At 42.5% G+C, this 72,089-nt stretch overlaps 1 pseudogene; it reads right to left on the minus strand.

Moving 5' to 3' along the window:
* Positions 1-26,835: 26,835 nt before the first annotated feature.
* Positions 26,836-43,096, minus strand: LOC149263186 (F-box protein At2g32560 pseudogene; annotated as a pseudogene).
* Between the last annotated feature and the right edge of the window lie 28,993 nt (positions 43,097-72,089).

Raw genomic sequence — 72,089 nt, forward strand, 5'->3', positions numbered from 1 at the left:
CACTTTCGGGGAAGGCTGTTATGGCCCCTTCCTTATGGCATAGCGAACTCATCACAACTTCTACTTATGCCATATTTCTAAACTTCACGCAACCCTCCTTTTGCGATAGAAATTTTCCTCGGCATATTAGTTTATAGTCCTGCGCTCTCTTTCAACTGCCAGAAGCACTAAGACTTTCTTGCTATCATGTAGTCATTGGTGGGATCGTCCCTGTAAACTTTCAATCTTCTCCCATTAATCCTGTGAGGAAACACTTCCCCATTCATCTTCGTAAGTTGAACTGCGCCACCATCTGAAATATCCTTAATGACGTATGGTCCTAGCTAATGAATCTGAAACTTCCTCTAAAATTTGGTAAACTTGTTTTCATACATCAGGACCAAATCTCCATTCTTGAAAGTATGTTACTTAATGTGTCGATCATGCCATGCCTTTTCTCTAGCTTTCTGCACTTGCTAATGAAATCCGACCAAAAAGTGGTCTTCCTCTAACATAAGTAGTTGCACTAGGTGTTCCTTTATAATGTTGTGATTTGCCATCTTAGTTACTATTGCGATCCTTAGGCTAGGCATTATATATTCCATCGGCATCACTACTTCTTGTCCATAAACTAATCGAAATGGTGTTTTCTCAGTTAATTTCTTATAGGTCATCCTATATGCCTATAGAACCGCTGGTATGCGCACATCCCAATCATTCATATTAACATTGCATACCTTTGTTAAGGCATTCTCCAAGATCTTGTTGAAAGCTTCAACAGTGCCATTCACCTAGGGATGATACGGTGTACTCTTTTGATGGTACATCTGGAATTCTTTTGTTAAAGCTGCAATGGTCTCATTCAGGAAGTGTGAACCTTGACATAATAAATTCGAATATAAATTGCGTATAATTTTTCGCGCTAATATCCTTCACAGGATGTACCTCGGACCACCTAGTTAAGTAATTTGCTGCAGTGATAATATAACTTGCTCCTGCCTTCTTTCCTGGAAGATGAATAGGTCCAATGAAGTCAATTCAATTGCCCATTTATCAAATGCTTGTAGCGTGAATTGTGGATTTAATGACAGTTCGTCCCTTCGTGATGGCTTCTCGATCCTTTGACACACATCCCATATACTGCATTACTCCTTAGAATCTTTATGTACCGTAGGCCAAAATAATCCTACTCGCAAAATATTTTTCACAGTTTCCTTGCCTACATAGTGTCCTCCAGCAACACCACCATGTGCTTCAGCTAAAATTTTGTATCTTTCATATTCAGGTACATATCGGCATGGAACCTCATCCAATCCCATCTTATATAAGTGTCCTGCAATTACAAAAAAATTTGTAGCCCTGACAACTAATTCCTTCTTTTGTTGTGTCATATAACCTTCAAGAGCTACGCTAGTAGATAAAAAATGAATAATGTCTACAAAATTCTCATCCACAACTCTGAGAGAAAAGAGTTGTGTGTCAAGTAACCCTTCATCAATATTAGTGGGATCTTCACCACTCTTGATATAAGAGAGGTGATCAGGTCCATCATTCAATCTCCCGGGCTTAACTATCACTTCAAAATCATATTCTTGGAAAAGAAGCAAGCATCTATAGATTCCCCCCCAACACAGGTTTATTGACCAAGTACTTCAAATCAGAATGTTCTGTGTACATTTTAAAGTGCGCACCTAGTAGATAATGCCTGAATTTTTGTAGTGCATAAACCATGGCCAATCCTTCTCTATCTGTGGTTAAATAAGTCTTCTCTACCTTATATAGTATTCGACTAGTGAAGGTAATCAGTTGATCAATATCTTCTACCCCTGGTTGAGTTAAGAGAACTCCCAATGCTATGTAAGACACATCTACATACACATGAAATTCCTTCTTCTAATTTGGGAATACTAGGATTGGTGTCGTAACCATATTTTCGCTAAGAATGTATAAGCTCTTCTGATAGTCATTGTCCTAGCAGAACATAGCATCCTTCTTTAACAACTTCTCCATGGGCACAGTGATCTACGTGTATTTCTTAATAAACTTCCTGTAGTTTTGTTGGCTTAGGGGGTACTAACCTAGGTTCAGAGTTAGTTGCGCCAACCAACAAAACCCTACACTACTGGCCCTTTAAGTAAAAACCTACATAACGTAGGCTATAGTCTCACTTGAAGCAGTATGGGGGGATGATAGAACCAAGTTTCTGCATCCAGAGATCAGTGTGATGTCTTTTAGCACCCTAGAACTTCTTCGCGCAGATCTATAAGCCCATAGGGTTCGGTACTGCAACTCTATTTAAACAACCTTTAGACCTTCACGAAGGTCTATGATTGGTCTTTGCAGACCCTTAACAGTCAATTTATCCACTTACACACACTAGAAAACAACCCTAAATTAGTGTTCACGCAAATCTACTTAGGTTATTATTAAACATAACAAAATTCATCCGAGTCTTCACGAAAGTATTTAACATGCATTGCGTACAATTATTAAGTCTTATTAAAGAGAATCGTGCATCATTAGATCAATATTCCATAAACATATTATTCATCAACAACATATGTCATAAACATAAGTAAACAACAATACACAATATTTCTTCAGAAACAACTCTTTATTGATTTCCAGTTCAGAATACAGACTCAAAACTTCCCTGCGCACTCAGCTGCAGGGGTCTGCGCACTTAGCTGCATGGGTCCATGCACTTAGGTGCAAACTCTACTTGGGCCTCTGTGCACTCAGCTGCAGAGCCTTCTTTCTTCTATATACCTGCTTCTTATTTACCCTTTTCTTCATAAAAAACATAGACATGCCTTATACTCTCTAAGACATACTTATTATACCCTTTTTCATACAATCTCATGGTCTACAGACTATGGGTGGATCTCAAAACCAACTCAAAATTTACATAAACAAGGGGCTAAAACCCCTTTGACTCCTAATCATATACGTGCTTCGCATCCACAAATACATCAAAACTTGGGTTATTTTAACCCCAAAAGTGACCTAGGGGACCCCATCCCAACAAGCCCCCAACATAAAGATTGTGACTCGCCCTCAAGTCACTCGAATGGCATTGTGATCTTGCTGCGAAGATCCCCCAAATCTACCTGGATCACAAAAACTTCAGAAACACTCTGAGTGGATGCTTGCTTCACCTCCTCGACTAACCTTTCTATAGCTGGTCCTTCTGCAACCAACCTCATTGTCTATTGTGTCTGCTACAAGCCCTTAAGCTTATCCTGAATAGTGTTCGTGACCTGATAAGCATCCTCTAACCAAGTTGTTAGCCTTGGCTTAAGAAAGGCCTCCTTCTTCTGTGCTGCCTCTACCTATGCGAGGAGCTTCTTCGCCTCCTATAATTTGGCTAGGCGCTGCGATGGTGCAATGGAGCGCGTCATTGCCCTAACTTCATCATACTATCGCTCCAGCTCCCTGACTTCCATATTCAATGTCTGCAAGTTTGGATCCTCCTGTAGATTTGTTACCAAATCCATGGCTTGCTCAAATAATTTTGTGCAATCTACAATTGTGGCATCCAGAGTCCCCATACCTTCCTTGATCGTGGCTTTGCGCTGCTCCCAGACCTCTGGCAGAGTCGTGGATTGCATCTTTAATTGCAGCTCAATGATCTTCATGTTGAGTTCAGATTGAACTCAGCTAAACTTTGACTTGGCTTCACGCACACCAGTAGGTAATTTTCTAATCTTCACTTCTGGTTGTGCATCCTTAGGGATGTGAATCTCAAGCACTATCCTACATGCCTCTACAACTGCACACTCTAGTCGGGAACTTTGTGCCTACAATGTCTCCTTTTCTTTTAATGCCTACATCTTCTCAGCGAACATCTTCTCATTGTTCACTCTGTATTTGATGATGAGGTTGAGAGAGTGCTACTCCCGATCTCTCAATTCCTCTATCACCCCTGCATGCAACGCGTGGAGGATTGCATTGGGGGGCACTATTATGTTCAGCCCGATGTTCTTGATTGTGCTTAGGATGACGTGATCATCAATTGACTCTGTGTGAAGGGACCCTTCTAGTAATTCAATTGTTTAAATGTCGAGGGTCCTTACCAACTTGGTTGCTTGACTCGTCCCAGGTGCTAGGCTCGATTCTTCTGCTCGCTTCACCAGTGCCCACCTGTATCTTGTTTTCCTTGATCTGCAGCTCATGCATATCCTTTTGGATGCTCTCCAACATCTACATATGTTGTTGCTTGAACTTATGCATCACTTCAGTCGTAGTGTCCCTTATTTTATCCCTGATCTCATCGAGATCGCCCTCCGTCAAGACCATGGGATCACCCTGCGACTTGTTCGATTTCTATTTCTTTCTCTTACCTCCCTGCTGGTCCTTGCCGCATCTCTTGAGAATAAATGGGGTGCTCTACCCCTCATCTCCTCTGCTACCTTGTTCTGATAGTTCTTCCTCATCTGTCTTTGGTTAAGGCAACTTGCCAATACTTTGTGACTCGTGCTGCTCTTGTTCTGCCTACTCCTTGGCAGTGCGCTCTTGCTCCACTTGAACCTTCTCCATTGCTTCCTTCTTTTTCTGCTATGTGAGCATGCGTGCAGCTTTCTTAGCTACCTCCTTTCTTTTCTACGTTGCCTAACTTCTTGCACCCTTGCTTGTTCCAACATCTAAATCTGAGGGGGCACGCCACTCTGCATGCCACCATCCTATCACCTCCTACACATCTGTCTCCATCACCAAATACGGCAAGTCATGCCATTTTTGTTATGGATCCTTCCGCGCTTGAATGCATACTCTATGGAAGTCATCCTTGAATGTTGCGTAGGCTGACAACTGCATATACAAGGTTGGGGACAACCTTAGCTGCTGATTGATGGCCATGCGGAGACTCATTTCCATTAGGACCCAAAAGATCTTTGTCTCTATGATCCGCATAGGGTCCTTTGTAGCCCATAGAGATTCCAACTATGCAGCTTCTGGTAATCCTTTTTCAAGTGGAGGAAATTGGCTATCCTCCAATAGTTCCCATGTAACCAACACAATAGACAGCAATAACCAGGCGTAACGAAACGACTTGGTTTCATACTGGGCCTCGCGGTAATTCGCAAGGAATTCTTGGCACAAGTGCTTGGACCAGTTGAACTATACACCTTTCATGCACCGAGCAGCCAAGGATACTATGGGCATCAAAAATTCATTGGCACGACACTTTCTCATCACCTTCCCTGCTAAAATTTGGGTGGCAATTTGAACTGCGAGGTCATTTATTGACAGGATGGAATACCCTTCTGTCTTCTTCACAAGGTTGAACTCTTTCTTCATTCACTCTGCAAGGTCCTTCTCCCCCGTTTTTCTGCCAACCTCCTTAGCCGGATTCAGTCCTTCGTATGGAAGGTGTGTAATCCTATCAATGAGTATGTCAGTGATAGGTATAGGCCCTCCTAGCCATAAACACCCATTGTGCACCAAGGTGAGCAGCTGATGCACACAAATTGTGTTGATAGGGGTGTGGTGATAATGGGGCACCCATAATAGATTAAGTAACCCTGAATTATCCACACCTCGGATCCATTCCACCATCTCCAATGCAGTAACCCCTGACTCTGCATAGTAGACACGCTTCATGTAATTTTTTGTTGCTAAATGTGGATTAACCTAGCATGATCTACGAGGTCCTAATCTTCCATCTTTAGCAGTGGGATGCATGCAAGCCGCAGACCTTCAAAGGGAACCTGCTCAGGTAGCAAGGGCGTAGAAATGGAAAAATTCTCTGAATATAGGTCCTTTGTGACCTTCACCTTCCCCTTGTATGGAGGGATATAGTCAAGTAGCTTCGTGTTGGGGTCTCCACTCCCTTAGTATCTATGTCTTTTGTACCCTGACCTTCTTCCGCCTCCAGGTCAACTACCTTCTCAAGTTGTTTGTCTTTCTTCTATTTGGCTTGTGCTACAGAATGATTTCTTGGTGATTCATGCATCAGTAGTGGCTTTTTCTGTTTATCCTTCTTCGGCTTCTGTGTTTCTCTGGTCGAGATGGGCTTCAACCTAGGTGACCTCAGCGTCATAGGCACAAGAGCCGGGGCTTCCATACTCACAACTTCTGGGGTTGCTCCCTCAGAGGCAACATTGTCACCAATACTTATGGTCTCAACAGGGCTTGGTCTGAGCATTTTATTGAAAATAAATTTATGGTTAAGCTCCGATAACTTCACAAATGTCGGACTCGCAACCAAGTCTTCCCAATACAAGCGGTTCATAGGCGACAAACAACAAATCTCACTAGAAATTCTCAGAGTTCAAATTTTTCTCTGTTGGACTGGCACATGTAATTTATAGGGGTTTTTGAATTCAAATCCAACTTCCCCCCAATTTCTGACAATTAATGTTGTTTTGGTGGCAAATCTTCAAATATTTTTGCCTTAAATGGCACCAGCTGCTCCTCTTAACCATCTTCTAGCTGTCAAGTCATGAACAATGACTCTAATGATAAATTTTCAGTTGTTTTGTGTGGAACATCCCTCCATGGTGCAACTTTCTGCATGCAGCTTCATATGTTGCAACTTCACCATTTTCCATGCAGCCTGCCTACTGCGTAGTCCTATGACCCTGGCAATGTAGTTTATAGTCCCGCACTCCCTTGAAACTACTTGGAGAACTAAGACTGTTCTACCACCATATAGTCATTGCACAAGATCCCCTATATACAGCTTCAATCAGATCCCATTCACTCTTTCCGAAAAAGGTTCTCCATTCAGCTTCACGAGTTGAACTGTGCCTCCAATTGTAATTTCTTTGATAATATGTGGCCCTAGCCAATGCATTTGTAATTTCCTGGAAAACTTAGTGAATTTAATATCATATAACAAGACAAGATCATTTACCTTGAACGTGTGAAGTTTGATGTGGCGATCGTTCCATACTTTTTCACGTTCCTTCTATACTTGCTGATGTAATCCTGCCAAGAATTGGTCCTCTTTAAGCTCCATCAACTGCGCGAGTCGTTCCTCCAGGGATTCGCGGTTTGCCATACCTGTGAGAGTTACTATGCGTAAACTAGGCACAATATACTCCATTGGCATTATAGCTTCTACACCATAGACCAATCTGAACAACATTTGTCCTATCAGCTTCTTGCAAGTAGTCCTATACGCTTATAGTACTGCAGGTATGCGCAAATCCTAGTCATTTTGTTGTGCATTGCAAATCTTCACCAACACATTCTCAAAAATCTTATTGAAGGCTTCAATAGTTTCATTGGCCTCTGGGTGATACGGTGTACTTTTCTGGTGGTAGACTTGAAACCCTTCAGTTAACGTGTTGATCATTTCGTTTAGAAAGTGCATACCTTTATCGCTCATCAACACTTTCGGGCAGCCAAATCTAGTTAAGACATACTCAAACAAAAACTTTGCTACTATAGCCCCTATACAATCCTTAATCAGCAATGCTTCTGCCCATCTCGTGAGATATTCTGTTGCGGTGATGATATAGTGTGCACCAGTTTTCTTCCCTGGGGGCTAAATTGGCCCAACAAAATCAATCGCCCATTTTTCAAATGGTTGCAATGATACTTGAGGCTGTAATGGCAATTCATCCATTCGCGATGGTCTACCAGTTCTCTGACATGCATCGCATTCCTTACAAAATCATTTATAATCCTTGTGCAACATTGGCCACCATAGTCCTGCGCGCAAAATCTTCTGCACAATCACCTTTCCTGCATAATGTCCTCTCGCAGCCCCTCCATGAGCTTTAGTGAGAATGCTATCCCTCTCAAAATATGGCACATATCTTCGCAATATTTCATCTATACTCATCTTGTACAAATGTCCCACAATAACTGAAAAATTTGTCGTGCACACTACTAGTTCCTTCTTTTTCTGACTTGTATAACCTTTTGGTGCCATCCCCATAGTCAAAAAGTGGATAATGTCTACAAAATGATTATCTACTACATGTACCGCAAAGAGTTGCGCATCTGACAACCCTTCCTACAAATTATTGGGCTCCTCTCCCATTTCGATTTGTGACAGATGGTCAGGCCCTACATTTGACCTCCCTGGTTTCACAATTACTTCAAAGTCATAATCCTGGAATAGTAGCAACCACTTGCAAATATTCCCCCCCAACACAGCCTTATTGACCAGGTATTTCAAGGCAGAATGATTCGTGTACATCTTGAAATTCCCTCCTAATAGATAGTGCCTAAATTTATGCAATGCATACACCATGGCCAATCCTTTGCGCTCAGTCATCGAGTAATTATTTTCGGCCTTAGATAATTTCCTACTCGCGAAGGCTATAGGATGGTCCATTTCACCTTCACCAACGTGTTTTAATAATGCACCCAATGCAATGAAAGAGGCATCCACGTTTACATGAAATTCCTTCTTCCAATATGGGAATACTAAGATCGGCACAGTGGCCATCTTTTCTTTCCAGACATCTAAGCTGCGTTGACATTCTTCATCCCAATAGAATGTTGCGTCCTTTTTCAGTAGCTTCTCCATGGGTGCTGTAATTTGAGCATAAGCTTTGATGAACTTCCTGTAGTATCCTATGTGTCTTAGCGTCATGCATAGCTGCTTAACACTTCTCGAGGCCTCCAGATTCACTATCACTTAAATCTTGGCAAGGTCCACCATCAACCCTTGCTTGCACACCATGTGACCCAGCAAGATTCCAAAGGGTACAGAGAAGAGGAATTTCTTCAAATTCAATGTGATATAATATCTAAAAAACATATCCAACATCAAGCTTAGACTCGCTACATGGCGCTTTACTAGTCCAAACATTGTCCAGTCATCAAAGTATGCTTCCAAGAACTTATGAGTGAACTCCTTAAATGCTGCAATGAATATGCGAGAAAATATCACACGCACATTCTTGAGTCCAAAAGGCATCACAATGTATTGAAAACAACCCCATTCTATCACGAAGGTTGTTTTACTCCTATCCTTGGGCATGATCTTAATCTGATGGTACCCCGAAAACCCATCAATAAATGAGTAGGCCTCCTACCCTCCAACATTGTCTAATACTTCATCGGTAAACGGTGTTGGGAAGGGATCATGGACACACACATCATTAAGCTTACACAGATCTATGCAAATCCTTATCTTGCCCTTCTATTTCTTCTCCTAAACGACCATCAGCCTCATCCAATTAGATTCCTCCATAGGTTCTATGATGCCCACCTCTAGGATCTTATCCAACTCCCAACGAACCTTTTCCTTGTATTTGGGATTAAGACGATACGACCTTTGCTTAATAGGCTTTGCATTTGGCCTCAAAGTAGTCTTCATAACACCCAAGTCGCTTATTATGCCCTTTAGGTCCAAAAACTTGGTAGGAAAAAGATCCTGGTACTCGTGGAGTAGCTCATCAACTGTGACTCCATATAATCATCCCATAGGGATGATCTTTTGCTGGTTCGCCATTCTGAGCTGAATCAAAGACCACTACAATGCAGGTCTCCACATCCTTTCCCATGTTTTCTTCAACAAAACGTTTGCATCAGATCCCAGATCCAAAATGACCTGATCCATTTCATAGTCTCCTATCTGCGCGGCGATCGTCATCTCGCGCCCTATTCACACCTTTTGTTTGCCAATGTTCTTGACCACCTGGTGTCCATCAAGGACCTTCTCCTTGCTGGTACATTTGTTTATCAATTCCTGCAACCCTTCCACATCTTTACTATCGTGTAGCAGTTTTATGGAGGTTTTCAGAAATGTAGTGAGCACCGAGGGATCAACCTCTATAGGTGCACTAGTTTCTTGCTCCTTTTTCTAGCTCCCTGAGGTCAAGGCCTCAGTGGAGCTCTTCTTAGCTTCCATAAAGGTTTCCTTAGCGCATGCCAGATCAAAACCAACTTCTTTCTCTGGGGCCTTGCGGACCCATCTGTCCTCTTCAGGCTATTTATCCTTATCATCACTAGTTGTTATTCTAGTCCTTAGCACTATATTCACACTTTGATCCTCCTCATGTGGCTCATCTCTCATCATCTGTAAGTTTTTCATACGTTGCTAAGGCGATGCCTTTTTCTCCTGCATCTTAGATATTAGCACTGAGCATTCTTCTATAGTGTGTTCAAACTGGCTGTAGTATTGACATGACGGACAAATTTGATTCTGGCATTCTCACGCATAGTGCCCTGGCATTCTGTAGTTGTATAAAATAACCTGACCACGACCTCTACCAGGTCCTCCTCCTCTGCAACCTCTTCCTCTTCCATGATAACCTCCATGCACTCCTCCAATGCTATGCCTTGGAGGCCGAGTTTCTACTTTCATCCTGTATGTACGTGTTCTTTCCATCATCAGCTCATAGATGTGACAGTGGTGCTCATAATGGCCCACATATTTACAAAATTCACAGAACAATTGTTGGGGTGTCTGAATGAACTTTTGAAGCAAATGACAATTATCTGTTGCGTGTTTTCCAACAACCTGACAAATAGTGCACCATAGCGCAGCCCCCATGCTCGTCCCTGCTGGGGCTTGTGGCTTCAGGGGGATTGGTCCCCCTCCTATAATATGAATTGCAAATATGGGACAGTGGTATTTATCGTGCCCCTAGCTCTTACACTTCAGATTCTAGACTTCCACGCACATCTTTGGTTTAGTCTCCTTGTCATTCTTCAAGCTCTGATTCCAAGAAGAGGCTCTGTAACTGGGAGTGAATCTGTTGTACCCCCAAGGCTGCATACTGAATGCGCGTTGCATGCAACCTCATAGAAATTTCCAGGGCTTCTGCTTGAGTTCCTATCTTCTGTTGCGACAAAGAAATACTTAGGTTGGGAAGAAGCGAAGTTATAAACCACTCACAATGCTGACCATCTTTGAGCTCCATGTTAGCTTCTCGAATTACACATTTCAATCTTTGATCTAATTTCCAAGGTGTCTCATCAAACCTCATCATGATTTCCTTGAATCCAACTACTGACTGTGAGTCAGACTTAGGCTTACTAAAATCCTTGTTTAAAGCAGCCTTAGTATCCGCTAGTGATGTAAGAGGCTGATCAGAACAAAACTTGATATACCGAGTCAGCGCGGGATCCTGCAAAGTAGTAACCAAATGTGCTTTCTTTATGTTATCACCAGTAATCTGTTGCGTAGTCCAAACATCATCTGCAACAAACCAGAATTGCTATGTATCTTCACTCCCAATGCCTTTGAAGATTGACAGCTTCATCATATTCACCATGGAAGATGGTGGTGGTGGAGGTGGAGGTGTGGGAGAAGGTGTATGTGATGGAGGTGGAGGCGGAGGTGGAGTGGATGGATGACTTATTCGAGGGAACCCCTGAGTGATTAGATGAACAATGCTTCATGGCAGAGTCTGTTCTGCCCCTTTGTCATCACTTACAAGAGGTCCAATTAGAGGACTATACTCCGATCCTTCTCTTTCTTGATCTCTAAAGAATTGTTCACTTCACATAGATCCTAAAATCAAGGTAATGGCATCATCCGTTTTTCACACAACAACATTTTAATCTAGGTATTCAAAGATCTTAGATACTTACCTTGCGGTCCCTTGAAAAACCTTCAACTGTGAACTTTGTAACAAATCCTCCTATAATTCAATCGATCCAATGATCAAAAGCCCACACGATTTGGTTTCCAGAGGCTTCTAATCGTCACACTAATTCGAGAGTCCACACTATAGGATTATCAAGCTTCCACCTTCCCTGGCCGGTTGTTAATTTGGCTAACAACTCATACAGTTCAATGGGAAAAGTGCAGAAGAAAATCTTGTGTATCTCCATGTACAAGTACCTGTTCAACCACTATTCCTTGGATAGGCACGGATTCCTGTTTTATTGCGCCGCGAACTTGTGAATCTTCCGATCCAACCACTTTTCAATTTCTTTATTGGTCGGATTCCAATGATGCGACATCACACATCTCTTTTAAGAAAATCTCGGTCATGGCAATGGAACCATTTGTTGGCTTAGGGGGTCCTGACCCAGGTTCAGAGTTAATTGTGCAAACCAATAAAACTCTACACTACTGGCCCTTTCGGAAACAACCTGCGTAGTGCACGCTGTAGTCTCACCCGAAGCAGTATGGGGGGATGTTGGAACCAACTTTCTACATCCAGAGATCAGTGTGATGTTTTTTAGTGCCCTATATCTGCCTTCATGCAGATCTATAATCCCCTAGGGCTCGGTACTACAACTTTATTTAAACAACCTCTAGACCTTTGCGAAGGTCTACGATTGGTCTTTACAGAACCTTAACAGTCAATTTATCCACTTACGCACACATGTTGGGCGTGGGATCCCCCCAAGGCAAGTCTTCGGGCTTAAAACCCAAGTTTTGACTAAGTCTGATGTAAAGACTCCGCGATTTGTGGGCGCGGAGCACGAAGTTGTAATTAAGTCATAGGGTTGTCTGCCCTTACTTTTGTAATGTAGTGTCGGCTTGAGAGTTCTACCCATGGTCTACGGACCATGGGATTGTATAAATAGAGCGAGGCTCTAAGTGTAAAGAGACAATCTAAGATCGAAGATCTAATGATGAAGCATTGAGTCTAAGTGTAAAGTCAAGTCTTTGGGTCGTAGAGTAGGAGAAGGCTTTGTAGCTGAGTGCGCAGAGGCCTAGTAGTCCACAACTGAGTGTGTAGGGCAGGTTTAGTATGTAAACGATTGAAGCATTAATAAAGAGAAGTTTTACATTATTTCTGTGTATCTTTTCCTGTTTTATGCATTGAAGTATATTGGGTATGAATTGCAAGTTTATTGTTTATTTGCTGAGTGAACTTATATGAAAGTCTTGAATAAGTGAATATAAGATAAAGTATCTATTTACGCAAAGATAAATAACTGTTATAAGAAGATAAGTAAGATCTACGGTGTAACTTGGGGAAATAGCGTAGATCGCTACTTTAGCAGCATGAAGGCTCCTCAGTCCCTAGTTAAGGCTGTGAGAAAGCGAGTATAATAGAGCGCGAAGGCCTCGTAGGTTAGGAAAGTGCACGAAGTGACCTACGTGAAGGTATTCACAGTTGGACTAAATCGACCCCTCAAACATCTCAAGGGTGCAGAAACTTGGTTTCAGCATCCCCTCCATACTGCTACAAGTGAGACCTAAGTCCGCACTCCGCGGGCTATTGTTGAAAGGGCCAGTAGTATAGGGATTTGGTTGGCTAAATAACTCCAAACCTGGGTCAGGCCCCCTCAAGCCAAAAAATGGTTTCGTTGCCAAGACCAGAATCTACATAGAGATGTCCGATGTTGTATCGTTGGAATCCAGCTAAGAAAGAAATTGAAGGTTGGTTGGACATGAGAATTCACAAGTTCGTGGTGCAGGAGAAAAAGAATCTGCAACTATCAAAGGAAGAGTTGTTAGACTGATACCTGTACACAGAGATCCATGAATTTTTCTTCGCATCTTTCCCTACTGAGCTGTACGAGTGGATCGTGAAGCTAGCAGATAGCCAAGGAAGGTGGAAGCTTGACAATCCTATTGTGTGGATCCTAGAGTTGGTGCGCAGATTGGAAGCATCAGAGGATAAGATCGCGCACACTATTGATCACTGGTTTGATCGGATTATAGGAGGATTCATCACTGAGTTCACGGTAGATACTTCAGTTAGCTATAGTGAGGCTAAGCAATGCTTTCTTAAAGGACCGCGAGGTAAGTACGTAAAGTCTCTGAATACTTGGATTAAAATTTTATTGTGTGAAAAGAGGGTTATGCAATTACCTTGATGTTTGGAGCCACGCGAAGTGGAAAAACCTACAGAAATGAAGTAAGGGACTAGAGAATAGCCCTTTGATTTCACCTCCGTGAGGGGACAAGGAAGAGCTTGTGAAGGTCTCGTCACGAGGAGTGATCAATTTGATAAGGCAGAGGATTCCGCACATACTACCTCCACCCACACCACCACTAGCTTCATCGCCTTCACCTGTACTGCCTTCGCCACCACCGCGAGTCAATATGGCAAGCATGATAAAGTTGCTTGTGTTCAAGGGAGTAGGAAATGAAGATCCATACTAGTTTTGGTTTGTGATAAGAGTTGTATGGGAAGTGCATGGAGTTACAAATGATAATATAAATAAAGTGACCTGGTCAGTGCTCTACAGGATCATGCGCTGACCTAGTGTATTAAGCATTCTAATGACAATCTGAATGTGGGGATCGCAGATATCCAAATTGCGCTAAATAGAGAATTTAGTAGGTCGAATTCAGAGGTGCAATCGATCATTGGATTCAAAGAGATCACAATGCTACCAGGTGATATTCCTTGGGAGTTGGATCAGGGACTGAAGTGCATAATTCGTGAAGCTAATATGACTTTGACAGATGGACAACACCACGAATGGTTTGTAGCATCGCTAACGCCACATTTGAGGAACACGTTGTCACAACAGAGGTTAACGACTCAAGCAGAGGCATTGGAGATCGCAATGAGGCTTCATGAGACCCTGACAAAGGATCCTAACTTGGGAGTTCAGCAGATCCACGTGCAATTGAAAAACTTATGCCTTGAGATGTAGAGTCTGAAATAGGACAGGACAACCCGACCAGAAGTGTGCGAAGAAGTATGGTGCGTTAAATATAAGGGTCAGGGTCATGACAAGGACCACTGCCTGATGTTTGCGAATTACCTCATGGGAGGACGACTGATGCCATTAAGACCAGAGGCACAACAAAGACCTAGCACGATGCATGCTTTGTGGTGCGCGATTTTTCAAATAGATGGAAAGCATGCTACAGACAATTGCCATTTGTTACTGAAGTACACACAAAATTCGCAACAGTTGTTCTAGAATTTTTGTAGATCGGTTGGACACAATGAGTGCACTTGTAGAATCTATGAGCTGATGATGGATAAAACTCCCACCTACAGGGTTTAGGCTGAAATGCAGCCCCTTGACCAAAACACAGGAGTGGTGTGAAACGGATTTCAGGGGCATGACCGAGGTCGAGGTGGAGGACTTGGAAGAGGTTGCAGACAACTGATATGCTAAAATTGCGGGGGGCTAGGACATTATGCCTATGATTGTATAAATCCAACATGTCCATCATGTTTGTATTGTACCTTGTTTGATCATGAGACATAGGATTGTCCTACACTGATAGCTAGGTTGCGCGACAAGGGAGCGCTACAACCTCCCCCGACTCAAAACCTGCAGATGATGAGGTATGAGCCACGCGAGGAAGATCCAAATGTGAACATTGTGCTCCGAAGTGGAATTACGATGGGAGATGATAAAGGCAAACAACTCAAAGATAGTACTTGGGTTCGTAAGGCTCCAACAAAAGAAGCAGAGTTTGATTTGGAGTGCGCTAAGGAAACCTTCATGGAAGCTAAGAAGAGCTTCATTGATGCCTCCAATTAAGGAAGCAAAGATAGATCAGAGTCGGAAATGGACCCATCTATGCTTATGACGTTCATAGAAACATGCATGAAGCTACTACATGACAATAATGCTGTAAAGGGATTACAGGAACTCATTAACTGATGCGCTGGAACCACGCCAGGAGACTCGCGCATAGTCCAGAAGATTGGAAAGCATGCGATGAGGACAGAAAGAGAAATGAGGTTGACCACGCAGATTGGAGAATATGAGATGGACCAAGTAATTCTAGACCTAGGATCAGATGTGAACATTTTTCCGAAGCAGACATGGGAGCACATGGGAAGGCCTACGCTACAATGGTCTCCTATCCAACTGCAAATGGCGAACCAGCAAAAGATAATACATATGGGGAGATTGCAGGGAATCACCATGGATATTGAAGGGGCAAGCGCGCTAGCAGACTTTGAAGTGATAGAGATTGCTGATGACAACAATCCCTACCCTGCGCTCTTAGGAATCAATTGGGCCACTGACATGAATGGAGTGATTAATCTAAAGAAGCGCAAGATGATTTTTGAGAAAAAGTATTTGCGTGTAGTCGTACCTTTGGACCCTGCGGAAGGATCACGCTACATAGAGCCGGTGCGTGACTATGAAAATGAAGACAATTTGGACTTCATCTACAAGATAACCATGCAAGAGAAATACTGGGTAAATCCAATTGTGGGTGGACGAATCTCATGGGAGCGCGAAAGCTCCTATACATCGGATTCAGATGAAGAGATAGAGAAATGGCAGAATCGATTACACGAGGTAACCATGCTGAACTGTAACATGATGACAAGATCGCTGTGCTGCATATCGATAGAAGTGAGAGATTTGCCTACTTATGAAGGATTAGGTGAGGTAGATGCTTTCTTGGACAGATTTGAAAGGGAGGTTCCGGAAAAGCAACTTTTCCAAGCTTTGATGTGGGTACTGCGTGCTACGCCTTCGAGGTGGTGGGGTACGCAGCAGGGATGCTTTGAGGACTGGTGCGAATGCAGGAGAATGATGTGCATGTGTTTTGGGAAGCCTAAGATGTGACTAAAAAATAAATACAATGTACGGGATGGTCCGCGCGTGCATCTGTCTAGGTGGGTACAGACATATGGTAAACAACCTGCATGGATGCACATGTACTTCACGTTGGGGAACACGGTTAATAAGCATGTATTGGGGGGGAAATTGTGCAAATGGTCCCTTAGGTTAGAACAACAGAGTGTGGAAAGACCGAGTGTGTAGAAGGTTACCCACGCAGAAGCATTTAACGAAGTGTGCGAAGCACTGAACAGTGTATATAATGCGCAACGACATGATTGGGACTTGCACATACTAGCAGTTTTGTGGGCTTATAGGACAACGTGCAAGAAACTGATGGGAAGACGCCTTCTAGGCTGGCCTATGGAGAAAACGTTGTAATACCGATGGAGTATATTATGCCCAGTCCGGCTCTAGTGGAAGCCGAAGTCAAGAAGCTTGAGGAAGGAATAAAGAAGGATTTTCTCAATAAGAAAAATGTGGTAATAAAACAGGATGTGCACAATAATGTTGAAAAATTTGGGGAATACCGCCGAGATTTGATCAGCTTGATGCCTTGTCTTGGACCGTATATTACTATAGGGATCACCAATGGTGGCACAATGCAAACAGTGAAGTGCGCGACATAGACAGTAAAGTTAAAAGGCAGATTTTTTCTAGGAAAAGTGATTTATGGTCGGTTGAAGTTGTATCCAAGTGGCTCGGCCACCTGACTAGCCGTGGGAAGCACAGTCTTAGCACTTCAGGTAGTTGAAAGGAGGCACAAGACTATAAAATACTCTACCCAAGAGCTGTGTGATCTCAGGGTTGTGTGCAAGAGCGAAGTGTCACGGGGTGCGTGACAGTGCAAGGGTGGCTGCGCTGTCGCGCGGGTTGGTTGGAGTAACCATTATAGTCACTATTCATCATGTAATGCTTGGTTTGAGACCAAATGGAGCAGGCATCAGGAATTTAAGGCGAGCTTTATGGGCAAGATTTGGGAAAATCTGCCACCAAGGGAGCATTAATGGACCAGATTTGGGGGGAACAGTCAAATTTGAATTCAAAAGGCACTATAAATTGCAAAGGGTTGCCCAACAAACAACACTTGGTCATTTCAGAATTGAGCTATCGTGCACCTAGAATATTCTAAACCGAGACCTGTTTAACTTGTTGAGAGCATTATTTGAGCACCCAGTTCAACAATTGAGAGATTTATGGACAAACAAAATGGTGGCGTCTGAAGAATCCAGGGAAATCGTAGAAATGACCGCCGAAGAGGCTGCGTAGGCTGTAATAGTAGGAGGTGCCCATGAAAGCACCAGGATAGTTGCGGAAATCCCTAAATCACCACACATGCTGAGACCTAAGAAAGATAAGCAACCCATGATTCTAGTGTGTGTGTCCCCTCGAAACCTGCTGAGAACTAAATTGACCATGGAAGAAAAAGGGAAAGCGGTTAATTTGGAAATCGATGAGGAGGAAGACCTTGAGGACATCCTGATAGAAGAGGATGAGGACAAAGACATGGAGGAAGAAACCAAGGGCACGGACCCTCCAACTAGGCTGCCCACGTATGTTCCTCGACGGAAGGGGAAGGCAAAGGTTCCCAAGGACCTAGATGAGAGGGAGAGCTCTCTACAAACTCTAATGCTACCAGACGATATCATTTTTTAAGGAGCGCACTTGGGACAAGTGCCAAGTTTGAAGCTTGAAGATTGGGATCTATCCGACCATGCGAAATTCCCTCACTTGGTGACCACACAGCTCATGAAGCTGAAGAAAAACACTGCGGTGGGAGTCGTGCAAGTGGTTACGTGGAGTCAAAAAGGCAGGGTTTTTGAACCTGCTCTGGGTGTCACATTACCATCGCATCCCAATGACTATCTTCGTCATCAGGTAACTACTCTACGTAGTGCATGATGGGTGTTCATGGATAGAGGAGCCCATCCCCATCACGGACCACCTAATCCATAGAATTACCAGACTCCCTTGTAAAGGGGTAGACCCAACAGACATTTTGGACGGTAAAAGTAGTGATTTTTCCGTCGCGGAGGCCATGAAAAAGAAATATAATCTAGAGAAGAAAAAGAGGGGCTACACGATCTCCAAAATCAATAAGAAGGCAGTCAGAGTTGCGACTTAGATACTAGCAGGTAAGGTCATGTGAAAGTGCCGCATGGATGAGGTGCCCGCACCAGTGATTTCAATTGCCAAGCAGTGCGCAGAGGGGATCCAGTTTAACTAGCCCAAATTATTGTGCAAGTTCCTGGAGAATTGTCCCGAGGCACAAGAATAGGGGAAAAACTTCCACTATGCATGGCTTATGTTGTCCATAGTGCTGGTGGCTGGGGAATTGCCTGAGGACAACCAGTTCCCCACAATTGCAAGGTATCTCTTGAAGGCCACGAAGTATGCTTCACTGTGGGCCACTTAAGACACGCACCAAATCTAAGATAGTAAGATATTCTGGGTGTTCATGGAGATGAACATCAGAATGGTGATTTACCACAAGCCGCGGTTATCGCCCACTGTCTATAACAGCTTACAAACCTTCATGGAGTTTAAGGCAGAATTCCATCATGCCTACATCACGGCGCGTAAGGACACCGCGAAGAAGTGGAATGAACTACCATACTTGGCTATGGATGATGTTATCTTCGACGTACTTGAGGCATGGCTACCAGAGTGGCGTGCTCCAGACATCTCCATGACAAAATGAAAAATTTTGCTACACAATGGAAGAAGGAGGAGACAAAACTGAGGATGGCGCAGTTGGAAAAGAAGAGAAGAAAAGAGGTCGCAACAGAAGCACAAAAGGCAGCAAAGAAGGAGCGCGAGGGCTAGAAGTTGCCTTCGCCAAAGCAGGAATAAGAAATGGAGACAAAGATAGAGGAGGGTGGTGCATACCTATAAAAAGCGACGACACAGTTAAAGCACCAGCGCCCGAGAGAGAAAGTGGGGCCACGAAAGAAGTCAAAAGCGTCTAATACTTCTTTCGACTCAATCACCCTCACTGAGGGAGATCTTCATGACATAGGGGAGATGGTGCGCGAAGTCATATGAAGGCCCTCCAGTAGTTGGTAGAGGAGAATCAGATTGTGTTGGGGGCCCGTTGGGCACAAATTCAGGAATTGTAGGTGCACACTCCCTAGGCTGGTACTCTCTCGACCAGCCTCGCAGTAGAAACGACCGTGACTGAGGAAATTCTGCGCCTCCGCACGACCAACACAATAGTGTTACCAAAGGGGGCACTGGTTATAGAAAATGAGGCCAACAAGCCTATGGTCAGTGCATTGAAAGGGGTTGGAATCAACATGGTTGTGCTCCATCGAGAGACGCTCTATGTCCTATAGGACGAAGTGACTATAGAATGGCAAGCTAGGGAGGTCTGCACGCTACAGGTGTTGAGTGAACAAAGAATAAACATGGAGAAACTAAGCCTGCAGCGTGACGAGGTTGTGGCACAAAATCGACAGATGGTGTAGGTGGTTGAGAAAGCCTACCAGATGGTCCCTAAGTTGGCCATCCTAGCAGAGGCACCAGCAAAGGCCCGCATCCAGAGGTTAGCAGCAGGAGTGCGCGAGGCGTGAGAAGAGATGGCCAAGCTTCACTTGGAGCTAAAACTTCAGATAGCAGAGCTGCAGTTCAAGGCGTAGCCTTCAACTCCTCTAGAGGTAAGGGAACAGCGCGCCAACATCGTTACATCAGGGATGGAGGAGATCAGCGGTGAAGTGAAGGATTGCACCAAAATGTTGGAAGAATCATTCGAGATCCTCACTACTTTGTAGGAGGACTCGAACATACAGTGCTTAGAAACAGAGGTGCATGAGCTAAAGCAACAATATGACAATGTCAAAGGGACCACATAGATGGTGGCCCTTACACAGAGGCTCGCGCAGATGCAACATGCCAAAGCGCTTAAGGAGCAGGTAGATGCAGCACGACATAGAGAAATGGTCTTGAAGGTGCGCGCCCAACCTTGGATCGACAAGGCCTTCGTAATCATAACAATAATTGAAGGCAAGCTCGCGTAGATGCAGGGGATGCAGGAGCAGATACAGGGAATTAGTTCAGATACCATGGTCTCCGAACAATGCGTCCAAGAGATATAGAAGGCAGTTGCTCAGTTCGTTGCCGACCTTGCATCAGTCTGAGCAGAGTTGGGAGGTATCCGCATGAAGATATCCCCACCGAAAAAGTGACTCGAGCGTGAGTCATGATGTTTGTGTTGGGGGCCTGTTGGGCACAGGATCCCACAAGGCAAGCTTTAGGGCTTAAAGCCCAAGTTTTGACTAAGTCTGATGTAAAGACTCTACAATTTGTAGGCATGGAGCGCAAAGTTGTAATTAATTCATAGGGTTGTCTACCCTTACTTTTGTAATTTAGTGTTGGCTTGAGAGTTCTACCCATGGTCCGTGGACCATGGGATTGTATAAATAGAGCAAGGCTCTAAGTGTAAATAGACAATCTAAAATTGAAAATCTAATGATGAAGCATTGAGTCTAAGTGTAAAGTCGAGTCTTTGGGTCTTAGAGTAGGAGAAGGCTCTACAACTGAGTGCGCAGAGACCTAGTAGTCTGCAACTGAGTGCACGGACCCCTGCGGCTGAGTGCGCAGGGGAGGTTGAGTTTATAAATGAGTGAAGAATTAATAAAGAGAAGTTTTACATTATTTCTGTGTATCTTTTCATGTTTTATGCATTGATGTATATTGGGTATGAATTGCAAGTTTACTATTTATTTGTTTCATGAACTTATATGAAAGTGTTGAATAAGTTAATATAAGATAAAATATCTGTTTATGCGAAGATCACTAAATGTTATAAGAAGATAAGTAAGATCTGTAGAGTAACTTGGGGAAATAACACAGATTGCTACTTTAGCAGCGCGAAGGCTCCTCAACCCCTGGTTAGGGCTGCGTGAAGGTGAGTATAACAGAGCGTGAAGGCCTTGTAGGTCAAAAAAGTGCACGAAGTGACCTACATGAAGGTATTCATAGTTGGACTAAATCGACCCCTTAGACATCTCAAGGGTGCGGAAACTTGGTTCCAGCATTCCCTCAAATACTGCTTCGGGTGAGACCTCAGTCCGTGCTTCACGGGCTATTTCCGAAAGGGCCAGTAGTACATGGATTTGGTTGGCTAAATAACTTTGAACTTGGACCTAACACCCTCAAGCCAACAGCACCAGAAAACAACCCTAAATTAGTGTTCATGCAAGTCTACTTAGGTTATTATTAAACATAACAGAATTCATCTGAGTCTTCGCGAAAGTACTTAACATGCATTGTGTACAATTATTAAGTCTTATTAAAGAGAGTCACATATCATTAGATCAATATTCCATAAATAGGTTATTCATCAACAAAATATGTCATGAAAAGAAGTAAACAACAATACTCAAGATTTCTTCAGAAATAGCTCTTTATTAATTTCTAGTTTAGAATAAAGACTCAAAACTTCCTTGCGCACTTAGCTACAAAGGTCTGCACACTTCGCTGCAGACTCTACTTAGGCCTCTATGCACTCATATGCAGAGCCTTGTTTCTTCTATCTACCCTCTTCTTACTTTCCATTTTCTTCACCCAAGACAAGACATGCCTTAGACTCTCTAAGGCACACCTATTTATACCATTTTTCATACAATCCCATGGTCTGCAGACCATGGGTGGATCTCAAAACCGACTCAAACTTTACATAGACAAGGGGCTAGAACCCCTTTGAATCCTAATCATCTACATGCTCCACATCCAAAAATCGCAGACACTTTACATCATTTACAAAAAATGCATCAAAACTCGGGTTATTTTAACCCCAAAACTGACCCAAGGGACCCCATCCCAACAAGTACCCAGTATGACCCATAGTCATGCATAGCTTCTTTACATTCTTAGGGGGTTCCAAATTGATAATTATAGCGATCTTAGCAGGTTCTACCATCAATCCTTGCTTACAGACAACATGTCCCAAAAGTATCCCATGAGGTACACAAAAAATGCATTTCTTCGAATTCAAGGAAATATGATACTTTCTACATGTATCCAACATCAAGCATAGACTAGAGACGTGCTTCTTGACTACCCCAAAAAATTTCCATCATTGAAGTAGACTTCCAAAAATTTATGAATGAATTCCTTGAATGTTGCGACTACCACCCTTGAGAATATCGCAGGAGCATTTTTTAGTCCGAAAGGCATGACTGTATATTGGAAAGACCCCCATTCTATAGTGAAGGTAGTCTTTCTTCTATCCTCTGGTGCAATCTTAATTTGGTGATATCCCAAAAATCCATCTGTGAATGAATAAGTTTCCTTCCCACCAAAATTTTCTAAAATTTCATCTATAAAAGGCATAGGAAATGGATCATGTACACATGCATCTTTTAACTTTCGCAAATCAACACAGATCCTAATATCACCATTCGTTTTCTTATCCTGGACCACCATAGGATTGAACCATTCTGATCCTTCTACAGGCTCAATTATTCCTGCCGAAAGCATCATATCGAGTTCTTCTCTTACCGTTTCCTTGTATTTTGGATTCAACCGATATGGGCACTACTTGACCGACTTTGCATTCGGTTTTATATTGATCTTCATCATACCCAAATATCATACTATCCCCTTCAAGTAAGAGAACTTAGTTGGGAATAAATCCTGATGTTCGTGTGATAATTGAGTGACCTTATCCACTGTGTCTTCATCCCAATAGTTGCCAATGTTTGTGAATTTTGGTTCTGCTTCTAAGCCAATATTTACCTGGTTTTTGTGTACCAGTTGGGAGATATCAGGGATCTCCACATCAGGTCCAGCAACTTTGTGTAGTCCTTCTGACTTAGGGATATTAATATTCTATAGATCCTCATCGCCTTCTTCCGTAGTAACATTTTAAAATTCTAAAGCATGTTGTAGCTGTGTACTCCAGTTAGGTTGTATCCAAGTGATAGACTTTACGGATCTTCGAAAGATTGATGCTTTAATCTCCTAAAGCACTTTATCAATGCATTCGAACCCATCTTCAAAAATGAATGTCAGCTAGAAAATTTCCTTCATTTCATCCTTATCAGTAGTCCCATGTCGTAGCTTTGTCTCTAAATACCAATTCCTTGGGATAACATCCAAGGTATGAATAAAGATATGCACCCACTCTAGTTGAGGTACCTCATCCCACACCTTAGTCCATAGAGCCAGATGTTCACACGGATCATCCTTTCCTGTGTACTTTTCAGTGAACCGGTGTTTTCATAACCAAATATTAATTGCATCATTCTACGATATTCCTTCTAGTTGCCAAAATTATCCTTGTGCATACCCCACCATCTTGCAAGCGTAGCTCTCGACGTTAGATCTAAGGCCTAGAACTGATTCTCCTCTAGTACGTCCCTTTCAAAATGGTCAAGAAACATATTGACATCATCCAAGCCATCATAATAAGGCAACTTACATACTTCTATAGATATAAAATATAGAAAATTTGTAAGTCGATTGTGTCGCAGCGTAGAGACCTCATGTAACTGATTCTGCTAGTTTTCTAACTCTTCATCTAAATTTGAATAGTAGGAATGCCCTTCTCCCAACTTATCCTTCCATACATAGTGGGATTGATTCAATATTCATTTCCCACAGTTATCTTATATATGTGCTCAATGTCTTCGTCTTCATAATAATCACGGACTGGTTCTGTGTATTGTGCACCTTCTGTTGGATCCTGTTATCTCAAAATCAGGCCCTGGAAGGCTGCAGACCAGGAAGACTTCAAGTAACTATTTCAAACCGACTTTAGGCTAAGGCTTAGCCTCCTCAGCCTAAGAGGGCTCTCTCTTGACGGGTTAATGATTTTGATTAAAGATAAGATGGCTAACTCTTATAGAATAACTGTGAAAAATATGAATGCTGGAAACAGATTAAACAACTATCCATTGGGCTTATGGAGTCAACAACACCTCAATATAACAGTGAACTTAACCTTACATAGAAGTCAGGGCATTCAGCATTTAAACATTCAGAATATAACTCATATGGGACCACAGTTTATAAATGCATACAGGAAATCAGAGCACATTCAGTGAATTCTGAGTGATTATACATCTATACCACTGTAAAAATTATGGAAAAGACAAGATCACCTATTCTGAACATAAGAAATCCTTCATGAATCCTGAGAAGTAAAGTCAAAATTATATTACTGAAAATGAGTCTTTACATAAGCCAAATACAAGCTATGTCATAAAATTTTCCAACCCTGATTACATTGCTGTTTCAGCTATATATAGAGCTCTTCTTCTAACTGATCGAGATTCCTCCTTAAACATTAAGGGAACTCGAAAACTACTTCTAATGACACCTATTAACCCTTTAACTAACTAATAAATACAACTGACTACTAATTGACAGCTCTAGAATCCTAAAACAATTAGGATTCTAATTCTACATCATGCTGAACGTAGCATTTATTACAATCAGGATTTATTCCCTGACAAGTGGTCTCTTTTAGTTTGGCTGTGATGGATCTTCAAGGCTCCATGTTGGTCTTCAATGTCACACGTTTTCCATTGTCCTGAAACATAGGAAATTATCCCTGTTTTACTGGTCTTTGGTTTACCTCAAAATGTTCGAATCCAAAGAAGCATGTCCTTTATCCTTTAATTACCCAAAATAGAGCAAACTGCCACGTCCTTGATGTGTTGTCCACCTCCTTTATGTGTAAGGGCAAAAACTCTTTTAAGCTGTTTTGACATATTTTGAACTGTAGTAAATGTGATCACTTTAGAACAAAAGTCTAGAGTTGGTTTCGAATATATGTTTCCTCCACCTGTTTGTGGTGCCCTTTGAGAGTAAATTTGTGGTCAGCATAGGACATTTCCCAAATTCCAGAAACCTACCTAGGTGAATCACTCCCTGCCCACTGGACATGGTCTCTTATATCAGAGTCAAAATTCAGTTGTTTTTTCCCTGAACCTTGACTGTTTTTACATTCTGTAATGTTACCTGGAAATGCAATCTCCTCTGGAGAGTTCAATTTGTGAATTCTTTTGAGCTTCTTGTAGGAGATATACGAGTAGAAACACGGGAACGGTTACTCTCAGCTTCTGCAGGACTATGTTTTGTACAAGACTGAGCAGAATGACCCAATTATTTACATTTATAGCACCTTGTAGTTCCCACTACTGATGTATGATTTCGTGAATACAGTTTTAAAGAAGAAAAGTTCTCTGAATTTCCACTCTTCTTACTATGCTCAGAAGGGTAACCTTTTGCTACCGCTTTAGTGCAGCTGTTCTTTTTACTATCCTCAATGGAGGAGGAAACATTTCCCTCTGCCATTAATTTCACTAAAGAATTTGTATCTGTGTGAGACAAGTTTTTTAAATTCTTTGCTGCGATGTTATGCTTCACCTCAATCGGGGCAGATTTCTGTAATTTGTTTGTTGCAGCACCTTCTTGAATCCATTCTATAACCACTTTAAATTCCCCTGAACTTGAAGTTCCAAAAAGAAAAACATATGTCGCCAGTGTCAAAAAGGTTGAGGAGCTGATGCATTTCCTTAATTGCAACTCTGGGACCTGGTAATGTTCTTCCATCTCCTTAAATGAAACAGAAAACTCAGTAATAGTGCAACTCAGGGTGTTAAACAAGCGATTAAGGAAAGACGCAAACAACTTTTCATCCAAGAAGCATTTTTTTCACAGTAAATCCTGAAAGAGATTTGACCAAGATTCTCCATGTTTTGATGTTCCACACCAAACATACATATATGCCACATGCATGCGGGTTTTCTTGGCATCTACTGATCCTCCTTGATTTTCTTCAACTCCTTCATATTTGTTGTTTCCACAGTGCTCCCATATAGGACAAGCTTCTGAATTTGTGTAACGTCGGCACCGCCCTGATTGTCCTCTATAAAGATGGTCAAACTGCGAACATTCTGGAATTTTACATACTTCAAGACAACTGGTTTTCCCTCAAGATTATCTGGTGATAAAACCATGGTATCACTTGGAGGAAAGTCATTTACATTGCTAAACCCCATATGCTCCTTATTTGCAAATAGTTTCACTGTCTTTGGACTTCCTCGGTAAGACCTTTAATTACCAAAGAATGCAATTTGATAACTTGAGTAAATGGTATATAGATCAGTAGCTGCTCATCTGCATCAATCTCAAGGTAAAGCCCATTATCTTCCCTGTAGCCCTGTTTTATTGCATTTACGATGGATTGAATCCAGAACCTTTACAAAGCCGCAGAAGAATGTTTCTTATTGGAATCCAAAGGCGATTATCAAATGCTGAGAGTAACGCACAGGCATCCTTTCCACTGCTACTTCATCTTTGATTATCCAAAATATATCAGTGCCACTGCAGGGTGCATCTAACAACGCCCTATCAAGTGAATTCAGACCCAACACCTTTGGCAGCTCTTTGCCATCATAGTTGCAGATTATGCTGTTTGTCACACCCATTCGATGAATATTTGCAGAAAAAGATTTAAGTCTTGAGTTTTTCAATTCATTAGCATATAATATTCCTATGTTCTTCATGATGATCCTTTCTATTAATTGCTGCATGCCGCCATCGTGATCCAGGTGTATATTGATTGAACTCTAGAATCACAGTATCATCTAAATGACATTGGCAGTGGCGACTATCTCTGTCACAATAATCTGAATGACCCACAACCCCATACCACCATCCATATGGGAATTCCTTGTTCCTTCTCTACTGTATCTCAACATGATCTCCAGGACATAGAACATTCAAACAAATAGATTGGTGAAGATCATGGGCAGGTGTGTCCACAGGAGGTGCTCGCAGCCTGCCCCACTGTACTCCTTCCTCAACGACAATTTTTCGATGACCATGTGGTGAATACCTGGCCTTGAAAGTATTGGTTCTGCTATCATAACTAAGCTCTGCGTCATAACAAGATAGCATAAACCCAACATGTCCACGCTCGCGATTGTATACCTGAGCTGGAAACCAAAATTTACCACTTTCAAGTGCCAGATACCACGCCATCACTGAATCACTGAGTGAGCTGCTTTTGCCTCTTTTGTTAATCTCTGGCCGTAATCTCAACCACGAAAATTGCCAAATGCAAGACAGGGATCTCAACCAGGCGTTAACTTTGCAGCCATCTAACACCCCTGTCTCATTACTCATTGTAACAGTCTATTGCCATCGGTAGGCTGCAGGACCAATAACCTTCTGTCACACGGAATTGGTCAAGGGTGCGGACACAGCTGACCTTCCTAGAAGTCTAAGACATTCTAATGACAAACAAGACAAAATGGAGTGATCTTTCTCTAAATACACCTTTTACAACATGAAAACTACAAGTGTTTAGGCTTACCTTATTCCAAAACGCTGTTGTTGAAGTCCGTTCTTGACGATCCGGATGAGCTCCTCCTTCAAGTCAATCCCTGCAACCACAAACAATCAAACAATTACCAAGCACTTGCATTTCATATAATAAAACATATATTCAACATGCAGACCAAGGAACACATGAAATAACTCATTAACACAAGCTATTGAGAAAAATAAACCAGTTTGTATTAATAACGAAACAAAGAAACTCTTACAACCTGGCCTTGGTGTTGTGCAAGTTCCTCCCAGGGTCCATCAAGGGTTTTCCTCTACTTTGACAAAGCTCACCCTCTTCCATGTAGAATCAAGTAAAGACAATCTCTCCTCACAAAGGCTCTAATGGAAGACCTAAATCCTGCAGCATTTACCCAAAGAAAATGTATAGCTCCAACCTCTTCTCCCTCTGGCTCAATGTCTTTATTTATAGTGCTGTAAAGAGGTTATTCAGGTCCACTATCAATGGGATCATCCCCCTCTTTGGGTGGGATAGCTCCCTTATTGATGGGATAAGTTCCCCCTTAATAGAGATACATGAACCAACTGGAGGCGCATCCATTTCATCAAACCGACCTCTAGAATGTTCTAGAAGTAACCACAAGTAACTTTTTCAAGATAAAACTCGCGCATTTTGCCTTTTACAGAGGGACGCACCTGTCCCTTAACATACAGAGCGTCCATGGACGCAGATTTTGTGAACATGGTCAGCGTCCCCGCAGGTAAGGCTAGAGAGAACCTGCGACCCCAGAGATAAACATAGTTTTTACAAGACTTTCTCTCTTCTTTGAGTTTGAGATGGATAACAGAGGCATGAGACTTGCCTAAGAGGGTAGCATGACTGTTGATTTGAGCCATACTAACTGTAAGTAGTCAAGGTGACATTTTTTAGTGTAACAGATTGCCCCCTAAAGTGCGAAGCCTGGAATAGAGTAGGGTTTTGTAATTCTAGGAAGGGTGAAGCGCTTTATCATTTCAAGGATTGTCTTGTGGATGGCCTGGTTGGAACCTGCAATTTTCAACACAAAATACATGGATAAGATTATATCATCACTGAGGTAGGCATTCCCATACTCAGATTCAAAACTTTAACTAATGGACTAACTATTCTGATACAGGAATGATCTTGCAGTACATCATTTTTATAGACTTTTGTAGACACAGTATGGACGCAGCCATCTGTTTATGATTAGTCTACATAGATAATGAATACAAAACTCCTCGCAGCCTGGATGGTAGAAACTAGATCCAGGGTCTTCACTTCTACTTCCCGAATTGGTACGATTCTAGCCATGTGATTAAATGATTCGATGTCGAACATGTTAGAAACCACTTGATTACCAGTCGATGATGTAAACTGTTAACAAGCATGAGAGAGACCACCAGTAATGTCAATGGTTCTCAAAGTACCAAGCACAACCCGTGAAATGTGAATAGATGTTTTGATGTCGAACACTTCACGGAATCCTTTGATCGAAAGTCAATGATGTAAACTGACGTCAAAGGCGAGAAACCTGCCATTGATGCATGCAGACTTCAAGGTACTGTCGATTCCTAAGTCATCTTTCTAGATAATGTGTCGATGTCGATAGAAAGCGACCCGTTGCAGGCAAGCCCGCAACACGAAATCATTGTTCAAGTTGAAGAAATGTTGCTGTAAGGACTGACTCAGGGATGGTCAAATGGATGACAAGTATTTTGCAGATGAAAGTTTTTCTTGCAGACCTCTTGAACACATAACGACACAACAGATGGCTTGGTGACGAATAACTCAAAGTTAATCCCCGGAACCCGGTTAAAGACTTTCAAAGTGGTTTGGTCAACTGTGAGGTAAAAGATTTCCCAACCCAGGTGAATAAAAAGTGTCGTGTTCAAGAGCGGTAATAAAGTTTCTTTTGAGACAAAAGGTGACAAACAGGTTCATTCTTCTCTCTTTTCCCCCACCATTTCTGGCAAGTACCTCTTTATTTTTAACAAGCTTGAGGAGGATAACATATGCTTGATTATAAGCTCATCCTTCGGACGAGTCCAACCTAGTTTAAATTCGAACCCTAGGAAGGAGTGGTTCGTTCCTGTTTGTAATTGAACAGGTCCTCTACTGTAAAAGTTTAACGAGCCCAGTATAGGAGAAACTCGGTTTTTCAATTTTAGAGAGTCTGAAAAAACTAAAGGAGACTCCACGTTGAACTTTTTCGTATATTTGTGTCCCTCAAGCCCGAAAAAGTATAAAATAATACCTGGGGGAACCGCTTGATCTTGCGACCAAGGAGTACTTTCATAATAGTGTCGTTGACCTGAAAAGTAAAAAGCGATCAAGGACACGTCGTTTTATTTCCTTATCGAGTTCGAAACGACAAAAACCCGGCAATCTTTTCCTGATTTTGCGGTCAGAAAAGAGCTAAAAGGGGACCGTCTTTTAATTCCGTTTTAACGAGTGAAAAAGAAACACTCGGCGATCTTTTCATGTTTTAGGAGTCAGAAAAGGGCTTAAAAGATGACTCTGATATTTTTGTTTGTGAAAAAATTACAATTTCCCTCGAAATCCCTTTGTCCTGCACAAAAGCAACACATTACTCATACCTGTTTAAAATAGGCAAAAATACATTCAAAAACATCTTTTCATGGTAAAAAATGAACTAATTCATCCAAAAAACCTATAAAAAGACCTTTTACCATGTCATTTTTACCGTTTCACTGTTGAGGTTGAAAAAGGAGCTTTTGACAAGAAACTTCCCGTGGTCGCTGCGGAAAATCTGACCGTCGGAATCGAACGCCGTCTCATCCAGGTATTTTACACATCCTACTCTGCATTTCTATCCGTTTAGAATTAATTTTTAGGTCTTAGTTTCATTTTTTGGGAGGGTTTTGGTTTTGGAATGCGCCTCTCGGCGGACGCAGGTGCCCTTCGGGTGACCTGCGTCCCCCGACTTTTTCTCATACGGGAAAACGGTCGGAAGACGCAACCCGCCTTCAGGCCAGCTGCGTCCGGCGCCCTGTGCTACAAAGCCGGGATGCGTCTTCCGAGAAACGCGCATTTCAAAACCCCAACTCTCTCAAAAAACCACCAAAAATTCCCAAATCAATTTCTAATTGCTATTTTTGATATGCAGGGCATTAATCATGTTAGACTGGAGAGAAAGAGAGCATGTAGAGGAAGATGAAGCTGCAATAAATCATCAACCTTCCCTGGATGCCCTAAGAGCATGCGGATTATACAAATATTGGACCATACCGGGCATGAGGGGCCAGGTAAGATTCTTGGAATGGCTGGTTGAGCGATGGAACGTTCAAGAACAATGCTTTTACATAGGAGGGCACCAGCTCGAGATAGAGCCCTCGGATGTATACTTTCTCACTGGCTTGCCAAACAGAGGTGAGCAACTCAGTCTTGCGGGGACTAGGCCGGGTGGCCAATCCCTTGATAGTCTCCGCGAGGATTGGTGCACACGTGGGGCTCACCATTCAAAAGGCATAGAGATAAAACACATCACTCTACCGGAACTCAAAGTCATAGCGTTCACGGTTACCAGAATTTGCGGCGCGGCCGCTTTACACATTGCTTCCGGATCCCAAATGCGGATGGCAATTGACTGTTACCAAGGCACCATTTTCAACTGGTGTGAAGCTGTGTCGGCTCATATGAAGAGCCAACTGACCAAGGCAAAGAACGGACGACTAAAGACTTTTGGATATGGGCCTATAGTCGTGAGCTTTGCCTTGGAGAGAATTCCAATGCTGATCCCTCAGCAACTCACTGTTGATATCTTGGGTCCTCGGCAGCCAAAGCTGATACGATGGGTTGCGGTGATGGCCCGGCATCCTGACGAGGGCGCGACAGTAGTTCGATTCTCAGATAGTTATTTTGACTGGTTAGAGGGCCAGCTTTTTGTGATACAGGACTTTCCGTATGCCGGAATGGATTTCAGAGGTGATCCGGACATGGTTCTTCCACAGGGAGAACAATGGGACGACAGAGGTACTTTTATTTTCACAAGTTTTCTAATTATGTATTTTTTGTATTTTTTATATATATCGTCTCAAAACTAATAGTAAAACTTTTTCAAAATGCAGATGTTGGTCCACAGCGTCCAGCCAACCTCCGGCCTTATGATAGACTACATCCAGCTGCACCGGTACCGGTCCCACAGGACGCGACAGCAGAAGTACTAGCTGAGTTGGAGCATGATCTAGAGCGTCTCACGGCAGATATACCTGAGACTACTATGGACGACATTCCTATCAGGCTTCAGCGTTTCGTAGTCGCGGTCCCTGGACCGTTTAGGAGATTTTTGCGTAAGGTAGCCCGCGCAGTGGTGTCATACAGAGAGCACCACCAGTGATTGACTAGTCACTTTTGTAGTCACATGTGACATTTTGACTTTTTGTACTATCATTTTGCCGATCATAAGGTGTTTTCAACCTATGATCGAAGACGATGTATATATTTTTTGACACACTTCTATCTATATATATCACTATTACCGGCTTATCTTGTTTAACATATGATGAAATGTTTTTAAATTTACTTGCATGATCATTATAAATGTCTGTCCAACACTCGAGAAGCAATTGCATCTGCTAATGTATTCAAAGACCTTGGAATATGTTGATATTCAATGTAATCAAATTCACGTTCCAAGAGACGCACTCTCAAAAACAACCTTAATAACACAGGATTTCTAATGGCATAAACTCTATTAAGCTGTAATACAACAAGTTCAGAATCTAACCTCACTATCAAACGTCGAATTCCAAATGAAATAGATTCGGATAATAATTCAACCACTGCACTGTATTCTGCAATGTTATTCGTTGTTTGACCGAGGCTTACCCCATGCATAGAAACTAACTCGTCAGAGGGCGAATAGATAACCCAAGCTGCGGAAGAGATATTCCGTGTATTACGACAAGCACCATCAGCAAATCCAATGTATGTTTGGAGAGGCGTCGACATCTACAATATCAAGAGTAAAACCAAGATAAGCCAGAATAATGACGAAAAACCACACTCGCTAAGCTAAGCACACTGACTAAACTAACACACTTGCTAGCTAGAAAGGAAATCTAACCTATCTAAAAATTTCTCCATACCCATCATTTTAAGCATAATACCTCTTTAGGTAAAGTCCATTTCTGGGTTTACCCAAAGAGTCCCCATCAAAATCAACTAACTCATAAGCCCCTTTTGCTAGCTTTCGCTTTACAATGTAGGGCCCATGCCACATGGGAACGAATTTTCCGGCACCTAGCTTATCGTTAGCTTGATCATATAATAGTACTAGGTCTCCTTCCGAAAAACTTCGAGGGGTTACATTTTTATCGTACTGAGCTTTCATTCGTTTCGCGTGAGTCTCGATAGCTAAAGTAGCGTCACGTCGAGTCTCATCTAATTTAGCCAAGTATAATAACCGTTTCTCCTCTTCGGAAGTAGCTGGAAGTAATTCGACAGCCATTTGAAGTGATGGGATTTCGCATTCAATAGGTAACACAGCTTCTAAGCCATAAACTAGCTGGAAAGGGGTGAAACCTGTTGAATTTTTCACTGAAGTTCGATATGCCCATAGCGCCGAAAATAACATGTTATGCCAATTCGTTCGATGGATACCAATGATCCGTCGAATCATGATGACTAGAACTTTGTTGATTGACTCAACCAAACCGTTGGCTTGCGGATAATAAGGAGTAGAGCTATCGTGGCGCAAACCAAGCTGGCTTGTAAGCTCAGTCATCATGACGTTTCGAAAATGGCTCCCATGGTCAGTAATGATTGCTTGTGGGACACCAAACCTAGTTATGATATGATTGAATACGAAAACTGCAGCTGTCTTGCCGCTTGCGTCGAATGTAGGCATCGCCTCGGCCCATTTTGTAAAATAATCAACCGCGAGGATGATATACGCATGCCCCCCGGCCGAGTGAGGGTTACAAGTAATAAAGTCAATGCCCCATTTGGCGAATGGACCAGCGGCAATTATAGGGTGGAGAGGAGCAGGTGGAGCGCGCATCTTTCGATCAAACACTTGACAGTTGTGGCATTTTCTGACGGCAAGGATACAATCTTTAAACATAGACGGCCAGAAATAGCCAGCGCGCAACACCTTCTGAGCTGTGGCATACCCAGACATATGACCGCCACATGCTCCAGAGTGACAATCATTCAAAACTCTCTCAGCCTCTTCGTGAGTTAAACAACGTCGAAAAACTAAGTCTGCCCCCGGCGATAAAGTGTATCTCCAATAATTCTGTATTGCTGGGATCGAAACCGAATTTTTCGACGGTCTTCCTTGGAAGCTTCAGGCCGAAAGGTTTGGGTTTGGAGATAGATGATTATATCCCCATACCACGGATCTAAAGTGCTAATAAGAAACAAAGATTCGTCCGCAATGGACTCCTCTGCCACAGTCTCTGTGTCAGCACTCGGGAAATCACACATCAATTCCGCAAAAACTAAAGATTTCTTAGACTTGGACTTCTCGAACTCCAAGTCGAACTCTTGCAGGATAACAATCCATTTAGAGTACTTGCCCCCTAGCAGTTGTTTTGTCAAAATATAAATCATAGGGTTGCAATCCGAAATAACCGTAGTTTTGCGAAGAAGAATGTAGTGACGAAAACGCTGGACAGCTTGAACGGCTGCCAGGGCCAATTTCTCCACATGCGAATATTTTAACTCAGTGGGATTTAAGGTTCTACTAAGATAATATATCACATGCTCTGCTTTGAATTCATCTTCTTGAACTAACACCATTCCAATGGTGGAATGCGAAGCTGCGAGGTATAAGAAGTAGTCCTGGTTGTAGTTGGGAGGATGCAATAACGGTGCATGGGTCAACGCGTGTTTTAATGCATCAAAAGATTGTTGGGCAATCTCGTCCCAAAAGAATTGTGCGTTCTGTTTCAACAACCGTGTAAAACCTTTAGTGACCTCGGCGTAGTTTGGGATGAATCGGCGTAAAAAGTTCGCTTTCCCTTGCAAACTTTGGAGTTGGCGCAAACTCGAAGGAGGAGGCAATTTGATGATAGCCTCGACTTTCGAGGGATCGACGCGAATGCCGGCTTTTGAAACAACAAATCCCAGCAATCGACCTGTTTCTATACAGAAAACACACTTGTGGGGATTCAACCGAATTCGATAATGCCTACACCTCATAAAGATTGCTCGTAGGTGGACAAGGTGATCAGCTCGATGTAAAGAATGAGCAGGCAAATCATCGAGATAGGGTTGCACAATGTGCTTGATGTCATGAAATGCATAAGACATCGCCCGTTGAAAAGTGGCCCCGGCATTCTTAAGCCCAAAAGGTAATTTGCAATAAGCAAATGTCCCCCATGGACAAATGAATGCCGTTTTTGGTTGATCGGCAGGTAGAATATTGATTTGATTATAGCCTGAGAAACCATCCATGAAGGAAAACATCTCACTTCCGGCACAATCATCAATTATTTGATCGATATAAGGCGTAGGATAGTTGTCTTTTGGACAAGCTCGATTTATATCCCTATAGTCGATACAGATTCTTATTGTTCCTTGTTTTTTATTGACGGGAACAATATTCGATACCCAATCCGTTAACGGGATCGGATAAATGAAACCTGCTTTCAACAGCTTTTCGACTTCTGCTTTAATCGCAGCCGCTTTTCGAGGGTGAATCTGACGCAACCGTTGCCGAATGGGTTTAGCATCCGGGTAGGTTTTTATTTCATGAACAACAATGGCAGGATCAATTCCCGGCATTTCCTCGTAAGACCAGGCAAACACGTCGCGGAATTCTTGGAATAGGGCCTTGTAAGTTTGGATTTCTTCTTCAGTACATGCGGCACCTATATGAATGTTTTCCTCGATTCCGGGCTTCACTGAAATATCAATGGGAATAGTACGAGAAATATTCCCTAAATTCAACTCTGAATCAGAATGTTTCGTTGGATCCTGAGCGTCTTTGACATATTCAGCGGTAAAGATAGATGAAAAATCATTTTCAAATGCATCGCCCTTAGGTAAAAACGAAGATCTGTGATGGAGATCTTCCCATGGTAGATCATCTACACTTAGGATTTCGCGAAGTTGTTCGTCAGATGACACTTCTTCGGGAAACGTTATCCGTTCTAAGGGTGAGGTGAAAAGTGACTCTTCACTGACCACATTCATTTGGTCGGTTTTGGTTGAATGAAAATCGGTAAAAGACATAAGAGCTTCATAAGCAATCTCATACGGACTCAACGGCATAACATCACCGAGTGAATCTAGCTCAGAGTCAGATGGAACATACCAAGGATCATCATAAATAATGTTTTCTGACGTGATCATATGAATCGTTGCAAACGAAGGGTCTACGTTGAGTGGAGGGAGAGGAAAAGTTCCCAGTAAACCGGAATCCTTAACTAAACCTACACCAATGTCCCTATAAGGGATTGTCGTTTTACCAACATGCTGGATACTCTCTGAAGAGGCTGGTCGGATGAAAAGTATGTCAGCTGATCAATAGTCACGATCTTACCGTTATGTGGAAACTTAATGACTCTGAAGACCGATGAAACGACCGCTGTCATAGCATATGACCAACTTCGACCCAAAAGAAGGTTGTAGTCTAGAGGGGCATCAACCACTTCCACATCCAGACTAACGGTTTTACCTTCGACCCCTATAGGCAATTCTTGTAGAATACCAAACGGACGGAACCCACGGCCATCAAAGGCCTTAAGGATGGTGGGGGATTGGTTCAACGAAGGAGAACCAAGCGATCTCCAACATTGAATCGACATAATACACGTAGAAGCTCCCTCATCAATCACAGTCCGATGAATAGGCCTGTTTTTGACTATCACTGGGATTTGGAAAGCCATTTGATGGGGGAGACGCGGTGTACTATTTTCTAGATCAAAGATCATTAGGTTCGGGTCCTGAACATCGACAGCTCCGATAGCCGACAAAAGCAATTTTCGTTGCGCTGGACATGATTGCAGCACTTCGAGTGCCGACATTGCTGAAGGTGAAACAGCTAAGTCCTCAACAATGTTGTAATTCTGGGCTGCCCTCGCATGTGGATTGAAAGCAGACCTTCGAAGTACACCCTTGGCGGGCGGCTTAATCACTAAGTCTGGGTTAGGTTTTTCGATCTGTAGTGGATCGGAACCAGGAGCTGAGGTTGATGGGTTAGAGTGAGAAGATTCTGCTTCCTTACCATCAACAGGAGCCTTACTACCATAATCTTGCGATCGAGTCGCAATCCTGACATGAGACATCATCAAAATGGGTTCTTCACTGGCATTCGAAGAAGAACCTATCATCTTATTCTCCTGCTCTGGAAATGGATTTTTTAACACAGCAGGAGTGGGAGAACCTTTGACTATTTTCACTACCTCGGCCCGATGAGGGCAGTCTCTCGTAAAATGATCTTCTTCACAAATGAGACAAGGATATCGAGGTTTGCGTTTTTCGTCATTGGTTTCCGACTTTTCCGTTTTCTCCTTTGGAGCCTTGTCTGCTTTGGCCTTCTTCTTTCCTTTCTTCTTTCCACCGTTTTTTGGTTTGGCCGTAGATGACTCTACAGCGTGAATGTCGGCGGTGAGTTCAGGAGAAGACTCTCCTGTCGGAGAATCAGGCAAAGTGATAATTGGAGTAGTTGAAGCCTTGGAAGACTTCTTCTTGCTCTTTGTAGTCACGATACCAATCATACCATCAGCGGCATGAGATCCCGAAGGAGCAGCAGCGATTTGGTTTGACTTTGGAAGATCCGGAATTTTCTCGTGTAACGTACCCGACTGAGTGTAAACTAAGTCAAGGTATTGTGCCTGAGCAATGACTTGCTCCTCAGTAACTACTCCGGCCTTAGCTACATCTTCAGTAATTCTTGGTAATAATGATTTGACAAACCATTCAGCTAAGATTTGGTCCGGGATAAAAACTTTCACTAATCTTCTTCGACGTCTCCACTCATGGATGTGATCAGAAATGTACGTGGATGTCGATTGTTTTAGCGAAGTTAATAATTCTGTACCATTATCGTATCTGACTGGTAACTGAAAATGAGTTAAGAACGAGGTAGCTAACTGGCTAAAGTTGTAAAAAGAGGCCCGTGGTAACTCAATGTACCACTTGGCTGCGAGACCAATGAGTGTACGCTGGAAAAGACGTAAGCGGATAGAATCATCTGAGATGGAATTTGATGCACACCAGAGGTGGTAAGTCATCACGTGATTAGACGGATCCTCTCCAGACTTACCTTCGAACTTGGGTATATCGCTGGGCAACTTATTTGGCATTGGCGGCCAGAACTGAAGATATTGAATTGGATCGTTCGTTAGGCGCGTCAAGTCGGGTAAATCTAAAGTCGCAATAAACGGTAACTGCCGGTTAGGATCTCTAAAACTCTGAGTCACAATACCAGCCCCAGGAGGAGGATATCCAGGATAACTAGGAACAGGAGTCGCATTTGGGATATTATATCCTCCTGGAAAACCAGGATTAACCGGACCGTACTGGGGTTGCTGAGGTTGTTGATAAGTGTACCCAGGATACGGTTGATACTGGTAAACCGGTTGTTGGGCAGCTTGCCCAGGTTGATACTGTCCCTGGTACGGAGGTTGAACAAATTGAGGTTGAGTAGTAACAACCGTACTTGTACCAGGTTGGCCTGCAGGCATCTGGACTGTGGTTTGAACCGTAGGTCCAGACAACGGTACAGATGTCTGAGGAGTGGTTACAGGGACAGTAGAAACCGGAGCTGCCGATACTCCAGAAGTAAGCATGGTAGATGAAGCGGTAGTTGCTGCAGCCGTGTGAGGTGGAGTACCAGGTGCAATTGGCGGCTGAGTAACTACGGAAGTTACAGGGGTCTGAACACTTGACTGGACAGGTTGCGGTTGCTGGGGTGGACCAGGAACTGCAGGTTGTCCTGCTTGAGGTACCGACTGTATACTTGGTTGCGACATCTGTTGACCCTGTGACGGATCCCATGTTAACATTCCAGGGTATTGACTCGTAACAGGTTGAGGATACTGAGATCCATAGCCGTATTGAGGATAGGGTTGATAACTGTAAGGTGCAGTCCCATATGATTGCCCTTGAGGTGGTTGATAACCTTGACCAGGGTATTGACCCGTAGGTTGATAACCTTGAGGTAAATACGAGTACTGGGGTTGACCTTGACCTTGAGGTTGGTATCCTTGAGGTTGATACCCTTGGGGTTGATACCCTTGGGGTTGCCATCCTTGAGGTTGCCATCCTTGAGGTTGATATTGATACTGAGGTTGACTTTGGGGTACATATTGAGGCTGGGGTTGATACCCTTGGGGTTGATACCCTTGAGGTTGCCCCCCAGTCACGAATGAAGTACCTTGAGGTTGCCCCCCAGGCATTAACGAAGGTTTCCCCCCAGGCGGTAATTGGCCACCTTGAGGTTGGTTAATGGGAGTTGAACCTGACATCATATAAATGTCACCTATACTCAATGGTACATTACCACTGTTTCCAACTAATAACCCATGATCAATGGGTTGAGGAGATGCTCCCGCAAAGGTACCAGAAAGTGATTGATACCCAGTAGGAACAGAAGGACCGCCATGTAAAAATGATTCAGGACTTTGTGAAAACACAGATGACTGACCAGACATATTTACAGGAGAATGAATTCCTCTAGGTGGAAAAGGAGTACGAGGTGTAGAAAAACCTACTGAGTTGTCTAAAAAATTGGTTAATGCAAGGTACCAAGATTCACTTCTAGGAGGACTGTAAAAGATGGATTCACGCTCCCTTAGATCAAGGGTAATTAGATCTTCAGAATCAGAAACGCCTATTTCTTCCTCTGGAACAAGTTCTTCTATAGCAATTAATCCAACAGGAAGATTTTCGGTGATAATTCTTTCTATTCTTGGTGAATCAGGAACACTAGGAGTTGGAGTAACAGGTTCGGAAATTTCAGGTTCTTCGCCTGTTTCACTGGCAGATGAAAAACTACCAGCAAGCTCGGAAACTGTAACAGCTTCGGGATTGTAACCTGTTTCTAAACTTTGGTAATCTGGATGGACTACCAAGGAAGATTCTCCTTCTTCAGGTGAACCTACTCTACTGTCACTAGGAGGAGTTACAAGGACCTTTAACCCTTCTAAATTACCTGGGTCGTCTCGAGGAGGGGATCCCCTAAGTCTACGGGATCTTCTCAACAATTCGGCCACAGAAACAACTTCAGGAGACTGGCCCGCAATTCGACGGGACCTTCTCGGTAATTCCGCCACAATTAAAGATTTTTAACTACAACACACGAAAACAAAGTAAAAATTTCAAATCAAACCACCTAAAGTCTTCTAAAGAAGCAAACAAATTTGAAGCACACGCCTAAATAATCTAGAGCGTCAAAGCACACACAAACAGTAGTCTTCCGGACCAAAAGCGCTAGTTGGTGATTAGGCCCAACCTCGCAGGATTCAGTACAGAAATGGCGGGTGGAACAGTTACCCCGGCAACCTGCTTAATGAATAGACCGGCACAAGTTCCTCCACTTTAACCGTCTCGAAGTGAAGTGAACCCCCCGGAAAATCCAAGTGAGTATAACCGACGTCTGCTCCAGGTACAGTGGGACCTTCCCTCCACCGTCACCTCGGTAGAACCCTAAAGATTATGGTCACTAAAGTTACCAATCACAACAATTACACCTGGGGGAACAGTCTAAACTCCGACAGCACGCAAGGGCAGAGTAACAAGCTCCAATCCCCTTACCGGCTCCTTGACAATAATCCAAGGTTTACCGATAAGTGACCCCTGGCTCCTCGACAATGGTTAATCCGAGGTTTACCGTTTGTAATACGTACTGTCTGGCGTCGTTCCCAACGAGGGAGGAATGATCCCCTCACTGGTTCGGACACGAGCTCGTGCTTCTCCTTTAAGAGGAGCTTTCCCAGAGTATAACTGAAACAATTGGATTTAATCTACTCAAGATAAACTATCTGTTTGGTTTTGTAGTCTTGGAGAGTTAAGTACTCACCTACTCCAAGACCCTAGCCTAAGCTATGTTGGTGTTTCAGAGCCCTAGAAAAATAAAGATTACTAGATTGATTTTAATTTAAGCGTTACTTTTAAGGTTGTTTCTTAAGTCAAAAGGTGATGGAAGTGAAACCAATGGTGTGTTGACTCGACTCGAAACCACTACAAAATGCACCTAGAATGATTTATCCACTACTTTACTTTTTCGATGAATTGCTTAACTAAAAAGTTGAGAGAATGCAATCTTTATAAAAGCAACTTCTTAATTGAAGACAATCAAAGAAACAATTCGTTTTTCTTTTCCAAGCATAAAAACATAACCTCTCTTTACATGCACGAAAAAACTCTTTTCTTCTTTCAAAAACAAAAAGCTACTTGAAACAAGACTTTTAAAGAAGATGTTTTTGTATTTTTCTTTTAATAAAGCAAATAAATCTAATATAACCAAAAATCAATCTTAACAACTATTAAAATCTATGAAAATCCACTCATAAGCAAACTAAAAGCAAATTTATTCTAAGCAAGTTTAACGAGGCCAAAACTAACAATGATTATTCTAAGGTGTTTTACTTGATCACAATCAAATCAAGGACTAGCTTATTGCAGAACCAAAAACTAGCCAAAACAAAACTCTAATCTTTTTGTTCTTTTTGTAAAATGGAAATCAATACTTTATAAACAAGCAATTCGAAATTTGACCCAAAACAACTTAAATGGCAAGCTGCTCACACAAGGAGACTTTACGACAGGCCCGACTTCTAAGAAGGTTGACTAACCAGAGAGATCTAAGGTTGGACAACTTTCTACTATCAAAGTCACTACAAAACCTATCCAAAAATCAAACCCTAGGTCTAAACTTCGTTGAAAACCACTAAAACACTCAAAGCTCACAAAACAAGTTCAGGTGAAAATTCTTGACAGGGTACTAAAGGATCTGGGCAGAAAATACTAAGGAAAATCAAAATCTAAAAGCAATTTAAAGCAAAAATGGAATTTTCTTAAAGTTTACAGGAAGACGCAGGCAACCCGTTACAACAGGTGCGGGCCCGCTCTGTGCAAACGGCAACAGCGCGTCCAAAGACGCACTGTGCAGTACTCAGAGGGTGCGTCCTTCTGGAAAAATGAAGAAAAACCAAATCTAACTAAATCTAAAGCTAAGCCACCCAAATACTAATTCTCACAGTCAAAAACCAGAAAATAAAAATGATTTTCTCAAAGCAAAGTTCACATAAAGGAAAAGACTCTCTCATTAATGGAGTCCCCAGCGGAGTCGCCAATTTGTCACACGGAATTGGTCAAGGGTGCGGACACAGCTGACCTTCCTAGAAGTCTAAGACATTCTAATGACAAACAAGACAAAATGGAGTGATCTTTCTCTAAATACACCTTTTACAACATGAAAACTACAAGTGTTTAGGCTTACCTTATTCCAAAACGCTGTTGTTGAAGTCCGTTCTTGACGATCCGGATGAGCTCCTCCTTCAAGTCAATTCCTGCAACCACAAACAATCAAACAATTACCAAGCACTTGCATTTCATATAATAAAACATATATTCAACATGCAGACCAAGGAACACATGAAATAACTCATTAACACAAGCTATTGAGAAAAATAAACCAGTTTGTATTAATAACGAAACAAAGAAACTCTTACAACCTGGCCTTGGTGTTGTGCAAGTTCCTCCCAGGGTCCATCAAGGGTTTTCCTCTACTTTGACAAAGCTCACCCTCTTCCAAGTAGAATCAAGTAAAGACAATCTCTCCTCACAAAGGCTCTAATGGAAGACCTAAATCCTGCAGCATTTACCCAAAGAAAATGTATAGCTCCAACCTCTTCTCCCTCTGGCTCAATGTCTTTATTTATAGTGCTGTAAAGAGGTTATTCAGGTCCACTATCAATGGGATCATCCCCCTCTTTGGGTGGGATAGCTCCCTTATTGATGGGATAAGTTCCCCCTTAATAGAGATACATGAACCAACTGGAGGCGCATCCATTTCATCAAACCGACCTCTAGAATGTTCTAGAAGTAACCACAAGTAACTTTTTCAAGATAAAACTCGCGCATTTTGCCTTTTACAGAGGGACGCACCTGTCCCTTAACATACAGAGCGTCCATGGACGCAGATTTTGTGAACATGGTCAGCGTCCCCGCAGGTAAGGCTAGAGAGAACCTGCGACCCCAGAGATAAACATAGTTTTTACAAGACTTTCTCTCTTCTTTGAGTTTGAGATGGATAACAGAGGCATGAGACTTGCCTAAGAGGGTAGCATGACTGTTGATTTGAGCCATACTAACTGTAAGTAGTCAAGGTGACATTTTTTAGTGTAACACCTTCCCCCATTTTGCTTTCAAACGAGGCTCCCACAGGTAATTGCTCCTACACCTCTCCCTTAAATCTCTTTAAACACCAGTGACCAGTAACTTCACCATCAACATTTGAACTGTATATTATAAGGTTTCCAACATATTTGTGACCACCAGCGTGTGAGCATGAACTCACAGCTACATGACCTTTGAGGCTTCGAGATTCTATATCTTCTTTTGAAACTTGCAATTTGAGCTTACGGCGACACCTAATGACCTAATGATAAAGATAAGCGGTCGAATTGACAGGCAAAGGGTATAAGCTGATCACTGATAATGGATTTTGATGGATATGACAGCTGTGAAAGAATGGCTATGGATTCGAACAAATCCCCAATTTCGTAGCGCAGCCAGTGCAAAATATGAATTATGCACTACGAAATCACCTAAAACATGTTGCGCTGCGAAACTGTTAAAAAGGATTTATGTGCTGCAAAACCACTTTAAAATGATTACAGGCACTACGAAATCACCTAGACAATTTCGGCTTTGAAATGAGTTTGGACATATGATATCCATGTGAGATGTGAGACCAATGATAGACTAAAACAGAGAATTGACCCTGTTATACATACCAACAATACTCTTAACAAGACTCCTATTCAAACTATTTAGACTCTAAAACCAGATGAAAAGACTAGACCCAAAATTGACACCAACCCTTTGGCAAACAATTGAACTGCTGTGAACAATTTAGAAATTTTTCTTGAGTGATAACAGATCCAATGGAACAATCACTCGAAGTTCATTCTTTTCAAATACAATGCTTCGCTTCTTTAAATTAATTATTGCATTCATGTCGAAGGACCAATCAATCCCAAGCAACACTGGGCATGGATTATTGTTATCTACTATCTCAATAACTTCAAAATTTGCCACTCCACTCACGCCTTCAATATCTACAGTTACTCCATGCAGGCGACCCATTGGATTTATTTTTTTTCTGGTTACCATGTGCAGCTGAATTGGCAACCACTGTAACTTAGGCTTTCCCATACATTTCCAATTTTTCTTTGGCAGTACATTAGCATCAAATCCCAAGTCTAGGATTACCTGGTCCATTTCAAAATCACTAATTTACGTTGTCAACCACACCTCCCTACCAATTCTCTTCTTGCGTCGGTTCACCTTATTGAATGTGTGTTGTTCTGGTAAAGGATTATCCTTGTTGGCACATTTATCTATCATCTCTTGTAGTCCTTCCACTACCTTCTAATCTCGTAATAACTTCATGCAGGTCTGTAGAAATTATTTTAATACTATGGGATCTGAATCCTGCGTCATAGTAACTTCTTCAGGTTTCTTCTTTCATGGGACTAGTGGCATCTAATTCTTAGACATAGAAGCACCTGGATCCATAAAAAAATTTCTTGCCTCCTGTTGACATTGTTGGACCTGCCAACATGTCAGGTTATCTCCTCGGTAAGAAGTCCCAATTATACCTCAGACTGTTTGGTGTAGGAGTCCTAACAATGGGTCGTATGGTAATTCCTTAACCACGGTTTCACACAAAGGCAAGTAAGATAACTTTGTTGGTAGCAAGGGTGTGACATATGTACTGAGCCAAGGAAGGTGCATGAGAGGTTCTAACACATGGGGGTTGAGATGAGTGCACCCCTTTGAAACCTGTGATAACACAGAGTTAAGAAGGGAACACACGAGAAAAGATACATCACAGCATGGAAGGCAAGTTAGCAAGCAGTCCAAAGTGATGGTTAAACCAACAACACATTTCAGAAAGATTCATACATACATACACAAAAATAGTTATACATGCATGCATAAGCAAACAACTACATATATCATTTAGAGTAAATAGATAGTTGAAATACAATACAACATATGCATGAAATGTGCTAGCTCTTGTTATATTAAGAAGTGTAAGTTCCAGTCATACAATACATCCATGTCTAACCACTAGTTCCGATAGCGAAATGTTACAGCCACAACTGCCTACTCCTCCAAAGAGATGTACTAGCTCTGCGTAGTGGAGAAGCTAAGGCTCGTTACAATATTTTCCAAGCTCTCTCTAAGATAGTCCTATCAAAATCTTGGCTGACCAAAAGCCTCTACAATGAGTTATGAGGGATTATTTATAGAAAAGGGTGGGGTGACCCTTGACATTCCCCTTTGTGACATTTCATCTACCCTCATGACTCTTCATCTACTCTATGACTGTTACATCCAACTATCGACACTTGAACTTACTCTTGACAAGATGTTACACTACAATGCACATGTATGCATGTGAGACAAAATGGCTTGAGAAGGCCTTGCTAGACATTAATATGACTCTGACAACTGTTGGAAGACCAACTCTTCGACATCTTCATTGTGGTTGATAGTAGCGAACTAATTCCAAGATCGGTAGTTCATGATGATGTCCTTTTGCTCCAAGGTGACATCTTTCTGGAACCTGAATATTGCCTCCATAGCATCTGAGTACACTACTCGGGCTCCTCTATCCAAATCATCTAAAATCATGTGCATCATTGTCTTCAATGTGTCTAGACCAGCAACATACTTTTGCATGATGTCTCCACTGATGGGAAAGGATGGGCTGGTGGAAATGTGCATCAACTCGTCAAAGTATGAGTCAAGCTCTAGTCAGACCCGTGCCTTTGTCTTCGCCTGGGTGAGAGTCCCAATAGATGGGATCACATGTGCGTGCACCACAACATCCATACTCTTGAATACACATGCATGGGAAGCCTGTAGACTAGTGATGAGCTGCAGGAGCTCTTCATAGTTCTGGATCTGACTCCGGATTCATACCCTCGTCTCAAACTCTCTGGGCTTCATCATATTAGGCAAGTGAAATGAGGCTCCCTTGTATGTCATTGTCCATTTTTTCATGTAATCAATAGCAACATGCACGTTTGATAGTATACGTTCTCTTATAGTGCATCACTGTTGCCATCCGTTCAGATGGACGACTTCCTTATGCACGGTACCAAACTTGGAATACAATGCCTGCATAACTGTTTCAAGGGACAATACTTCATCTAGTATTGCCTTCTTCAGTTTAGCTCAGGCGGACACTGTCACCAACTCTCCTCCTTGCTTGGTCGTTTGTAGTTCCTTAGCCATTCGCTCATTCTCAGCTATCAGAAAGTTGACACTTGAGCTAGTGGCTTCGACATATGCTCTAGTGGCATCGGCCAACGCTGCTAGATGTTTACACACGTTAGACATGACCACTCGTTCTTCATACTGCGTAGGAGATGTATGATCCTCCAGAGTTGACACTCTGCGAGATTTCACACCTCTATGTTGAGATTCGTCGAATGAGATGTTGTGCATCTCTCTTCTAGCTGATCTCCAAGGATCTCAGTGTCTCCTTCGTCACTTGGGACTTTCTCATCTTCTGGATGTGGTAAATTTGGTGGGTCGGCCTCTTGGTGGCGAGGCATGAGGTCAATGTCCTGCTTTAGCTCCTGCTACTCCATGTCTGTATCCATCCGTTCAAGCGCTCGATCTATCTCCTGAGTGAAGTCCTGCTCCTAATATGGTTCACCTTGTTCACTTGATGCCAGCTGTTTTGATGATTCCACTACCTGTACGGGCACTATTTCATCCATCTACACATGTTGCGCCCCCTATTGTACATGTTGTTGCTGCACTTCCCTCTCCTATTTTCACAGCTCCTATTCCTTTTAGAGTTGCTCCTTCAACTCATGCAACTCCTTCTCAGTTTCCTCCATTCTTCTTTTCTCCATCTGCCTTTGCACAATTCGCTTATCGTGTTGTTTCCTCTTTACCTCTATAGCCATAGTTGCTTTCTCTACAAGAGGATCTGCTCGAAACTTGTATATTTTCTCTTCCTCCATGTGATCGACAATCTTTCTCTTGCCCTTGTTGCACACTAGTATGTTCACCTCTGCTACTTTTGGTGCTCTCTGGGATGCTGCTCCATGTTTCTTCGCTAACCACTCCACAACAAAGTTGACCTATTCATTGGGTCTGGAGTAACTGTACCAATATCCCTATGGGTCCTCCTCCGCCCAATGAAATGCCCCGTGGATCCAGTTGAACTGTACTCTCGTGTAGTGATCTTTCACAAGACAGTGTGGGTCATACAGATTGTAACTTCAGAGGTCGAATGGATACTTCTTCATCTTCTTTGCTTTGACATCCACATTATTGAAACTTTAGATCCCATATAACCCAATGCGAAGTGAAAGAGCGGGCCAAGGTGCCTTCTTCTTCCGGTGCAGCCTAGCCGTCAATCCTGCTGAGATGTGATATGCTACTTCTTGCATGATGATCACGTCCAAGGAAAACTTTGGTAGAACATGCGGAGGCTTCTCTGTACTGTACATTGGTATGAAGGTGTCGAACGATGAGGCATACCAATTAGCTATGTCTATTAGTGCCCCCATTTTTGCCATTAACATGTAGGGTGAATCCTATTCGAATATCATCTTGTAAACTGAGGTGACAAAATGATCGGACAACCATGTGATAACTCCTTTGAAGATGCATTCAGACAACATATTACAATAAGTATTCACAACGATCTCCATCAGTGACCATGCCCACTTCAAGCCCAAGAACTCATGTCGGGCACAGACTACATCCAAGATGTAGGTGGACATGTAGATTTCTGCTTGCATACCTTTGGGTGGTTGTCGAGCCCTTGTTACGAGTTCCTTCAGCTGATGAGCCAACATACTGGACTAGTTGCATGGTTTTCCCTCTCTGGCCAGTTGGTCCAGGCGATCATCCAACTTTTGGGAAGGTTTCCGTGCTTTCTTGGCCATATAGTCGACATGCAAAGATGACCACGTATTGATACACCTTATGCAGTATTTTCGTCTTGTAGATCTGGTTGGGTTTCATCCTGAATCTAGCCGACTCCTTTACCCAGTTCTTGAAAATGTCTCTGCAGTTGGAATTGTTGTTGGGTAAGCTAAAGGGGGTCTCCATGATAGTCACAGGTTCCGACATTTGATACATCTCATCATAATCCTTTGCCCTGAAGGTTGCAATATTTGTACCACTGACACTGCCCAAGGTCATCGTCTTAGGATCAATATGCTAGACGATCCAGTGTATCATGTTCGCGCATGGGAACACGAGATATCTGCATGAAATCTGGTACAAGCCAAACTTTTGAATGTTCACGTATACCTGGCCCTCTTTGAGGTCTTCCTCAAATGTGCTTGTAAATGCATCATTGACCTCTTGCCATTTCAACTTAATGTCCTTGTCTAGCATCAGCTTGGTATCTTCATATATAGGTAGACTTGTGACACTTGCTCAATCGTTACTCCAGTTGCAGTTCCATCAGTGTCCTTTGATCCTTCTCCCTTGGAGGCCATTGATCCTAAAATTTCAAGAGGCGAACGAACACTTGCTAGATATAGAGACAAAGAGACATGCATGGAAAGAAATATGTTAGTGAAAATCAAAGCAAATTGGAGGAATGACATAACACAAACCTGGGGAAAGACTGGCAGGGATTGCACAATTTCTTCTACGAGACTGAGTGACTGGATTCCAGAATTGTGAAAAAGGTAATCTGGGTTGTCTAGGAGGCATGACTAGCTACTCGGATTGCGCAATGCGTAATCCAGGCTAAGTGTTGACTGCTTGAATTGCGCAATGCACAATTTCAGCTGGCAATGATTGCATTGTGCATTTTTTTGGGCCAGCATCCATTGTCCTTCAAAATTGCGCAAAGCAGGCTTAGGGAACAATTGCTGGGTAGAAATATGCATTTCCTGAGGAGAAGACAGAGCCTTCCCTCTCTGGACTGCGCAATGCTATCTTGGTGAGGCAGAGTCCAGGCCAAGGCTGCCCAAACGTGCTGACGGGCAACTAAAAGAAAATATGAAAGTGAATGCATGGCGATACTAAGTGTAAGCATAAGAAAATGATCGTACATGCAAGCAGTGAATGAAATATTTAGAAAACGGAACAACATGCATGTGGTTGTATCGAGTCGCCAAATCGGGGACCATTGGTGCAAAACAATTTCATGCATGCAATAGCAGTGAGATAGCAACGAAAAATGAAACGATGCTAGTACAATCTAGTGTGCATTTAAACAACAACAAGCATTCAAAGAAATCAAGCAAACAACACTCACATAAGCGAAAACACAAAAAGTGACAAAAATTTTGTAAAAGACAAGTTGAGACCACTTACCCATGAATAGTTGAGTTGGATGTGTCGAAGAGTCCTAGATGTGTTGTGGGATGTCAAAGCTCCAAGATCGATGTGAAGAAATGAGCTCTGAAGTGTCGAATAAATAAGTTTGAAGCTCATGACGTGCATGCCACAAATGTAGGAAAAAGTGACACTTGGAGGAAAGATTCTAAAACGATCTTTGCATGTAACCTCAAGCTGCTAAAAATATCTCCCTAAAATCTAGGGATGCTTTTTGCATGTTGCTTTTTCTATTCCGAGAAAAAGAAACCCATGCATGCAAGTCAAGTTTCCTTGGTTCCAAGTGGAATCGGTCAAACCAAATGCACATGCAAGAGCTTGCTCAACTACTGGGACAAAATGCGCATTTATGGAAGGGATTTGGGTTCACTGCCCATGAGATCTGCACAATTTCTAGGTAGAGCAACTGACTCATGCCCAAGATTGTGCAATTCCTGGGTGAGCAACCCTGCTGGGAGGAATTGCGCAATTTTCTTGATGAAGCTTGACTGGAAAAATTACACAATTATGGAGCCCAACAAGCTGCCAAACTGAATTGCACAATTTCTAAAGGAAGGTTGGTTGCCCTCTAGAATTGTGCAATTCCTTAAGGGAGCTACTCAACCTGCAGCTGTACCAAGTCTAGAGAAACAGCCTGTGAGGAGAATGCATCAAGCTTGGATAGACAGGTTGTGTTTCTATAATAAAATCACTGAAGCTTGTGTACTTGATGAAGTAAGACATGCTGCTATGAAAGGTTGGTAGGGAGGCTCCAAAACAAAGCTAAGGAAAAATTTTGGAGGGTGGTTGTAGCCACTACAACACTTAGTGACTCACTGGTAGAACTCCATCTCTCTGAATGGACCTTGCTCATGAAAAACAAGTCTAACACCTCTGGAAGTATTGTTCAGTTCTTAGTTCATCTTGGTTTTACACTAGCTTGATTGTAAGATGTAGCATCTGCCATGCTCTTGGTCGATTAACATACATTCCAAGCCAAGGAAACACAGTTGTTTTGATTAGGGTTGAGGGGTATATTGGTGCACAAGCAATATAGTCGTCAGAGTATTAGTTTCATCTCTGATGTTTCTCTATTGCCATCAAGCCTAGACAGTAGCCCAGTGGAGTCATGCTTGAACACAAGCATCGCTCCGCTTACAGTGAGCCTAGACAATACCCCAATAGAGTTAATTGCATCACCTCTTTGCACAGGAAGCCATTGTCTCCTTTCGCCTTAGTCATTTTTCATTTTTTGAAATTTTCACTTTTCATTTTTTCATAACTGTGCATAGCACTTATTCATTTCAGAGGCGGAAGAGGGATCCTGACTTATTGAGAGCAGAAGAGGTTGTTCCTTCAGAGAATTAGTTTATTATATACCTCTGACATGCTTGCTAAGGTTTTCCCCCTCACCTTACTCTACTTGACTGAGTTGACAAGGGTTAACCCAAAAACAACCAACTAGAGTAGGTGACACTAGTTAGCGCGCAGGCGTTGTGTTTTCACCAAGGTTCACTTCGAATAGTACATATTTTCCTTTGACATCTCATGGACTAAAGATAACAAATTCATTATACAGAAGCAGGATGACAGATAACCAAGTAGTGATAGCAGTACAAGGCCTCTTGTACTTTACCCAACTTGTCTCAATAGTTACACATGGATTCATGCGAAACTAACCTACGAACAAAACAAGCAAACAAACAACAAAGCAAAGTGGAAGCAGAAGCAAAAGTGAAAGCAAAGTGAGTAAGAAAACGAGCAAGAAAACAAAAAAACAAAAAAAACAAGTAAGCATACAAGCATGCAAGAAAACCAACCAAAAGCAAACACTACTCCTACTCCTAAGCTAACGATACATGGGCCTAATCACGTGAAGTGATATTTCCAATGCAACCACCCGTGCATAGGTTGACCCATGTTGGTTAAGGCTTGGTCCGCAAGCAACCCGGTTGTGTGGACCAGCAAGCAAGAAAGATATAACAATGAAGACAAGCACACTTCATGTTTAACAGTGCCCACAGGACGTAAGTGAGTGCATGTACATGACATGTGGTCTATGGACTTGTCACGGTGTTGTGTGACACTGTGTGTAGCTTTGAATCATATGCATATTCTTGACTGTAACATGCAAGAAAATGAAAGAAACAAAGACATATTGCATTGTGCATGTGTGCTTGCAATGTAAGGTTCCTCCAATGCGACCGATGGGATCGTGCAGTCTGAGTGGAGGAAGCATGATCTGTTTGTGATATTGATCTTCAATGCATACAGATGAGTGATGAGGAGCCTCAGGTGATTGAAAAATTCCCTGATCAGAAGTGAAACTAACCCCAAGAGAGCGAGGGCCTGACATAACCATCAGCTCGAGCTGAAGTGCCTCAATAGTCTTGGGTGTTTCGGCTTCATCGTCATATAGATCATCATAAACCGGTGGCTTCAAAAAATTTACTACAATAGAATCATGATCATGATCAAATATGGGAGCAAATGGATCACGATAGCCACAGTTAGAAAAATCAATGATTTCATCGGCATCCTCATGATCTGATGAATCAAACAAAGGGATAGATGAGAAGTAAACAAATTCATCCTCTGTGTTTCCAAAAAAGGTAGATGAAAGATAAAGTGGATTTTCAATAAATAACTTATCCTCTCCTTTGTCATATTATGGACTGACATCCAATGTGTCCTGCGAGTGATCAACAATGGGTGCATCCGTAGATGAAGATACACGTGCGAAATCATGAATGGCAAGTTCACCAAACATGTCAGGGAAGAATGGAGGAGGCTCGGATGAAAGGGAGTCATCCTTCGTCGAGTGTTGATGCCCAAGCTCCCAGTCATACTCTTCAAGAATGACAGCGCATGTTGATTGTGCAACACCAACTCTGTCGATGGCTTGATCCTTGTTCATAACAAGTATAGAGTCTGGAATGGAAGAACACAAGATAGTATCATTCGGAGGATTAGCCGAGTATGAAGACAGAGGTTGTGGAACAAAATGCATGTGACAACTCAATGGACTCACAACCAAATCTACATGAAAATTAAGTGAAGTGATGTTGGGAGAATGTGATAGCTGAACAGATGTGTGAGCATGATCTCCCGCATCACTCTGCAGTGGTGGAGTTGTTTGATGAGGGGACGGCGGACAGTCACTTGTGACAGTGACCGTATCCATCTATGATTATGGAGCTCCATCACTGAAGAATATTGATTGAAGCTTGAATTGAAACTTCTTCTTGGGATGAGCAGATTTCTTAACACAGTACTTGAATTGATCCCAAAGATAGAAAAATTTCATCTGGCTCTTCAGAGCTTGAAACTGCAACTCACGGAAGCACTACCAAAAATTCGTAGGTGATTCATGCGGAGCCTTCCATTGTTGTAATATTTTTTGGTCAAGATGGTCTAGATAAAAATGATAGAAAGTGTCTTCAATGAGATCACAGAAGTGCTGAAGTGAGTGTATGCTATTAGCCGGTAGGCTGCACAACCATCAATGTGGAGATTCGCAAAGTGTGCATGCAAGCAACAAACTGGCATGTTCATTGGAACATCCATCTTCCTCATGGAGCATGGAAAAAAGTCATGTAAGAACTCAAGCCAGGCCACTTCGCCTTCACCATCATATGTGTAAGTGGACAAGTGATCGAAAAACTCCCTCTTGATGGTAACAAATTCATAATTCGAAAAACATCACGGAGGGAGAAGAGTGCAAGACTCCATGATTGATATGCAAAGCTTCAAAACAGGATGAGAGGACATAGCTTGTCATCTGGCCCTCATTCTAGTGCCAGAAATGTTGATGGTGCTGGACCTGCCAACATCAGTGGATCTCCTCAATAAGAAGTCCCAATTAGACCTCAGACCATTTGGTGTAGTATTCCCATTAGTGGGTCATACGGTAATGCCTTGATCGTAATTTCGTATAGAGGAAAGTAAGATAACTCTGTTGGTAGCAAGGGTGTGACATATGCAGTGAGACAAGGAAGGTGCATGAGAGGTTCTAACACATGGGGGTTGAGATGAGTGCGCCCCTTGGAAACCTGTGATAGCACAGAGTTAAGAAGGGAACACACGAGCAAAGATACATCACAACATGGAAGGCAAGTTAGCGAGCAATCCAAAGTGATGGTTAAGCCAACAACACATTTCATAAAGATTCATACATACATACATACATAGAAATAACTATACATGCATGCGTAAGAAAACAGCTACATATATAATTTAGAGTAAATAGATAGCTGAAATACAATACAACATATCCATGAAATGTGTTGGCTCTTGTTATATTAAGAAGTGTAAGTTCCATTCATACAATACATCCATGTCCAACCACTAGTTCTGATAGCGGAACATTACAGCCACAACTGCCTGCTCCTCCAAAGAGATGTACTAGCTCTACACAGTGGAGAAGCCAAGGCTCATTACAATATTGTCCAAGCTCTCTCTAAGATAGTCCTATTGGAAGCTTGGCTGACCAAAAGCCTATACAATGAGTTATGAGGGACTATTTATAACAAAGGGTGGGGTGACCCTTGACATTCCCCTTTGTGACAGTTCATCTATCCTCATGACTCTTCATCTACTCTATGACTGTTACATCCAACTATCAACACTTGAACTTACTCTTGAAAAGATGTTACATTACAATGCACATGTACCCATGTGAGAAAAAATGGCTTGAGCAAGCCTTGCTAGACATCACTATGACTCAGAAAACTGTTAGAAGACCAACTCTTTGATATCTTCATTGTGATTGACTGTAGCAAACTGATGCCAAGATCAGTAGTCCATGATGGTGTCCTTGCACTCCAAGGTTACATCTTTCTGGAACCTTACTCTTTCCTCCATAGCATCCAGGTACACTGCTTGGGCTTCTTTTTCCAACTCGTCTGAAAGCATGCAAATCATTGTCTTCAATGCAGTCGGACCAGCAACATACTTATGCATGATATCTGCACTGATGGTCAAGTTTGGGCTGGTGGCAATGCACATCAACTCATCAAAGTATGAGTCAATCTCTAGTTGGACATGTTCCTTTTTCTTCACCTAGGTGAGAGGCCCAATAGATGGGATCACATGTGCGCTAACCACAACATCCATACTCTTGAATACATGCATGGAAGCCTGTAGACTAGTGATGAGCTGCGAGAGCTCTTCATAGTTCTAAATCTGACTCCGAATGCCTAACTTCAGCTCGACCGCTCTAGGCTTCATCATCTTAAGAAAGTGAAGCAGGGCTCCATTGTATCTCATCATCCATGTTTGCATGTAATCAACAACAACATGCACGTTTGATAGTATACGTCTCTTCTAGTGCATCATTGCTGCCATCTATTGAGATGGACGACTGCCTTATGCACAGGACTAAGCTTGGAATACAGCGCATGCATAACTATGTCAAGGGACAATACTTCATCTAGTATTGCCTTCTTTAATTCAGCTCAGGAAAATGCTATCACCAACTCTCCTCCTTGCTGGTCGTCTGTAGTTCCTTAGCCATTCACTCATTCTCAACTATCAAAAAGCAGACACTTGAGCTAGTGGCTTCGGCATATGCTCTAGTGGCATCGGCCAAGGCCGCTGGATGTTTGCGCACGTCAAACACAATCACTTTTTCCTCATACTACATAGGAGATGTATGATCCTCCAGAGTTGACACTCTGTGAGATTGCATGACTCTATGTTGAGATTCGTCGAATGAGATGTTGTGCATCTCACCTTCGTGCTGATCTCCAAGGATCTCAGTGTCTCCTTGGTCACTTGGGACTTTCTCATCTTCTGGATGCGATGAAGTTGGTGGGTTGACCTCTTGGTGATGAGGCATGAGGTCAATGTCCTACACTAGCTCCTGCTCCTCCATGTTCGTATCCATTCGTTCAAGTGCTCGCTCTATCTCCTGAGTGAGGTCCTGCTCCTGCGAAGGTTCACCATGTTCACTTGATGCTAGCTATTCTAATGAGTCCACTACCTGTATGGGCATTGTTTCACCCATTTGCACATATTTTTCCCCTTGTTGTACCTATTTCTTCTGCACTTCCCTCTCCTATTTGCATAGCTCCTGTTCCTTTCATAGTTTCTCCTTCAACTCATGCAACTCCTTCTGTGTTTCCTCCATTCTTTGTTTCTCCCTATGCCTTTGCACGATTCACTTATCATGATGTTTCCTCTTTGCCTCTATAGCCATAGCTTCTTTCTCAACAAGTGGATCTACACAGAACTTGCAGCTTTGCTCTTCCTCCATGCGATCGACAATATTTCTCTTGCGCTTGTCACACATTGGTATGTTCACCTATCTTGTGGTTGGTGCTTCTAGTGCTCTCGGGGATGCTGCTTCACGTTCCTTCGATAACTATTCCACAGCGAAGCCAACTTGTTCAATGGGTTTGGAGGAACTATAGCAATATCTACATGGGTCCTCCTCTACCCAATGAAATACCCTGTGGATCCAGTTCAACTGTACTCTCGTGCAATGATCTTTCACAAGGAAATGTGGGTCATATAGATTGTAACTTCGGAGGTCAAATGGATACTTCTTCATATTCTCTACTTCGACATCTGCATGCTTGAAACCTCAGATCTCATATAATCCAATGTGCAGTGGAAGAGCAAGCCAAGGTGCCTTCTTCTTCCGGTGCATCCTAGCTGTCAATCCTGTCGAGATGTGATATGCTACTTCCTACATGATGAGCACATCCAAGGCATACTTCCGTAGAACATGCGGAGGCTTCTTCACATTGTACATTTGTATGAAGGTGTCGGATGGTGAGGCATACCAATCAGCTATGTCTATCAGTGCCTCCATTGCTACCATCGACATGTAGGTTGGATCCTATTTGAATATCATCTTGTAAACCGGGGTGACAAAATGATCGAACAACCGTGTGATAACTCCTCTGAAGCTGCATTCGGACAACATATTACAATAATTATTCACAGTAGTATCTGCTAGTGACCATGCCCACTTCAATCTTGGGAACACCTTTTCAGGCACAGACTGCATCCAAGATGTAGGCAGACATGTAGATTTCTACTTGTATACTTTTGGGTGGTTGTTGAGCCCTCGTTACCTGTTACTTCAACTAATGATCCAACATACCGGATCAGTTGCATGGTTTGCCCTCTCTGGCGAGTTGGTCCAGCATGATCACCCAACTCTGTGGGAAGGTTTCCATGCTTTCTTGGCCATACATTCGACATGCAAAGATGACCAAGTATTGATACGCCTTCTGTAGTATCTTTGACTTGTAGATCTGGTTGGGTGTCATCCTGAATCTAACCGGCTCCTTTACCTAGTTCTTAAGAATGTTTCTGGAGTTGACAATTGTTGCTGGGTAAGTTGAAGGGAGTCTCCATGATAGTTGCAGGCTCCGACATCTGATACATCTCATCATAATCCTCTATCCTAAACGTTGCAATATTCATCCCACTGACATTGGTCAAGGTCATCATCTTGGGATCAGTGTGCGAGATGATCTAGTGTATCATGTCTGCACATGGGAACATGGGATATCTGCATGCAATCTGGTACAAGCCAAACTTATGAATGTTCACGTATACCTGCCGATCTTTGAGGTCTTCCCCAAATGTGCATGAAAATGCATCATTGACTTCTTGCAATTTCAGCTTGATGTCCTTGTCTAGCATCAGCTTGGTATATTCATAGATTGGTAGACTTGCAGACACTCACTCAATCGCTCCTCCAGTTGCACTTCCATCAGTGTCCTTTGATCCTGCTCTCTTGGAGGCCATTGATCCTGAACTGTCAAGAGGCAAACAAACACCTTCTAGATCTGGAGACAAAGAGACATGCATGGAAAGAAATACGTCATCAAAAACCAAAGAAAATTGGAGGAATGACATAACACATAGCTGGGGAAAGACTGGCAAGGATTACACAATTTCTTCTGGGAAGCTGAGTGACTGACTTCTAGAACTGCGCAAAAGGGAATCTGGGTTGTCTTGGAAGCATGACTATTTGTTGGGATTGCACAATGCACAATCCAAGTTGACTATTGACTATTGGAATTTCTCAATGCGTTATTTCAGCTTGCAATGGTTGTAGGATCAGTGACTACATTGCGCAATTTTCTGGGCTAGCAGTCACTGTCCCTCATAATTTCACAAAGCAAGCCTGAGGAACAGTTGTTGGGAAGAAATTTAACATTTCCTGAGGGGAAGACATATCCTTCCCTCCCAGGATTATGCAATGTTGTCTTGGTGAGGCAGAGTCTGGGCCAAGGCTGCCCAAACCTTCGGACACGCAACTAAAAGCAAATATGAAAGTGAATGCATGGTGATACTGAGTATAAGCAGAAGCAAATGATCATGCATGCAACTAGTGAATGAAATATTTAGAAAACGGAACAACATGCATGTGGGTGAAGCAAGTCGTCGAATCAGTGACCATTCATGCAAAACAGTTTCATGCATGCGACAGTAGTGAGATAGCAATGAAAACTGAAACGATGCTAGTACAAGCTAGTGTGCATGTAAATGACAACAAGCATTCAAAGAAAGTAATCAAATATCACTCGCATAAGCGAAAACACAAAAAGCGACAGAAATATTATAAAAGACAAGTTGAGACCACTTACCCATGAATAGCTGAGCTGGATGTGTTGAAGTGTCCTGGATGTGCTGTGGGATGTCAGATATCTGAGATTGATGTGAAGAAATGAGCTCTGAAGTGTCAAATAAATAAGTTTGAATCTCATGACGCCCATGCCACAAATGTAGGAAAAAGTGACACTTGGAGGAAATATTCTAAAACGATCTTTGCATGTAACCTCCAATTGCTAAAAATAGCTCCCTAAAATCTAGCGATGCTTTTTGCATGATTCTTTTTCTATTCTGGGAAAAAGAAACCCATGCATGCAAGTTATGTTTCCTTGGTTTTGGGTGGAACTGGTCAAACCAACTGCACATGCAAGAACCTGCTCAACTGCTGAGAGAAAATGCGCATTTCTGGAAGGGATCTGGCCTGACTGCCCAGGATATTTGTGCAATTTATGGGCATAGCAGCTGACTGCTACCCAGGATTGTGCAATTCCTAGGTTGAGCATCCCTGCTGGGAGGAATTGTGCAATTTTCTGGATGAAGCTTGACTAGAAAAATTGCGCAATTTTGGAGCCCATCAGGCTGCCAGACTGAATTGCTCAATTTCTGGAGGGAAGGTTGGTTGCCATCCAGAATTGCGCAATTTCTTAAGGGATTTTCTCAGCCTACATCTGAACTAAGTCCAGAGAAACAACCTGTGAGGGGAATGTATCAAGCTTGGATAAACAGGTTGTGTTTCTTCAAGAAAGTAATTGAAGCTTGTGTACTTGACGAAGCAAGACATGCTGCTATGAAAGGTTGGTAGGGAGGCTCCAAAAAGAAGCTAACGAAAAATTTTGGAGGGTGGTTTTAGCCACTACAACACCTCCATGAATGTTTCTTTTCCTTTATGTAAATCGAACCCAACATTCTTCTCACTGGCTTTTCGAAACCATAGATCTGATGTTGGTTGTTTGCCTTCGATCTTGTCTTCACCAGTAGCTATACCGCTTCGCGTGACTATGTGTTGGCTTGAGGGGGCCTGACCCAGGTTCAACGTTAATTAGCAAAACAAATCCCTACACTACTGGCCCTTTCAGCATCATTCCTCGAAGCGCGGACTAAAGTCTCACCTAAGCAGTATGGGGGAATGCTGGAACCAAGTTTCTGCACCCTGAGATGGTTGTGATGTCGATTAATTCCTTCTTATTCATGCCTTCACACAGGTCGCTTCGCTTTAGGGCTTTGCAAGACGAGCCCTCTATTCCACCCTTCAATACCTCCGTGAAAGGTACGATCGATCTTTGCATAGCCCTAACCTGCTGCTCAGGTACTTTCGCAATGCTATGGCAGTGTACCGTGCAAATTTCCCAGTTAGTCTAAGTGACTTGTTTATCTCTATCAAACAATTATAGTAACACCAGGTAAACAGATATCTGTAATTACGTTCAGTTTTCCAATGTAATTACATTCATTCATGCATCATATAAGCATAATAAAGGACATTCATACATAACATATCAAGATGCATCAACAGAACAAAGACACTGAGATTGCAGGATATTTCTCTTTATTGATATCTTCCAAGTGTTTACAAACTCTGTCCACCCTGCACACACAACTGCAGGGGTCTGTGCACTCAGCTGCGGACTTCTACCCTAGGCCTCTGCACACTGAACTGCAGAGCCTCTACTTATGCTATGACCCAAGACTTAGACTTCTTAGTTCAGAGCTACGACTCTCTTACATAATTTTCATCATCTCTAGAACTGCTTAGAGCTTAGCTCTTTTTACACAATCCCATGGTCTATGAACCCTAGGTAGATCTCTTACAACTGACTTTACTTTACAAAACTAAGGGCAAAAAACGCTTTATGACTTATGACACCTTCGCGCTCTGTGACCACAAAATGCGGAGCCTTTACAATTTTATTACAAAATTTGACTCAAACATGGGCTTTTAGCCCCAAAACTGTCCTTGGGGGATCCCACTCCCAACAGGCCCCCAACATAAATATCATGACTCACCCTCGAGTCACTTGGTAGGCATGGAGATCTTTGTGTGAAGCCCTTCCAGCTCAACCTATATGACCACTACCTCAGTCGTGCACTGAGCTACCACCTACTTCGCGTCTTCAACTCTTTGCTCGGTCACTACACCTGCACTGTCAGCCTAAAGCTTTTGTTGCGTTGCTTGTAGAGTCGCAAGCTTGCCTTTGATATTTCCTGTCACTGCGTAAGCCTCCTCCAGCCAGGAATTTAGTCTTGCCTTCAACACTGCTTCCTTTTGCAACGCTACGTCCACCTGTTCCTTCAGTTGCTTGGCCTCTTGTAGTTTGGCTAGTCTCTATGTCAGCGTGACGGTTGGTGTTGTGCCCTTAACCTCATCGTAGCGCTATTGTAGCTCATGTGCTCTCATCTCTAGCCTCTGTATATTGGGGTCCTCCTGCAAGCTTGTCAGTACTTCAAATGATTGCTCAAACAACTGCGTACAGTCTGTTATTGCACTATCCACCACCGCTACTACCTCTGTGACAGTGGTCGCCCACTGTTCCTTTACTATGACGGATTTGAAGGTTGGGCCCTCAGCGATAGCACTGTAATTTGTAGGTTCAACTCCAACTAAACCCGCGCCATCTCAGTCTGAGTGTCACACACCCCTGTGGCCAACTTGCGGATGCATACCTCGACTGGCTCCTCCTCTAGAATGGCCAACTCTAGGACAATTCTGCATGCCTCCTCAATGATCTGCATAATTTGCTTGCTCTGATTAATCACCTCAGTTTCAGCAATGATGACAACATTTCTCTCTAGGGCTATCTACTTGTTGTTGATCCATTGTTTGCTAATCACCTAGAGGGCGCAGTGCTCTCAGGCCCTCAGTTCTTCAATTACTCTATCCTGTAAGAGATGGAGTGCTTCACACAGAAGCACTGGCAGGTTCAACCCAACTCCCTTCGGGGTGCTAACAATGGGCCTGTCAACCTCATTTTCTATGGTTAGTGCTCCATCCGGCAGCACTATCGCACTAGAAGCCTTCGTGCGCAGCATATCGACAGCCTCTGAAGTGTTGATAGCCAAGATGGTAGACACCATACTAGCTATGATGCACAGGTCTACAACTCCTACAACCCTATCTGGATAGTCCCTAGGATGATCTGATGTTGTTGTTCAAATTGCTGCAGGGCCTCCGCGGTGACATCCCTGACTATGTCATCGATATCATGTAAATCACCCTCTGTCAATGTGATAGGGTCTAGCGAGGTCTTGGTCACCTTTGATTTCTTCCTAGACCCTCCCTTCTCCAGCTCTCTAGGGTGCTTGATGTGGGTGGACGTCTCCTGAGGGTCCGTGCCATGTTGTTCTGTTTCTTCCTACGTCTCAGGTGAAGGCGACCTCATGCCTTTCTTAGATCCCCGCTCTGTTCCACCTGTCTTCTTTCCTGCCTACTATGCAGCCTCACTCTCTGCCTTGGCCTTATCAGTGGCCTCCTTTTTCCTCTTCTCAACCGATTGTGCCATCTTCAGCTTGGCCTCCTCCTTCTTCTTCTGCGCAGTGGACTTTCTCCCACCCACCACCAAGTCCATGGTAGTGTGCCACTCCACCGGCCATTGATGAAGCACCACATCAATGGCATCATTTGTGGCTAGATACGACAAGTCGTACCACTTCTACGTAGGGTCCTTCCACTCCCTGATGGATACTCAATGGAAATTAACTTTGAATTATGCATAGCCCTACAGGTTGGCATACACCGTAGGCAGCAATCACGGTTTGTGATTGATGGCCATCCTGATGTTCATCTCCATCAAGATCTAGAAGATCTTGCTATCCCTGACTCACTACGCGTCCTTGGTTGCCCACAATGAAGCGTACTTTGCTGCTTCAGGGAGGTCTAGCGCAACGAAGGGAACTGGCTGTCCTCTGGTAGCTCCCACACTACCAGCACAATTGATAGCAAGAGCCACACATAATGGAACATCTTGTTGAGCTCTTGTGCTTCACGGCAGTTCACCAAGAACTCTCTGCGAAGGTAGTCCGACCAGTTGAACTGGACTCCTTCAGCACATTGTGGTGCGAGCACGATGACAGGTGCTGACACCTCGTCGGTGTGACACTTCCTCATTACTTTCCCTACGAGGATCTGTGTGGCTACCTTCACAGCGGGGTCGCAAATGCTGGATATAACGTACCTGTGTGGCTTCTTCACTAGCTTAAATTTTTCCTTCATTGATTCTGCGAGAGCCTACTCACCACCCTTTCCGCCAAAGATCATGGTTGGATTCTCAGTTGTATACGACAGGAATGTTATTCGGTGAATTAACCTATCTATGATGGGTATCAGCTCCTCCAGCCATAGACACCCATCATAAAATAAGAACAACAACTACTTGATGACCAAAACTGTCACCGGGGTGCGGTTATAATGATACACCCAGAGCAGGTTGAGAAATCCTAACTTTTCTACTCCCTTGAACCACCTCTGTGGCTCCAATGCAGTCATTCTCGTATTCATATCAATGATGCAGCACATTAACTGCTTGGTTACCAGGTGTGGGAACTTCTCGTGGTCCGCCAAGTCCTAGTCTTCAAGTTTCAAAAACAGCACCCATGCCAAGCATGGACTATTGAAAAAAATTTCGTCTGGTAGCAGAGGGGTATGCAGGGGAGTCTTGCTCTCATCGATGTCCTTTGGTATCTTGGTCTTAGGCTTCCACAGAGAGACATACTCTAACAACCGAGTAATAGGGTCCACACCCTAGGCTTCAACCTCCTCCACTTCCGTTCCCACATCCTCATCATCCATAGGGATGTCTTCGATTTCTTCCTCCTCTGGTTCTAGGTTTATGGCCTTTCCTTTCTCTTGTGCAATGGGCTTTGGTGGGTTTCTCCTTGGCGATGTGCACACAGGTATGGTAGGATGCTTGCCCTTCTTGTCCTTCACAGTTTCCTTGGTTGGGGTTGGCTTTGGTCTAGACACTCTCGGTGATTTAGGGACCTCTGCCAATACTTCAGCCACTTCCGAAGCAGCTACTTCTTCCTCTGTTTCCATTTCCTATGCCAACTCCTCTAGTACTTGTTCAGTATTTATAATTTCTGAGAGTGCTGACATAACACTTTCTAACTGTGCTCACGACGTCTCTGGAAAGTTGGCAAATGCAGGAGTCTCTTTCAAAGCCTCGAAGAACTCTAGGTCCACATGTGTCTGAGAGCTCAACAAATCAATACTCAAGATGCCAAGTGTTTCTTGTTGGACAACCACTTGTAATTTATAAGGCATTTTGAATTCAAATCTGACTGTTCCCCCCAAATTCAGTTCATTAATGTCAGATTGGCGACATATTTTCAAGGATATGAGCCATAAATTTTGTCTTAAATGACAGTTGCCCACTCCATTTGGCCTTACTTCTGCTGTCAAATTTTGAACAGTGACTTTAACGGTCACTTTCCAACCGACCTACATGATTTTTCCTTGGGTAGCATAACTCCCACCGCACTGCCACTGACCCTGTGACACTTCCTTGCTTCGCACCACCCTCCAATCACGCAACTCCCCAACCTAGGCAGTATAGTTTATAGTTTAGTGCCTCCTTTCAGCTACCTGGAGTGCTAAGACTGTGCTACCATCATTTAGTCACATGGCCGGACCGCCGGTGTATGGCTTTAAGCGACTGCCATTCACCTTTCCTGGGAAGGGTTCTCCATTTAATTTGACCAGATGTACTTCTCCTCCATCGGTAATTTCCTTAATGACATAGGGCCCTAACCAGTGCATTCTGAATTTTCTTGGAAACTTATCAAACTTACTGTCATATAGCAAAATCAAGTCATTTACCTTAAATGTGCGCAACTTAATATGTCAATCATGCCATGCATTTTCGTGCTGCTTTTGGACCTATTGGTGAAATCCAGCTAGAAATCTCTCTTCCTCAAGTTCATCTAGCTGTGCGAGCCTTTCTTCCAGAGCTCCATGATCTGTCATACCTGTGAGTGTTGCTATGCACAGACTAGGCACAATATATTACATAGGCATTATCGCTTCAACCCCATAGATGAGCCTAAATGGGGTTTGTCCAGTCAACTTTTTGCATGTTGTTCGATAAGCCCATAATAATGCAAGTATGCATAGGTCCCAATCACTTCACTGAGCATTGAAAACCTTGGTCAATGCATTTTCGAGCACTTTCTTGAACGCTTCCATCGTCCCATTAGCCTGCGGGTGATAAGGTGTGCTCTTCTGGTGGTATACCTGAAATTCTTCCATTAGCACGCCGATCATCTCATTCAGGAAGTGCGTACTGCGATCACTCATCAATATCTTCAGACATCCAAATCGTGTCAATACATGCTCAAAAGGAAGTTTGCAGTGGTCCTGCCTATGCAATCCTTTACAGGTTGTGCCTCCACCCAATGAGTCAAATACTTCATCGCGGTGATAATGTACCTTGCCCCCATCTTTCCTTGGGGCTAAATGGGTCCAAAAAAATCTATCGCTCACTTATCAAAGGGTTGCAATGACATCTACGGATTCAAAGGCATCTCATCCCTCCGCGATGCCCTGTCAGTCCTTTGACACACATCACATGCCTTGCAATACGATTTTGAGTCTTGATGGAGGGTTGGCCACCATAAATCTACACGTAGAATCTTCTGTGTAGTTGCTATTCCTGCATAATGTCCTCCCGCGGCGCCCCCATGAGCGTCTGCAAGGATGTTGCTTCTTTCAACCTAAGGTACATACCATGGCAATTTCTCATTCGACCCCATTTTGTACAGATGCCCAACAATGACAGAGAAATCTATCATGCGCACCACAAATTCCTTCTTTTGATGGACAGTGTATCCTTCCATAGTAGTTCATGTTGTTAGGAAGTGTATTATATCCTCGAAATGACCATTCGTGATGCGCACTACAAATAATTGGGCATCAAGCAATCCCTCCTCCAAAGTAGTGGGCTCTTCCCCTGATTCGATGCACGACAAATGGTCTGGTCCCATGTTTAGTCATCCAAAATTTACAATAACTTCAAAATCATATTCCTGGAACAATAAGAGCCACCTGCAGATTCTTCCCCAAACACAGGCTTATTAACCAGGTACTTCAGCTTGGAGTGGTCTGTATACATCTTAAAATGGCCACCCAACAAGTAGTGCCTAAACTTCTGGAGCACATACACAACGGCTAACCCTTAGCACTCAGTGGTGGAATAGCTCCTCTATTTTTGATAATATTCATCTTGCGAATGCAATAGGATGGTCCAATCCTTCTCCACTAGCCTGTGTCAGTACTTCTCCCAGCGCTATACATGACGCATCGACATGTACATGAAACTCCTTCTTTCAATCCAAGAAGACTAAAATCGATGTGGTGACCATATTTTATTTCAATATATCGAAGCTCTTCTTACAGTCATCGTTCCAGCAGAATGTGACATCCTTCTTCAACAATTTCTCCATAGGCGCGGTGACTTGGGCATACCCTCTGATAAAATTTCTGTAATATCCCATGTGTCCTAAAGTATCATGTAGCTGATTCACACTCCTCGGTGCTTCCAAGTTCAGTATCATTTTGATCTTCGCGGGATCTACCATTAGTCCCTGCCTTTGCTTAACCAGCTTCACATCGGCATTCAATGTAATCTTCATCATACCTAGGTCCCTAATTATCCCCTTCAGATCCGTAAACTTGGTAGGGAATAAATCCTAGTATTCGCGGAGCAATTCAATGACCTTATCCACTATCACGTCATCCCAGTAGTCTCCAATCTTCGCGAATTTGGGTTTTGCCTACATACCAATGTTTACTTGTTTCGTTTTTAACAGCGCGGTTATATCAAGGTTCTCAATCTGTGGTCCTTTAACCTCACGGTGACCCTTTATTTCCGGAATGTTAATCTTCTGCAGATCCTCATCTTCTTCTTCAGCAGTCACATTATAGCATTCCAGGCATGACTTAGCTGAGTAGCCCACTAAGGCTGAATTAGGTCCAAAGGATCCTATGGTATCCGAATGATAGTTGCTTTCACTTCTTGTATCACCTCATCAATACAGTCAAACCCGTCTTCAAAACTGAATGTCATTACAAAGCCCTCATGCAGAACATCCCATTCACTTGTACCATGGTGGAGCTCTGTTTCTACGTACCAATTCATCGGGATAACATCCAGAGTGTGACATAACAAGTGCACCCATTCTGGTTGGGGCTTTTCTCCATAATCTTGGGCCCATTCGGCCAAATGTGCACGCAGATCATCCTACGCAGCATACTTGTCTGTCATCCGCATCTTAGGATTCCCAAATCATTTTCTCGTCATCCTCCTACATTCACGCCAATCATCAACGCTTCCCTTATGCGTACCCCACCATCTTGCGGGCATAGTGCGTAGTGCTTAGTCCAACGCCTGGAAGCGTTGTTTTTCTGGTACCTCCCTTTCAAATGCATCCAAACAAATATCTACCTCATTCAGGTCGTCATAAGTAGGAAGATTTCTTACCTCTGAGGACACATAGTGTAGCGATTAGGTCATCGTGTTGCAGTTCAACGTAGTCACTTCATCTAACCAATTCTACCAGCTTTATAACTCTTCATCGGAGTCTGAAGTGCAAGAAATCTCATGATCCCATGTAATTTGTCCATCGACAGTGGGATTCACCCAATCTTGGTCTCACGTTGTTATCTTATAGATACAGTCCAGATCGTCATCACTCTCATAATCGCAAACTAGTTCAGTATAGCGCGATCCTTCAACATGATCTAGGGGTACTATTATGAGTAGCGATTTCTTCTCAAATATCATCTTTCACTTCTTTAGGTTGATTACCCTATTCATATCAGTAGCCCAGTAAATTCCCAAGAGCACAAGATAAGGGATGTTGTCATCCATGATCTTTATTACTTCAAAGTCAGCCAGCGCGCTCGCACCTTTAATATCCACAATCACCCCCTGCAGCCATCCCATGGGGATGATCTTCTGCTGATTTTCCATCCTTAGCTAAAACAAAGACCATTGTAGCACGGGTCTCCCCATCTGTTCCAAAGTTTTCTTTGGTAGGACGTTCACATCTGACCCTAGGTCCAAAATCACCTGATCCATTTCATCCTCTCCTATCTGTGCGGTCAATCTCATCTCCCATCCTATTCTTGTCTTATTCTTGCTAATCTTTTATACTACATGCGGCTCACCCAGAGAGGTTCCAACACATCTATTGATGAGCTCTTGTAACCCCTTCACAGCCTTCCTATCACATAGTAACTTCATGCAGGTCTCCAGGAAGGTCGTGAGCATAGAAGGGTCCATTTCTTAATCAGGCTTATCCTTGCTTCCTAAGGTGGAGGCCTCAGCGAAGCTCTTTTTAGCTTCCATGAAGGTTTCATGTGTGTGCTCCAAATCGAACTCAGCCTCCTTCGCTAGAGCTTTGCGAACCCATGTACTGTCTTCTGGTTGTTTCCCCTTGTAATCTCCTGTCACAACTCCACTTCTAAGTACTATATTTATGTTTGGATCCTCTTCTTGCAGCTCAGACCTCATCATCTACAGGTTCTGAGTTGGATGAGGTGGTAGCACCCCTTTGTCACATATCCTCGCTATCAGCATAGGACAGTCTTCCATTTCATGATTGAACAATGTGTAATACTTGCATGACGAACGTGTTGGGTTAGTGCAATCGTGGGAATAGTGTTCTGGTCCTCCGCAATTGTAGCAGATCAATTGTCCTCGACCTCTACCAAGCCCTCCTCCACCTCGGCTTCATCCGCGCCCCTAAAATCCTGTCCATGCCATCCCTGCACTCTGGTCAGGGGGCTGCTTTTCTACCTGAACCCTATAAGCGGGATTTCTATCCATCATCAATTCATAACTCATGCAATTACGCTCATCATGCCCTACAGACCTACAAAATTTGCAGAACAGTTGTTGTGGTGTCTATACAAACTTTTGCAGCAAATGACAGCTATCCATGGCATGTTTTCCTGCTACCTGACATATAGTGTACCACAATGCAAGCCCCACGCTCGATCCTACTTGAGCTTCTGACCTCAAAGGCATCGGTTCTCCTCCTGCAATGTAGTTCACAAAGACTGGCAATGGTCCTTGTCATGCCTCGGACTCTTGCATTTCAAGCACCATACCTCCTCGCACACCTCTGGTCGAACCATCCTGTCCTGCTTTAGACTTTACATCTCAAGGCACAGATTCTTCAACTAAGCATGGATCTATTGAACCCCAAAATTTGGATCTTGCATCAGTGTTTCATGTGGTCTCATGGCAATCTCCAAGGCTTCTGCCTGAGTTATTATCTTCTGTTGTGATAGCGTTGTTGTAGCATTTTCTGGTTTTGATAAGATAGAATATTTGAAAAAATGTTAAGTTAGGATATGGACATAACAATAGCGAATAAAATGTTAGTTTAAAAAAAATATTTTTGATGATGATGTCCATATCAAAGAAAATGTTAGGTTAGATGCTCTAAAAACTCAAGGCAAAATAAAACGTTAGGTAGAAATAAAACAAATAAATTCTAAAAGTGAGCAAGTCTAAATGCCACTACTTTGTTTCTGCAAAATAATGGTTGTGTGCAGCTTGTTTTAAATGCCACAACCCATGACAGTCAAACTGTTTAATCTTGACTGCTTCATGCTTTAAATTTGATGCTATAGTTAGAGAATAAAGATCTGTTCAAACTCTTTAATCTTGGGAGATCAATAGTTAGGTAGAGAATAATAAGGTGCTCATTAGTTTAATCTGAGTCCTTGGAAGTTATAAGGGTATATTTAGATAGTTTGTTTTTTGTTAAATAAGAAGAAAGGATAAGGGTTTGCTAGCTTAAATGCACCCATTAAGTGAAGGAAAAAAATGATAGGATAAGCAAAGGGTAAGTAGAGAAAGGTTGCAGAAGTTTGATTATGCATTGGGCAAAGTGTACATTTATCATGTTTCTATGTCCAGGAAGCAATTATACAAGGAAAATGAAGGTCTACAACGTCAAGTAATTAACTTCTCATTCATCCCCATTCATTCCTATATTCACTAATTTCCCCTTCCTACCTTCATTCAGTTCATAATCATTCATTTCCATTAAAAATCCCTTTTCCTATGGTAAAAACCCTTTTTTACCGAGTAAAAGTAAAAAATCCCATTAAAATCCCTTTTTACATTAAAAACCCACAAAATGTGTTTTTCCCTAAGTATTGATGCATATATGAAAAGTCAAATGATTCATTAAAAAAAGCATTATACTTAGAATATTTCCCTTTTTCTGCATATATTTTCCCTTCTGCTCATATTTTCATATTAACATTAACTAATGTATTAAATCCTTAAGAATTCCCCTTTCCCGTATAATATAGCTCCTTTATTAAATACCCCGAAAACCCTTAGTTTTATTAAAACTATGTAATAAACATATCGCATCGCAATATCGACAGGACCGCGGGCCTTTTAGAAATACATATACCATAGTTTTATTAATAAAACTATGTATTTAAACATATATCGCATCGGCGGGATTGAAGAACCCTTTAAACATGTATACACCCCCGCATTGCAATATGCGATGGGAAGCACAGACCTGAAATAATATAAATCAAAACTCAGTGCCACATCACATCCGCCCCTCATCGCAGTCCCGCTTATAATGCATTCCCCTCCACCATTGTGAAATGCGATTGCGATGGCAAGTTCGGACCCGACCCATATATATATTGCAGCTCATACCACATCGCATCCGCTTTCATCGCAGCCTCCCGCTATACCATAACCCTTTGCCCATTGTGATATCCAATTGCAATGGGATATGGACCCAACAATATATATGTTACAGTTTATCTCCATGTCGTGTCCGCGCATTATCATATGCCTTCGCGATGGACTTACCCCCGCCTAAATCTGATTGTGATATGTGATATTAACCTGGACCCGATATCATTATCGCCAGTGTTAATAAACTTTCAAGTTCGCCCATATGCGTTTTGTGAAGGTTTCTTGTGTTAAATCATTTTTTAGATTTAAATGCGAAAATTACCCAAAGCCTCCATTTCACCCCTAATCTGGGTTTTAACCATGATTAAGCCATTCCCACCAGAATTAATCCCTCTGTACTATGTTCACCTTTGCCCGGTTTTTTTCATTAAATGCATTTTAACGCCATTTTGCTATGTTTTCCTATTTTACACAACACAGCCTCCATTATGCCTTTGCGGCCATTTAAGCCATCATTTAGCCTCCAATATGCCCTAGACTCCTTCTGATAACCTTTCAAGCTCAGCAGAGCCATTGAAGACCTCCTCTGTCACCTCTGTTTTTCTTAACAAGTTCTGGTTTTTTTGCAGGGAAGACTATTGTTTCATTCTTACAAAGAAATAAGCCTATATAACAGTTGGAAGACCAAATGAGCGATTTACTATGAAAAACACAGTAAAAATCTCAAATGTGTAGTAAATATAGAAAGGAGCACAGTAAAGGTCACTTAGCCAGGTCAAAAGAGAGTTACAGAGTTTAAAGAAGTCAAATGAAAGACTAAAATGAAGAAATCTGCCAGAGTAGAGGATACAAACAACAAAGCAGCCAAAAGGAAAAAATATCAGATAAATGAAGCCAGCACAGCCTGAATAAAGGGGACAGCAAGAAGCAGTTCAAACAGCTGCCCCTATCTTCTTGCCATGATGATATTTTCCTTTCCTTGAATAAAGCTTAAACAGTTTTAAGATATTTGTAGTTTTATTATTGTATAAATAACTCTCTTCTTGAGATGTTATGGGTTCGAAGTTCAAGATGCATAGCTCACTGCTTATAAAGTCTTTAACTGTTTATACTACTTTGAACCTGGAAGCCACCTTTGAAAGAAGATTTTACAGACACTTGATGTAATTGGTCTTTCTGGAACCTTAATACAAAGCAGAGGATTCTGAATATGGTCTTGCACAATTTGTGTTGTCCTGTAAGTTTTTCTAGTTTTTCAATCATTTTGTATTTTTTCATATGCTTATGACTTGCAGAGATATCTAGGTAGGAACAATTAGAGTTTCAATTGATTCCTATAAGCTCCTGAAGTGATCATCTATTAAGAGATTGGATTAATGCAACTGTTTGTGTATCTAATCCCCTCTAATCAATAAATCATCAACATCTTGTGTAAGCTTAAGTATACTGCCTTGAACCTTTGGAACATAGTTCAGAAGGTTTTCCAACTTATGATTGTTCTGTTTTACAGTTTGGAAACTGTGATAATCATATTTTTGTTGTCTTCTACTCAACAATATTTTGATCTATATCATTGTGTAATGCTTTATAGTAGCCCTTTGCTGAAGTATTGATATACCCCAAAGGATTAATTACTTCAATTCTACATCTGTCTTCATTCATTGGTCTTCTAGAAACTTAAACCAAAAACCCGCAAAACAATTATTTTAGATGCTCTGGCATTGGTATCCTAACCTACTACTATCTCAGAGGTACAAAATTAGACTGGCGCTGTTGCCGAGGATTTGAATTTCATTTAAGTTTCCCTTGGGACAACAATATTCATTCATTCTTTCCTTTAAAGGTGATTAAAGGTTTATAAAGGTTAAAATCATTCACCTTGGCGACTCCACACTCCCAAGCTAGCACCTTATAAACATACCATATCTTGTTTAGAAGCTGACATAATTAAACCTCTATCAGATCCTGAAAGGCTTCTGAGAAAAGCTAGTTCTAAAAGGGGACACCACTAATCATATTCTTCTTCCTCTTCAATCCTACAATATGAAGAAGTAGAATCATTTGACCCTATAGTAATATCCCATCTGATCTTGATTACTCCCATTTATCACCTAGGGTTGCTGAACTTCTAAACAGAGGAGTTGATTTTAAGTCAGCATACCTTATTCATTCATTAGAATCTCATCCAATACCCACACTACCTCCAGGATCACCTAAAACTGAATCTGATTTGGGTGTCAATCTACCAGAATATAAACCCATGGATTTTATATCCCCTACCATCTATCATTTTCCTTCCATTTTTGGTCAACCTAAAGCTTCTTCTTCCAAAAAATCCGAGGAGACCTTTTCTATATATTCTAATCCTCTCTTTGAAACAAAAGAAGATATTCCTTTATAGGTCCTAAAGTTAGTTCTTAGGACTCCTTTGAAGTCTTTCAGGAGATCTCCTCCTCCTTCGCCTCCAACTAGTTCATCAACTCCTAAATCACCATCTTATTCTTCTACTTCTTCTTCATCCTCTACATCTACACAAACACCTCATACTCCACCTCGACAACCTCATACACCACCTGTTGTCATGGCTTTCTGACCTATTTTACAGGCTAGATATGCTTCCTTAGCCTTACCTAATAACCTTGATGCACTCCCACCTG

The sequence above is a fragment of the Pinus tabuliformis genome, chromosome 6 (genome assembly GCF_031772625.1).
Source record: "Pinus tabuliformis cultivar Carrire ecotype Pingquan chromosome 6, CPIR1, whole genome shotgun sequence".
NCBI lineage: Eukaryota > Viridiplantae > Streptophyta > Pinopsida > Pinales > Pinaceae > Pinus > Pinus tabuliformis.